The sequence below is a fragment of the Cyprinodon tularosa genome, unplaced genomic scaffold (genome assembly GCF_016077235.1).
Source record: "Cyprinodon tularosa strain WSP-4 unplaced genomic scaffold, ASM1607723v1 ctg41, whole genome shotgun sequence".
NCBI classification, from domain to species: domain Eukaryota; kingdom Metazoa; phylum Chordata; class Actinopteri; order Cyprinodontiformes; family Cyprinodontidae; genus Cyprinodon; species Cyprinodon tularosa.
This window is the reverse complement of record NW_024039130.1, coordinates 1,833,598-1,905,686: the sequence shown is the minus strand read 5'-3', so window position 1 is coordinate 1,905,686 and position 72,089 is coordinate 1,833,598. Positions and strand designations below refer to the sequence as shown.

The 72,089-nt window shown below is 37.2% G+C and overlaps 3 protein-coding genes and 1 long non-coding RNA gene across 4 annotated transcripts; 1 reads left to right on the top strand and 3 right to left on the bottom strand.

The window, feature by feature from the left end:
* Nucleotides 1-13,109: 13,109 nt before the first annotated feature.
* On the bottom strand, nt 13,110-14,072 carry LOC119792085. Its single transcript, XR_005281935.1, has 2 exons — nt 13,850-14,072; nt 13,110-13,502 (listed from the first exon to the last, which is right to left on the bottom strand). It is a non-coding gene; the product is annotated as an uncharacterized LOC119792085 (long non-coding RNA).
* An 8,492-nt stretch (nt 14,073-22,564) lies between these two features.
* On the bottom strand, nt 22,565-51,717 carry si:dkey-103g5.4. The gene is made up of 31 exons (XM_038298547.1): nt 51,562-51,717; nt 51,001-51,180; nt 50,651-50,771; nt 50,458-50,532; nt 50,130-50,346; nt 49,877-50,039; nt 47,865-48,053; nt 47,584-47,758; nt 45,036-45,175; nt 43,256-43,432; nt 42,201-42,331; nt 41,955-42,112; nt 41,508-41,735; nt 39,898-40,236; nt 39,675-39,823; nt 39,067-39,310; nt 36,537-36,707; nt 36,259-36,416; nt 35,992-36,129; nt 35,232-35,373; nt 34,979-35,130; nt 34,716-34,841; nt 34,429-34,615; nt 31,051-31,155; nt 27,941-28,000; nt 27,726-27,842; nt 27,435-27,586; nt 27,165-27,251; nt 23,579-23,725; nt 23,307-23,489; nt 22,565-23,188 (listed from the first exon to the last, which is right to left on the bottom strand). Exons 1-31 carry the CDS (start codon nt 51,664-51,666, stop codon nt 23,063-23,065), a joined length of 4,842 nt encoding a protein of 1,613 aa, XP_038154475.1. The 5' UTR covers nt 51,667-51,717; the 3' UTR covers nt 22,565-23,062.
* A 5,335-nt stretch (nt 51,718-57,052) lies between these two features.
* Nucleotides 57,053-59,662, top strand: zgc:162608 (uncharacterized protein LOC100037332 homolog). Its single transcript, XM_038298619.1, has 4 exons — nt 57,053-57,145; nt 57,249-57,299; nt 57,400-57,493; nt 58,407-59,662. The coding sequence occupies exons 2-4, from the start codon at nt 57,251-57,253 to the stop codon at nt 59,251-59,253; spliced, it is 990 nt and encodes a 329-aa protein (XP_038154547.1). The 5' UTR covers nt 57,053-57,145; nt 57,249-57,250; the 3' UTR covers nt 59,254-59,662.
* A 1,957-nt stretch (nt 59,663-61,619) lies between these two features.
* LOC119792123 (zona pellucida-like domain-containing protein 1) lies at nt 61,620-66,604 on the bottom strand. The gene is made up of 11 exons (XM_038298605.1): nt 66,499-66,604; nt 66,106-66,217; nt 63,985-64,211; nt 63,709-63,899; nt 63,545-63,617; nt 63,366-63,463; nt 63,192-63,272; nt 62,940-63,111; nt 62,345-62,444; nt 62,236-62,259; nt 61,620-62,134 (listed from the first exon to the last, which is right to left on the bottom strand). Exons 3-11 carry the CDS (start codon nt 64,069-64,071, stop codon nt 62,025-62,027), a joined length of 936 nt encoding a protein of 311 aa, XP_038154533.1. The 5' UTR covers nt 64,072-64,211; nt 66,106-66,217; nt 66,499-66,604; the 3' UTR covers nt 61,620-62,024.
* Nucleotides 66,605-72,089: the final 5,485 nt, after the last annotated feature.

The window sequence follows — 72,089 nt, the reverse complement described above, 5'->3', positions numbered from 1 at the left end:
TCACTTTTGACCTTCTGTAAACCAAGCAGAAATCTCTCCTGCAGGCTTAACTGTTATTCACCCCCCAGGAGATACTCATTCTATGGGCTGGTGGTCTAAATACTTATCCATTAGTAGTTTTAAATCATTAACACAGCCTTGTTCAAAATTAAGAAATATGTTCAAGTGAGAGTGTTTACACATGCCATAAGATTAACTGTATTAAAGTCTAAAAAATAATCATTTTTCTTTAACAGTCCCCGTTTTGAGGTCTGAGACATACAGACCTCACAAATAAAATGATTAAGCCTTCTAATAGAGGAACCAAAAAACTATTTAGTATACTAAAAAACTAAAACATTAGCCCAATTTTTATAACAGTCCCCTTTTTAAACAGCACCTCCTAGGTCCACTGCCAGGTCATGTGTCTAAAGCTAAACTCCATAATCTAAACTTATCAAATGTATCTTGCGCTGTCCAACAATTTAATACTCACCTGATGAACCACAAAATTTTAACCAGTAAAAACTAAACTAAAAAATACATTTCACTTATCAAACATGAAAAATCATAAAACTCAGTTATGTCAATAGAAGAAAACACACAATAAAAATATTAGCCCAAGTATAAAATTAGAAAACCAAAGCAAGATATCTCGAAATTACCAAAAAATGCTCAGCAGACTCAAAAGACAATACTCGCCACAAAAATTACAATTTGTCAATACAAAACAATAACAACATAAAAAATACATCATAAACACATAAAAATTACAAAAGACCTTTTTTTCTTTTTTTTTTTCACAATTCAACAATAAGAAGTTAGAGTTCGTCTCTATGCTCCTTCGATAGTCTTTCAAAAATGAATATGAATTCTTCGTCAGGAAACGATCCAAAAATACGCGCAAAAAGAAACGAATGTTCTTGAAGAGTTCGCAAAAACGAAAACACGCAATAAAAAGAAGATAAGTTAATGATGATCTTGTAGCTGGATCCTTCACGTGTTCCTCCTCGGTTGTAAACCTCAGGTTTTCACCTGAGTGTCCGTTGCTCACTGAAAATTGGAGTATTATGCCAATTTAACAGTGAGTTTAAGGAGAGGGTGCAATCTCCTTTTCTCAATGGAAGGACACCGGAACAGGATTATTGTGCCTGTCTGGGCCTTTTAAGCCTTGTAATTCAGGAAAATGAAGTGATTTTGGCAGACTTCTGCCCGGAAATGCAGATCCTCCTCCGCGCTTTGATGGCCCTCAGACACTCCTCGACCGCAGGTTGAGACTGTAGATTCTCCTGTATGCCCTGCAGCGTGCGCCGTGGCTCCTCAGCTGACTCCAATGGAACCACGTGTCTCCTTCTCTCTTGTAGACGGACAGCCTGAGATGTACTCTCCACGACTCGGTATGGTCTGGCGAAGCGAGGTTCAGACCACTTTCTTTTGATGACCTTCAGGCGCACCCAGTCGATTTCCCGAACTGATCCCGAGCCTGGACGTTCCTGTGACGTCTCGTATTTTGTAAATTCTGCTGCCAGGACCTGTAACTCATTGAAGAAATCTTTATGAGATAAATGTGCAAGCTTACCTTTCCATCCTGGAATGCGGGTAGCAGGTCCTGGAAACATCCGTCCTGTCTGGAGCTCATATGGAGAGAACCCTGTTGATTGGTTAATAATTGACCCTACACTTTATGACAGCTTCACTGTCTTCCTTTTGTATTATAAATCTGCTACTTTGGAGTTGTATTTTATCAATCCTTTGACCCTCTTTTTATATAAGGCCTACATGAGAAATGAAAGTTTCCTATCATGTTAAACCCAAAACTTAACTGTATTTTAGAAGCAGTTCCATAACTGTTAATTTGTAAATCTCCAATTTAGACCAATTTAATTTCAATCATCATATTTTCTATTTTTTAAACCTTAAAGAATGATCAGCCTGCTTTACATGAGTCACTAAATATAAAAAATGACCTACTTTATTCCAATCATATTTTAAATCCCAAAAATTTCAACCATTTTTACCTTTGATCCATTTATTCATTTGAAAACCTATTTATAAAATATTTAATTGAATAATGTATTACCCTTTTTATATTGTTTATCAATTATCAATGCCTTTTCAGTTTTGGAGAGAAATTCAATACAGCTAAATTTATTAAATGATGTAAATCTTTAGTTTAGACCTTCCTGGATGTCTTAGTTAAACAACTTATTTTAAAACATATGAATATAGATACAACAATCCAATGATCACCTTCCTTAGTTTAAGAACACTATTTTATGTAAATTATTTGATAGTCAATATTTTGTTTAGTATATTCAATTTATACATTTTACTTATTTCATATCCAAATAGTTAGCTCATCTTTAATGCTGGTAATACACCGTAAAACATTTAATGTATTTTGATTTAACTTCAATAACCTCTTTTTCCGAAAAGTAAAGAGAGATCCAAACTAAAATTTGCCCATCAGATCAATTCCATTCCTGTCCCCCTGTTTCTATAACAGAACAAATGTTCTGTCATAGAATACAATAAAAATCCTATACAACTCATTGAGATGAAATCCGCTATCACCACTAACTTTAGCCTCATGTAACACAGTTGGATGCAATTCAAACATGGTGTCCCAGTTACTGTTACAATCTGCACACCTCAATCAAAGAATTTAATGTTTGATTAAATTTATGAAATCAACACAGAACTTGGTGTCATTTGCTCAGTAAGTCAGTCTATAGACACCCATCAATCCACTTTAACACCTTAATTTCAAATTCCATTTAAATTTAAAATTTATTTTTACTGAATGGTAGCCTCTGTACTATGTAAATAAAATTTAGATCATCTTCCTTAGTAGATGAAGCGTAACACACAATGCAATTCAGCTATAGTTAAGAAAAAAATATGTAATTGCAATAATTAGTCCCTGCCCATTCTTTTCAGGCAGGAAGGGAAAAAAAAACACATTTAGCATTTTGTGAGACAAACAGAGTGAATCATGGAGGAATGCAGTGTCGTAACAGTTGGTGCACACCAACCCCCAACTGCATCGTAAAACCTCTGACCCCAGGAGATGGGGTTGTCCTCAACACCTAGAATTACACTGCAGGGCTGCAGGACGTGAAGAAAACAGGGCGCCTCAGTGCTATATCTAAAATAAGAAGAGAACAATGGCATCACACACTACAAAAATTTAAAGAAAAGAACTTATTCACCACTACCAAGTTGTGTTGGCACCCATTTCGTCTCCAACCTGCAGACTGAAGGGAACCCCAGGAGTGGGCTTTGGCGCCCAGGTCACATGATCAGAGGTGAGAATCCAGGATCAAACATGAGAACACACAACAGGACCACCGCTGAGCGACTTGCCATGCCCCAATTCTTTATCTGCTGAATCAGAAGGTGTCCAGAATAGCAGTCCTTCCAGCAGTGCAGAAACATCTGGATACAGTCCCGCTTTAATGAACTTTGGTCAGCCTTTCGTGGTCGACAGAGCAGGACATAGAAACCAGCAGACCAGTCATCTACTGAAGCCCCCGTCCAGGTTTGGACAAAAGGCTATGATCTTTGTGGTCCCGACTCACTGCTGATTCCCAGCCATAGAAGACTCCCCCAGATAACGCTTGAGTCCCTTTTGTTTTCAGCCAGGCATGAAAAGCAACAGTCAAAGGAGACATCTGTTGCCAGGTCCTATGAGCAGCACTTTGCAATCACGTGCAGCATCATCATGTACAGCAGGTGAACAGTTCGCTTTCACTGACCTTCGTAATCGCTCAACAGCGTTCGGCTTTCATACAACAGTCCAGCAGAAGATGGGCCTAGTTCAGCATCATCATGTCTTTGTTCAGCAACAACAGCGGCCTGATGCGGTAATCAAGAAGATCCCTTCAAATACATCTTCCCATGATCTCTGAGCTTAAAAGACCCTTCCCCCCAAGATCGCCATCAAGTCAGAAGGAAGGAGAACTGCCAGAGAAAAAATAATACAAAGTAATTAAAAAGCAAAACTTATATTTGCCACATTTTGTTACTTTCACTACTATAAATAAAATTTATCTTGTGATGCCTCCTCCCGTGTGGCGCTAGATTTGTTGTTGTTATAGCACAAACGGCCAACTGCCCCAAATCCTGAACTGCAAAAAGAATAGATAGAAATTTGTTAAAATAGTCCACGATCGGATGTGCCAGAATTAAGAAAATAATGACACTTACATAGTTACAAAATCAATAAAGAGTTAAATACTCCGATAGTACTTTCACTCTGCTATTTGTAGACCAAATATACACTACAATTTCTATATAATCACAACCTCACATAAACTCATATAAAGAATTAGGAACAAACTCTAGGAATGTCCAAGGTAGCTAGATACTTATATAAGTTGTGATGGAATTGCCCTTGGTAAAATAATTAATGAATTGATATTGTATCTACTAAATACCAACACCTATATCATTGTCCCACGCTTTCAAGACAAAGTCCTATTTCAAAAAAAAATTCCTGAAATTATTCACATATTATTTGAATTTCATAGCAGTTTTAACCAAATTTCCACTCAACAATTAAAAATTTACACCCAACTGATATAATCAAAGGTCAGCAGTTGTGATGCAGAAATCTATCAACAATTGAGAGAGAATGTAAATAAACATATGGCATAGATGTTATTTTGAAACCGTTAGATTCAATTTGAGATGATACAAATCTAATGTTATATGTAGAAGCTTGTCTATTCACATACTATACTATATTTTTGTAAAGCAGGAAGGCCTTATGACTCTACAGATAAAGAAATCACATAATTCACTATTGTTGAATCTGAAAAAATCAAATATTATTGATTAACTAATTTACCATTATAAAACTCCATATCCAAAAATGTACCAGGAATTTGGATGTCTACTTCTGCTTAATCTCCGGTTGAATTTAATATAATTCTCATTTTGATAAACTATTTGAATCAATATGCTTACACTTTTTATATAATTAATTTGCTGAAAAAAAACCAAAAATCATAAGATGTTAGCCACCATTTAAGTTCCAAATCTTCCTTTCTTGTATTACAAACTAGTCTGAGAATATGTAAATTTCAGAAGTCTTCAATCTGTAATATCTTAATCTTTATAACTTCCCCCTGTGGTTGTCTTTATTTCTAAAAGAAATACATTTTAGAGGTGGGGAAGAAAAAACAAAAAATGGAAGAAACTTACCCCCTTTATGCTAAAATATTCAACACATGTCCAATCAGTCACCCATTATGGAAATATAAAACGCCAAGTTATATTTAGTTAGAATTTAGGTTAGTACGTTAAGTGTTTATTTAGATCAAAGTGGATACCACAGTTTCCTAACATAAACCTATATATCTATCTGCTTTCGTTAAGCCAGGAGTGATACTGAATTCTCGTATTTCATATTAATTTCACTTGCACAAGCAGATGATTCAGCTTCTAACCTAGATTGTGACAACCAAAATATGGAAATCGTCATTACCTTATATTGTCATCCTAATTAAAGCAGTTCAATAAAAAACATATTTATGAAACAAGAATCCTTACAGTGTCTAAATAGTATTAAAATATGAAAGTAAAGATCACACAGCTACACACTAAACTGGACATGGTCTATGTACATAGAGCAATCTAAAAACCACATCATGAAGGCCATCAGCCTTACTTACATTCACTAATCATTCAACTCAAAGCAGACTGATAACACATATGTAAGAGAAGATGCAGGATATGTTACCAGATTTCAAACCAAAAAATTCATCCTGTAAAAGTACTTAAAGACTAAATATTATAAACACAATAGGTGAAAAAAAATAATTAAAGAGACATTATTATCCAATAGTATCTAATATTGTTCAGTTTTGACGTAGGAACCATTTAGAGAGAGAAAAACTCCAAATTATACACACAACCGTTTTTTCTACTGTAGCCCCGATGTTTTTAGAAGGCTACTAGACCCCCTGTAGGGAAAACACCAAAAACGTTATGTGAGTCATGTAATATGCGAAAGGGGGTCTGCACACGAAGATCGTCCAATATACAAGAACAACAAGGCATTCATTAGCGTGTTCAACATTAGTCCCTCATTAACAGTGTAGAAACACTGTCTAGCAGGAAAAAACATCCATATGTATTCTACACTTTTTTGTTTCTACATTGTTTCTCAAGCAGTAGAGTGAGTGTTCACCTTACTTGTGTCTGGTAACCTTAGAATTGAAGTTGATTGTCAATATGTTACAATATTATAAAAATCAATTGGATCCTTCCTAAGTGCTTAGCTGGAACTGATGCAACACATTTCTCCCGCAGTGAGAAAGTTAAAAACATCTGTAAATCTGTTATTTTGTACTTTTCATTTCAACACAAAACACAGTTCTAAAAGCAATTAACACATCAAAATCCAAGAACCCTGAAAGACGTGAGCATGGGAAATAGCACAGAAACTGAAGCACTCCTACAATGAGATAGAGATTAAGGCGGGATCAATCAGTCCCCCCGCTGTGAAACCAAAACTTGCATCCAAAAGGTAGACACGCTGTCCCACAGGAAGCACATTTTAACAGAAAGTTAGTAATACAACATCCAGCAAAAATATGTAAACAAATATTTACAGAACACATCTTGAGAACACAAAATCACTTCCGCGAAATCTCGCACAATTCAAGACACAGACAGACGATTGACAGCAGCGCGTGGATGGACATGGCTTACCAGTATAACGGGGGAGAGGACAGGACACACTAGCCACAAACACAAAGAAACATTACAAAAACACAGAAAACACAGACAACGTTGTTAGTTAGTCAGAAAAGACAGGAAAGTAAAGAAAATCGTCTGGAGCGGCTTAAAGAATGTAATGACGCATCTTTTAATTGTTCCAATTTCAATTATTACAAATCCTTTTATTTCTCATTTCAACTTCTCAGTCCTACACTTCTAGAGCTGGTCAAGCTCGTGAGCGAAAATAAGCCTCATTTAGTTTAATTTTCCGATCACTCAATCCGCCAGTGGACAAAAGGTTTTTTCTATTTTTTTTCAGCTGGGGAGGAAGCGATATTGAAACCCGTATAGTAATCAAATAATTTATTTTTAGTCCTTATTTTTTCCACGAGGTGATACAACTCGGTCAATTAACCCGACTATTAGTCCTTTTTCCAATGAGTGTTACAACTCTCGATCCAATTACCCAAATAAATTATAAGTCCACTGGAGATGTGTCGAAATCTAACCAGAGCTGATACAAGCCAAGAACTAACCATATACAATATTAATGACCAAATACTTATTTTTAGAAGGCCCAGGCATTGCTTCCTCAGGGGTAAAAAATAATAAATAATAAATCTTTATTAATCTAATCAGATTAAGTTAAATTAATCAATCAATAAAACCTCTCTTTTAAAAAAACCCAGACTTAAGTCAGAGTTAAAGTAAAGGCTCTGATTTGAATCCCCCCCCCCCCCCCACGCACACAGGTTCACCTGTATGTGTATTTATTCAAATCCTTATAACAACCGACTCTTGTTAGGAGAGGATTTTATATACCTCTAGCAGCCTTATGAATTTGTGAGGCGCCACAGACAGGCATAATCGAGCCCCAGGTCAGTCGACACACGGCGCTCAGACAACTAAAAAATAATCAAATACTGTCTCTTACTCCACACCAAAGCGTCGGGCCGAACGGTATCAATTCAGGACCAAACAGGCCGCTAACCGCCGGACTCCAAAACAGGAACGAGAGCCCTCTATTCGTAAAGGAAGAAAATATTTAACTAGTTAATCTTTGAAAAAGGTTGAGCTTTTCCATTTGTACTTCCATTTCCCCAGGTCTACTCGGCGGGAGCTGGATAGTGAGTCACTATGAAAATCAGCAAGGATAGATCGTTTGGACATTCGCATGAATTACAGAGTTTGTAATCCATATAAGACAATGCATAAACTTAGAAATTAAGGGACAATGCACAAACAACTATACACCAGAAAACTAGCAGAACAACAGAGACATACATTCCATTACCGAAGAAGGGAGGAAGGAATTAAAGCTAAAGACGTACAAGACATCTTATGGTGAGTTTTGGGGGCCAAGAGCAAAATCTGATCTGTAACTTCTATTTAGAAAGCTTTATACTCTTGTATCTAATCCATTCAAAAAGGGCTGGCCCAAGGGTCTCCAACCAGAGCCATCTCTGACTCTGAGTTCAACCTAATTTACTGCAAACATCTGGGAGTACATTAATTGAACTTCTTTGTTTTATTAGCAAGAAAAGGCGGAAAGCTTGTCCTGGCATCTAGCATTCCTAAAAGTAGCATTAAACACAAGATAAGAACTCTCACAGACAGCTCTGTGGGAATGCGAGGGTGGCCTCACTTTTGACATTCTGTAAACATGAGAAATCGTTCTGCGCTTAACTGTTAATCACCCCTCAGGAGATACTCAATTCTTTGGGCTGGTGGAATTCTATAAAATACTTATCCATTGTAGTAGTTTTAAACATTAACAAGCCTATTGTTCATAATTAAGAGAATATGTTCAAAGGAGAGGTTTCACATGACCTAAGAGTTAACTGTATTAAAGTACAAATAAATTAATCATTTTTCTTTAACACCATCTAGGGAAAAAACTAGATAGGGGATGGACAACAAACACTACATTCGGTTAGCTACGGGAAATCAATAAGAGCAAGCAGGTAGTTCTTCAAACTGCAAACATAAATTGTCTAAGCAATGCTACATTGTAGGATTTCAGAAAAGATGTTGAAATATATACATAAAAGGTCCGGCACGGACGAGAAGGTTATCGGGGATGGAGACGAGAGACGAGAACAACAAGATACTCCCTCATCTGATTGGCCCTATATCAGAGAAAACTATTTCAAAATAGTCGAAAGTTGAACATTTCATTACATATAGTAGGCATCTGGCTGGTTGGATTTTTTTTTAGGGTTAATTTTCATATTTTTATTACTTTAAGTATAGTTTTTGGAAAATCAAATAAAGAATAATAAAAAAAAATAAAACACAAATAAAAAATAAAGCACATACTTATTTCACTTATTAACTGTGAATAAAGGAGGTCAAGTTAATGATAGTTCAGACCTTTTACCAAAGTGGTTATTAAAATGCAAGTTTCTATACTTCTACTTAAGTAACAATAGTGTTGTACTTATTTGAACACCAATGTACAGACCTAGGTTGCGCATGCACTGAAGATGTATATGTCAAATTCTTTGAATATCCTTCTATTTACTATCCATTTATTATTGTTATTATTTTATAGCCTTATAGCCTCTTATAGGTCTTTTTAGTCCAAATTTTCAAACACCCCCTTTTGAAAATATACCTACCAGCGGTCTCTGCACTCCACACAACTAGACCAGGTGCTAGTGTGCCAACAGGTAAATTATACACTAGTGTAAACTCGTGCTAAAGCTGTCGATTCATGTGTGCTATCATAATTTACTAAATATTTTTTTATAATATCTGCTTTATATGAAAATGCTAGTTTATACAGCAATCTTTACCCACACACCAAAATAACATGAGGGCGGGTGGAGAGGTTTTAATTTTTTTTTTACTCTGAGAGGAGCTTTTAATTCAATAATTACAGATTATTAATCCTAAAGGTAAATTATCAATTTTAGTTCAGCCCTTTTTTCATTTGGGGCAAGACTTTTTTTTGAGAGCAGGATAACTTTATGATAAAGCTTCCACGCAGGATCTAAAGTATTACATTGCTAATATTCCTTTCTATTTAAGGAGGTTAAAATTGCACATTATCTCCATACTGAGTAGGGTATTATAGAGAAGATTCCTTTATGTATTTTTACTCTATAACAAATGTTAAAAAGTTTACCAAGAACACCGACTTTTTGAAACATTCAGAAGTTTAAAATGTGACATAGATTGTGAAATTAAAAAACTTGTGAGAGTTTGTATGGAACCTAATTCCACGTGGTTACTGAGATGTATGATGAACACTCAACACTATTTTGCGACCCACAAATGATTATTGAAGTTATAAGTAGAGCATATGGGAATAAATAGTTCAATTACCTGCAGAAATTTGTCACTGTTCTATATTAAGTCCCATCATCTTATGATTTTATAATAAAGGAAGATTCACTGTTTTTTTTTGTTTTCTATTGTAGCTAGCTTTTGAATGTTGAGAGAATTTGCTACAAAGATAGTCTGTCTAAGACTCTGCTACTTGGTTAGTTGACTAGAAGGATGAGCAATTGATTCCAATGGTAATCTAATGGTTTGTGAGAAGCAATGAAGTGCTTAGTACAGAGTGTGCTGGCTAGCTCAACATGGTAAGATATTCCTGACTTAGCATACAGGGAGGCCTAGGGGATTAGATTCCCGCTCAGTTTGGAGCCCCTTAGGTAATGGACCCTTCACGTTAATGCCTACTATTAGTATTTCGACTTTTGACATAAAAGTGATCTGCTAAATGCTATAAACAGGTAAATTCAAATAGAATTATTAGTGAATTAAATAGTCCCTTCTTTAATAGAAAGGAGGACCTATCAAACCACATGAACTCAATACTCTATACTTTAGTGAAATATCATTTATTAGAGAATATTATGGAGATTACACAGACCTTTATTATTTCATGATTATGTTGTGTGAGTGGGGAGCATTATATATATAGTATAATTTGTTGTATGGGTGAGTGGGTGTATATTGTATATGGAAAATGTCCTTTCACATTGAGATGGATTAGCAAGAGCTGCTGGCAATAACACAGGCAGCTATCACACTGGGTCGGTTATCGCTGCTAAATGTGAAGGGGCAGAGCTAAAGCTCTGATACTATGTTTCTTTTGCATTTACGTGACCTCACGCAGCTGAGTTAGGCTGTAGAAGCCTAGCCTTATGGGACTGCTCTCAATATGCTATCCTCTCCTCAGGTAAGCAATTAGAGGACGATCGGATAAATATCACCTCCATTCCACACCAATCGTTTTCAGCCCTCATATCGCAAAAACCGATTAGACATATTCCCACTATTTCAGCCATTCTGCTTCAATGCAGAATGCTAGAAGGAAAATGTGAGTTTTAGCTAGGTGGTAAAAGGTGGGCATTGCTGATGGCTGCCTCGATACCGGTATATAAGAGCTTATCTTCACAAATGTTCTGTACTAATACACCTAATGCTCCATGCCTGAGTTCTGGAAACCCTGTTCGATCCCCTACCTATGTTGGCCAAGGGATAATCGTTTTATCATCCTCCTGTTCTTTGGCACTCTGAATCAAGAAAAAAACTGGACAAGAGTGCAGAGAAGATACGTGTTAGGTCTAGATTTAATATATAAACTTTAATAAATAGTATTTATAAGTCTGTTAGTATTTTATATGAGGACCCTATCTTGGCCACAGTCAACATATTGCAGAGTAATTGGTGAACTCTAAATTCACATTTGTTAGCTTTTTACTTTTCTATTGCAAGCACACACACACACACACACACATTATCAAACAGCTTTTGTGTTTAGATTGCTTGTTTTAATTATCTTTATAAAATTATTTGTTTACACTACTTAGGGCCTTGGGTGAAGCTCCTCTCTTTAATTTGTACAGAGGGAGAATTGAAGGCCAACCTCTTCAATGGTTCACGAGAATGTCAACAAGAGCAATTATAAACTTCCTCATGTTACTTACTCCTTAATGGGTTTCCATATCCCAATAATAGCCTAGATTATTATTGTTAAGTAGAAGGATATGTCAATAACTCTTGTTCATTTTCAGTACCTAAGCATCCCTCCATTGTATATATAAAACATTATACTGACTATGTCCAATGGAGGGGAAAAAGCCTAGGATAAAAATCTCTGCTAAAAGGTGAAGCAACTTTGTCGATGGCAAAGAACGGGCCCCTATTTATAAAAATTTGATCAAAAGTGGAGGCACTCTCTCCAGCTTTTTTCCTGCTCTTGCTTGGTTGGGCAACAGTGGTGTCTGATGGAGGAGTTTCCCCTGCAATGGGAGGGTTGTGGCTTCAAGCCCCACCTCCATGTGAAGTGAACTGATGGTGGTCAAAGGGCCCGAGGGGGGCTGTGCACAGCAGCTTCACTTCTGCCAGTAAACTCCAGGGCAGCTATGGCTTGCAATGATGTGTTTTCATGTTCATGTAAAATCACAGTCTCTTATTGTAAAAGAAATTGTATTTTAAAAATACAGAAATAATCTGTACATACAAACTGTCATGGTTGGGTGGAAGTTTTTCGAGGACCCAAAGGCAGAGATCAGGAGGCATAGTTGAGTCTTGCAGATTTAATAGACAACTGAGGCAGAAATCCAAGCATACAATACTGAGAACCAAAATACAGATAACCAAAATGTCAGGGAGAACTCACGTTTGGAACCACAGATGAGGAAGCAACAAACAACAAACCAGCACTGAGTGACCATCGTCTAAACGTAACTAATAAAGATCGAAATTTATCCAAGTTGATTAATTAAAGTTACTGTAGCAGTATGATCACTATCAATGTTATGTCATAAAAACATTTTTTTAAACAGCCTAAATGTAACTGAATGAAAAGAATTTGAAGGCACAATGAAACTAAACTAACCTAAAACTTGTTTTATATCTGCTAGGCTGCGGTTCATTATTTCAGATTTTCCTAGAAACGCCCTTGCAGCTGCTGTGGTTCTCTCCTCCTCCTGCTGCAGGTGGCCGCCCCCACCATTAACTCTTGCAGCTGCTTCTTTGGATGCTGCTGCAAGTAACTGACTCCAACATAACCACCAGTAACCGTCAATGTTAACTTTACACATTTGGCAGCCTCTGTCTGATGGGCTTGTCTCTTCTTACTTCTTATTTTTTTCAGTGCCTTCTTTTTGTTTCTTGCCTCTCTCCATTATGAGCATACAGTCAAAGGAAAAGAAAAAAAAACACCTGACCTAAACACCTGACCTAAAATTGCCATTAGTAAATGTATACATTACATTATACAAATGTATACATTTACTAATATACATATTAGAAACAAGTCAGCTTTAAAGAATTTGTAGTTTCATGTATTTTCATTGATTGTATTACATCATACAGACCTTTTCATTTTTGTGGCTCCTAATTTGTTGTTTGCCAGTTTACTAGAGATTACAAAACTCAGAGTAGTTTAACATTTCATTTATTACCAGTCAATCCCAACAAATGTAAACACTATTGTCAATTGTTTTGATAACATTTACATGCTTTTACCACTGACTGTTAAACACTGGTTGTGTCCAAATATAAATTTGACAGCAGTCACATTAACAGTTTTAGATTTGAATAGCCATTTATTTCTGTTTTTTAAAGTTGCTGGTGGAGAAGATTCTTGCACAAATACATCAGCTCTGCTTTCTGACAAGGAAGTCATTTCATCTGGAACCTTTTTGGTTGAGGTAGTAGTAAATACCAATGCAAATAGGTCCACAAATAAGGGCCATGATGTTAAGGATCATGGCTGTCTTCGATGCTTGCTCTGCCCCATCGACATCTCCTGCCTCATTTGCACTTTTTACCTTAAAAAAAAGGGATACTCTCAGTGCATTATTTAGGGATGTAAACATTCATAAAAATGAGAAAACTATTGCTAAATAATCTTTGCTATTTTGCACCAGTAAGAGAAAAAATGTGGATGTAAATTCCTTATTTTATGTCATTCTTAATAACTGTAAGAGTTATGCATCATGCACGTAATTCTATCATAAAAGAGAAGCCCTTCATTTAAGTTATATTACATACAATTAAAACAATTACCTGTATTTTTTCATTTAATATGCAATTTTAAATTCAGGTGAGAGTGTAGGAGGTGAACAGAACAAAGGTTATAAATAAACGTATTTGCTCCTGTAAAAATACTACCTACCTTGCTGGAGAAATATACTGCCACAGCTCCTAGAGGCAAACAGCAGCATAAAGTGCTAAAAACAGACCACCCATAGTAGGTTGAGGCAACACGGGTCTGAGATTCTTCCATGCTTACTTTGCCTTTCAGTGGTTCAGTGGTTTCTGCAGCAACGCTTTGCTTGTTTGAATCTCAAACTGTAACTAAAGGAGTGCTGGTGTGAAGCAGACCCTTAGGGCTTTATAGGCGGGGATAGAAAACCCAAGCATGACTTACCTCTTATATATATGATAAGTGAATACATTTTTGTTTGAAAAAAAAAACAGTGTAAAGAAACAATGTAAAGGCTTGAAGAAACATTTAAGAAAAATCTCTGAAAGAGATGCAACCTCCAACAATTTAATTGTCTTTTCGAATACATCATGCAACTTATGCAAAGTTCAAATTGGAGCTGAACTTCAAAGGATATAATTCAAAATATCTTTTTCCTAATTCTGTTGGGGTTTGGGAACATATTCAATCTGTTTTTGTTTTATTCAATCTTCCATCAGGTGACTCAGAGACATCATGGCATGGGCCGACCTATAACCAATTGTTCAAATCTGCAGCCAGTTAGTCCCATCAGCTAAGGGGTATAAAAAGATCCTGCGTTCAGCAGGTGTTAAACCTGGTGCAGTGGTCTCATATTCATATCCTCGTGTGCCAGTATCCTGCAACTTTTAGATGTGTCCCTTGTCTCTAAAGGAGTTTCAAGTTGGTTCCTTAGATTAAATTGAGCAAAGTTGTTTATCACACTTTAACCAAATGCTTAACCAGGCGCCCGGAGCGCTGCACAACAGCTATTTTCACCTGTTATACAGGAAAGAAGGGTTGACCTCGTTTACAAGCAATGTGTCTTTTGTGTTTCAACATTTGTTGCTGCAATACACAACGTTTGGATTTAAATAACACCATTCAGCCTCCCCTGTTTTAGAGACCAGCAGCCATCATTAATTAATATCAATGTAAACCTAAAATGTTAAAGATTTCTGGCATAAGATATTATGTCAAGTTCTGGCCTCTTTGCAGTTTTTACAACATATCTCAGTAAAGCTTATATTCAATTTTAATCACTATAAACAAATATCAAGTTGCGGAAAACCCCCAAACCCCTGGCTGGGTTTGACGGCTCTCTCTAGATATTCCAAGGACTCCTACCGATCAATTTCAAGTGGGACAAACGTGTTGGTACCACTTGTTTAATTAAAGTATACATACAATGGTCACAGAAATAACTTAAATCTGACATTTGTAATAATAAAAAAAATCCTATGAAAATGAACAAATGTAAGTCAGACATTGCTTTTCAACCATGCTTCAACAAACAGATTTAGAAAAACAATCTAATGAAACAGACACATACAAAAATATCCCTAGAAAAGACTTCATCCCTAGAAAAGACTGAAAATAATTTGACCAGTCAAGGCATATCCATTAATTTGCATCACAGGTGTCTACAGTCCAATAATCAGTCAGTGGGCCTGAATATAGACTGTGATGTCTAATGACATGGTGTGTACCACACTCAACATGGGTGTGAAGAAGCGAAGAAAAGAGTTGTCTAAGGAGACTAGAAAGAACATAATTGACAAACATGATCATTGTCAAGTAGCTTGATGTTTCTGTAACAACAGTTGTACATAGGACAGTCACCAACCTCCCTGGTAATGGCTGTAGGAGGAAAATTCATGAGAAATCAAAGAGACAGATAATATAAGCCCAGAAAAAAACTTTTAAAGAGATTAAAGGTGTACTTCAAGCTCAGGAACATCAGTGTCAAATTGCAACATTAATTTTTGTCTGAGCCAAAGTGAACTTAATTGGAGACAACCGAGGAGACCACCACTGTAGAAAACAATTCATAAAAGAGCCAGACAACTATTTCACCAGCCTGATGAATGAGACAAACATGGAACCGTTTTCTAAGGCAAATCAGCTCTATGCTCACAGATGTAAAAATGAGGCATATCAAGAAAGAAACCCTCTCTTTACTGTAAACCACAGAGGAGCCTCTGTGGTGTCTTTTTCTTTTTATTTCCTGTATTGTTACTGCTCATTGTGTGTTATATCCTGTACAAGTCAGCCAGAGGGACATTCCAATGAGCAAGACTGTTGGGTATGATGACCTATAATGACCTATAAAGTTCTGTTTTTACCTTATTTGTTGGAATTTGTGGTTTGTGGGTAGATTCTGAGAGTTGCTATAGACTTTGGGAGAGTCACGATAGGGTGTGTAGTTTTGTGATAAAAAGATTACCTAACATTGGGAAATCTGAATCATGATGAACAGTTAAATCTGCACGGACATGAAATAAATGAATCCTGTATAAATGTGATAATTTAATAACAAAGCTCTTAAACTCCAACTCAAACATATTTCAGTTAAACTCTTGACTAAAGTATTGAAACTCGCCCAACCTAAGCTAATATGCACACAAAGAAATAGGAATAGAAATGGTTTAAAAACATCATCTATGAAATTATATTACAGTTTTTATGTTTGAGAACCAAAGTTTATTCTGAAGAGTTTGGAATGAGGTCAAATTAGAGTTTAACTAAATAGGAGCAATCAGAATTTGTTAAAACCAATTCACAAAGCAAATACAAGAGCTAAATGAAAACATATTTCTTAAAATGATATTAATTGAAATGATTTACCCATATCAGAAATCAATAGCCTTTTAGTTTATCGATTGTTAGTTTAGGTGTTGGTTCTAATGGAATAATCAGGGGTTGGAACCCTGTCATTGTCGTTAAGCCACCGTGACGACGTAGCTAGAGTATGCCTTATGTCCCAGAATCTCCTAAAACATTGGCATATGCGGAACTCCCTATGTGGTTTTTAAAATTTTTGGTGTATACATAGAGTATTCATAATGAGTCCAGGACTTATGTTCATTGACAGACTAACCTACCGGTATGCATAACGCACAGCAGCATAATAAAATAAAAAATATCACAAGCCAGTGTTCTGAGGGTCGCAGCGATGCACCTCGAGGCGCCCGGCCTGCATAAAAAGATTTCTTTGATCGTGGTATTAACTTACTGTAGCTGCTTTTTACAGCCCACCAACAAAAAAGATAAATAAAGAAAAAGAAAAGAAAGAAAGAAGGTTTGCAGTCGCAGCAGATTAAGCATCATGTCTGCTAGGAAGTTTGTTGGTCATGGAGTGATCGCAGGGAGGATCCATCACACTCACCTTCTCGCTCACCCCGTGATGGGGATGAAGTCTGGAGGAGTACTGACTGTTTCCTCCTGTGAACCCCCTTTTATACCAAAAGGCTGCAAATACACCATTATACGGTAGCTGCAGGTTAGAATCACATTCAGAGGTCATCTGGAACACGTCAAATACGTTGATATACTTTGGTGATAAGTTCTTGGTAGGTTACGCATAAGTTATGCACAAGTTAATCATAGGTTTTGGATAAGCTAGACACATCGACTTATGAGTAACTTACATTTAACGTATGTCAACAATCAAATAACTTACCTGTAACTTATGGCCAACGTATGAGTATACACTGGCATATGTGGAGAAACGTACTTGCAGTTTGTCAATGTGTGCCAGCGTGCTTCAGCATGCTCAAAACTGACCCATAACTTATCAAACGTATGCCAGTGTTTATGCCAGATTTTTCATACATTAGTCTGTTGTTGCAATAAGCAGTTCTTTGCGGTCCTGTTAGTGTTTATATATACATATACTAAATACAATACACCAAAAAAAGATCAAAATTCTCCAAATCATTTTCACTGACAGTAACACTTACTATGGGACATTACAACTTTTACATGCAGCAGTTACTTCAACAGAATGTCAGAACAATAAAAATAAATGTTAAACTTGGGATTAAATCAGGTTATGGAAAGAGAAAAAAAAATTGTTTCAGGTAGTCACTGTGCAGACATACTCATCATCAGCAGATAACTAATTCAAAATTTCCATATTTTTTATTGACATTGTGAATGCTGTGTTTTCTTTGCAAAAGGACATTGATTAATGAGGTTTTGAGCTCATGCAGACTAGAAGTATGTAAAGATTGGGTTGAAACATTACCTTTGTGCGTACAATGGTTTTCTGGTCGACTTTGAAAATAGCTCGTTCAACCGTCCATCTATGAACTGAATGTGCACCTGCTGCAGAGAACTGAATTTTCTATACACTTTGTGATTGTAGGCACTCACATTCTGGGTCATATAATTATAGATAAATGCATGTTTGAAGTTTTGCAGGATATTCAAATCAGTTGTCTGCTCATGCTCATATGGATCCAGCCTTTTAACCCCTTTTCTTATCTCTATATACCACACCTTTCCAATATAGTCTTTGTGGTACAGACCAGCTACATTCTCCATGTGCTGCTCCATTTTGTGTTCTTTCTTCACTTTTATCATTGTTACAGAAAGTTTGCTGTGTCTTTAACCAGCTGTTTTGAAAGGATTCCTTTTTCTTCCCACAATGCACTGCATGCTCATCACGTGGTCTGACGAGCTCTCTAGTAGTGGAGCTGAGCCAGTGAAGGTCAACCCACCTTATCTGCATAATGAGGCAAAATTGAAAAAGTAAAGTGGAAATGGGATGCAGAAAAACTAAAGCTGCACATATGCAAGGCAAAAAATATAGGGGGATATAAAAGTAACATAAATTAATCTATGATTAAAAGAAAAACATGACAGTGAAAAAAGTAAGTTGTTAACATATTGAGAAAAAATTATATCCATTTAAATAACAGAATATATGGTAAACTAATTATAATACAAAATGATTTCTCTGTTCTAATTATTTGACCTCTTTTATAGCCCCAAAAATTAACATAAAAACTTTAGCAAGAATGTAGAAGAGTGTGCTTTGAGATATTTTGACTAGTTTCTGTTCTTTTATTTTATTTATTTTATTTAACCTTTATTTAACCAGGAAAGTCCCATTGAGTTAAAGTAACTCTTCTTCCGGGGAGTCCTGGCCAAGAAGGCGGCTTAAAACGTTACATTAACATAAAACCACAGGAGACAAGACAACCACAGCTACATATCATCTAGGCAAAATTAAACACAACACAACAAGATTGGGCATACACATACAACCAAAAAGCAAACAGCAAATAAGGCATCCAATCAAAAACAGTTGCATCTGTCAGTTAATGATGATTTTAACAGGTCTTTAAAAGAATTTATGGATGGAAGTACTTCAAGATTTAAAGTGGCTTGAAGTTCATTCCATACTTTAGATGCAAATGATCAAAATGCTGTTTTTCCTAGTTCAGTTCTTGTAAATGGAGTATGTAAAAGTATTTTTTCTGATGACCTAGTCCTGTAAGTACTATCTTGAATGGAAAGTAAATTAAAAATGTATAAAGGTAGTTTACCCATAAGGGCTTTAGCAATAAAAGTCAGTACATGAATTTTTCTCCTCATGTAAAGAGAAGACCACTGTACAGTTTCATAGAGAGTGCAGTGGTGAGTCCTAGCTGATGCACCTGTGATAAAACGTAAGGCAGAGTGGTACAGTACATCCAGTTTTTTAAGTAAGAATAAACTGGAGTGAATATACAGTGTATCCCCATAGTCTAGCACTGACAGGAATGTGCTCTGAACTAGCCTTTTCCTCGCAAGATAGGGAAAGCACTTCCTCATTCTAAAGAAAAAACCCAACTTTGGTCTAAGTTTCTTACAGAGGCTCTCAATATGAACACCAAAGGACATCTTATCATCCAACCAGATGCCTAAATACTTGTAAGATGATACTCCTTCTATTTTAGTGCCATCTTGTGTTGAAACACTAATGTTAGGTGAGGATCGTGAATGTGTGAATGTCATTGTTTTAGTTTTTTTAGCATTCAGTACCAACTTTAATTCAATAAAAAATGTTTGTACATGATTAAAAGCAGACTGCAATTGTGCAAATGCAGCATTCACTGATGAAGCTGTGGTGTACAAAATAGTGTCATCTGCATAAAGATGCACTTTTGCTGTCATCAGGTCCTTACCCAAGTCATTTATATAAAGAGAAAATAAAATTGGACCCAAAACTGACCCTTGTGGGACCCCCATTGTAACTTCTAATGATGTTGAGGTATAGTTATCAATTACAATACACTGCGTTCTATCATTAAGGTAATTTGAAAACCACCGTAGTACAGTATCACTAAAGCCTATTCTTTTGTAATCGCTTCAAAAGAAGATCATGGTCCACTGTATCAAACGCTTTAGAAAGATCAATGAATATTGCAGCACAAGACTTCTTATTATGTAAGCATTCAAAATGTCATTTGTGACTGTGGTAACAGCTGTGACTGTACTATGACCTTGTCGAAAGCCAGACTGCAATGGGTTTAAAATTGAGTTCTCAGTTAAAAAAAGTTTGAGTTGCTCGTTTATAAGAGATTCAAACAGTTTGGCCAGCACAGACAATCTAGAGATTGGGCGATAATTGTCCAATAAGGAAGGGTCTCCACTTTTCAAAAGTGGGAGGACAAAAGCAGACTTCCAAGATGTAGGTATGGTACCACTACATAAACTAAGATTAAAAATTGAGGCAATAGGCTCAGCAATCAAGTTAGCAGCAGTTCTAAGAAAATATGGTTCAATCTGGTCAGGCCCAGCAGACTTTTTACAGTCTAGTCCTTGCAAAGCCTTCTGAACTTCATAAGCAGAAATACAGCTGAAATTAAAACTATTTGGACTCATATTTGGATCTGGAACAGTAATTGTAGGCCTACCTCTGCTAACATTTGCTGGAAGAGTTGACTGAGTAGCAATTCCAGCATTGATGAAGTGCATGTTAAAAGTGTCTACCATATGTTGTTTATCCCTAATTTCTCCCTGACTAGTTACAATATATTCAGGGATAGTGGGAGGTGGCACATCGCCTGATGATGATTTTATTGCTTTCCAAAATTTCTTAGGGTCATTGAGATTTTCTTTTACTAAATTAAGGTAATGCTCATTTTTTGTACTTTTTATTAGTCTTGTGCATTTATTTCTTAATACCCTGTAGTTCAACCAGCTTGCATCACTATTATATTTTTTTGCTTTTACCCATGCCTCATTACGTTCTCTTATTGCAGTAGCAATACAATCATTAAACCAGGGGTTATCCCTGCCCCTCACTCTAAATCTTCTAAAAGGGGCGTGTTTATCAATGATGGCTAAAAAAGTTTTCTTAAAATAATCCCAGGCCATTTCAACATCATCCATAAAACAAACTGCATTTAAGTCACTGTGGAAAATATCATGAAGAAATGCCTGCTCATTAAAACGCTTAAGATGTCGTTTAAAAACAAACCGTGACTTGGTCTTAACCATTTTACAGTCCCTGACGCACGCAACCATGCAGTGATCACTGACGTCATTACAAAAAACACCAGCCGCAGAAAATTTGTGTGGAGCATTGGTCAGGATAACGTCAAGCAGCGTAGATTTGTCCATACATTTAATATTAAGGCGTGTAGGTGACTTGATCAGCTGAGTCAGCTGCAGTGCATCACACAAGTCTCTTAATGCAGAGGACGACGAGAGATAGTCCCAGTTTAAATCCCCCAAGACGATGTACTCGCTTGACAGCTTTCCCAGGAAGTCAGACAGCAGCGCAGATGCTCCAGCCACTGCCGATGGTGGCCTGTAGCAACCTACTACTGTCAAGGAAGCGCCATTGGGGAGATTGAGTTTAATGGCACAGAGTACGAAAAACTTTGGTTTACTAATTGCCTCGACGACGCAGCAGTCCAAGGAGGCCTTTACATATATGGCCACCCCTCCTCCTTTTTTCCCACGGTCCGTCCTATAGATATTGTACCCTTCGATGTAAACCATATTGTTCGTAATCGCAGGTTTGAGCCAGGTCTCAGATAATACGAGTATATCACTGTCCGTCGTTTTAGCCCATATGCGAATAGCGTCGATTTTATTTATAAGGCTGCGCACATTGACATGGATGAAACGCAAGCCACTGCTGTTTTTCAAAACATCGGGACTCGACAGTTCAGTCACTAGTGGTCCTGGGTTTGGATGTATGTTACCTGACAAACACAGAAGAATGGTAATCCAAAGCGCTGGTCTTGTTGCGCTGCTGGCGGCTCCCCTGCCGCGCCTGCTACAGATGAACCGAGATTGTCCAATTTCGGGCCAGCTGACAGGTTCGGTCGGGCAAAGGGGCTCAGCAACACATCCAGTTAGGGGTGCAAATCCGCTCGTGTCAGTACACAACCCAGTTCCAGCATTCGATAGTACAATCCGCCAAGAGGAATTATAAAATCCATCATCATTTGCAGCTCCCACGACGCCCATGAACGGTGAGTACAGCGCAAACACAAATGATAGATAAACTGGGAGTCTGAAGGTGCAGCCAGACCTACGTGACTGAGTAGGCCTAGGCCTGGGCTTGCATAGTTGTTTATGGCTACTCATCGCCATAGTGTTACGATTTTTGTGATGCCACTTAAAGAAGTGCTCTGAGGAAAACGTGATCCAAAAAAATCTAAGAAATATAGCCCAATTAATCCATTAAAAACACAGACACAGGTAACGCAGACAGACGTGAAAACACCTATGCTGCCATCTTGGATAGTGAGTTCTACTCTCCAAAGTTATGTAGCTTGTAATATTCAAAACTATATTTAATTTTTTTTCAAACATTTAAAGGTATCCTTACCTCATAAAATTGATTAGAGAAAATGTGATTGATTAGACTTATCTTCTGATAATAATGAAAACTTTTCATTACTATTACATTGCATTTGTGTTTACACTTTTGATACCTTGGCAAATATTTCAGTTTACCAATCAGTTTATTTTCCTGCCCTTACCTATGGTCATGAAGTCTGTATTATAACCAAAAGAACAAGATCACAGATACAAGCTGCAGAAATTAGGTTTCTACACAAGGTGGTTGGGCAATAAGGGGGAAAACTCCAGAAACACTCTGGAGGGAGGCTCTTTTTTGGTCTTGGAGTGCTTTACCCCCAGAAGAGCTGGAGCAGGTGTATAAAGAAACAGAAATCTGGGAGTCTTTGCTGAGACTGCTGTCCGACCAGGTCCTGGATAAATTGGAAGATGCAGAGTACAAGTACCAGTAACATTGAACCCAACAACATGCAATCGTTGTGATTGAAGATGAATACTCTCTCTGGGTACAGTGAACCATCACAGTTTTGGCAAGGAGGGTGTGTGATGGGAGAGAGTTATACTAGCATGAAATTATGACAGATGTTGGTTCAGCCAGTCTGATCTCTCTTTATCCAGAGAGCTCTTATCCCTCAGACATTCATCAAGATGCAATGAAAGAGATGATTCTCTGTGTTTCATTTGCATTTTCTCCACCTCCTGGTTGTAAACAGAAAATGACAAACAGAACACATGGAAGAAAGTCCGGGTTACTTTTAAAAATATTTAGATCAATTTGAACAATGCTTTCAAGTTTATAGAGAGAGGAACATCTTACATCTTCAGATAGCAATCCTCTGCTTGTTTGATGAAACCTTTGAAGAACTGAGACAGCCAGGGGATCTGACAAAGCCTCCTTTAAATCACATTGCTCCTGAAAACCAATACACAATCTCGATTCCTGTCCAGAACAGATGTTCAGCCTGGCCAGAAAAAGCTCTTGGAGACAATCTTGTAGAGTCTATCATGAAAAAATAAATAAATTAAACAAATGCTTTGTAGAAAGTATTTAAAACTACATTTCTTCAGATTTTATATATTTTTATTCACCTTGTAGAAAAGTCTCTGGAACGCTGGACTTAAGTCGGAGCTCATGTCTTTAGTTTTAATATGTGAGAGACAGTGAAGCAGCATAAGAGAGAAACCACCAACAGACTGCAGCCTCTGGCGACGGACAAAAAGCGTCTCCTCTGCCTCCTGCACATAGAGAAATTATATTTAGTCTGAAAAAAATTTTTGGTAACAATTTGAGAATTAAAGTTATATTTTTATTTTCTACTGGCTAACTTATATTTTTACATTTCAGCACAAAAAATGTTTGCTATAAAACAAGAACACTAGTAGGTTTTTGTTCAGACACCTTAAATTGAAGTGGTTTATGCCAGGAAAATATATAACTATAACTAACTGTATTCCTGTTGTAATAAACAAATATTAAACACAATAATATATATATATGTATATGTATATATGTGTATATATATATATATATATATATATATATATATATATATATATATATATATATATAAATATATATATATATATATAAATATATATGACAATGTTCTGAACAGAATCAAGTGTAAAAATAAGGGGGGAAGGGAAACTTCCCCAGGTTCTAAGTTGCCGAGATCACTCTACCCTGCTTAGTTTGAGAAATAATGTGTTTACAATTATGCAGGTTTCTCCACATAATCATACTTGCTCTCTGCGATTGTGGTATGAATTGTGTAAGTCTGGGACAAAAAATGTGAAAATAAGGAGGGGAGGGAATCATCGGCAGGTTTCAGGTTCTAAGTTTCAAAAATAAAGAGTCAGAAATGATCTAGAATAGAGCTGATAGCGAAATCGGGAATTGGCATCCACTAAGCAGAGACTTTCTTCATCTCATACTGACTGTAGCACATCAACTGACAAGTAATTCGAATTTATCTGTCCACCAAAACTATCATATTTCATATTTCTTATACAATCCATGTATAAGAAATATAAAAACATTACGAATATTTTTTATATTTCCCTTTTCGTTCATATTTCAATCGGTTTTCTCATCACTGGGCATGAGTTTAGGGCGATGCACGCTCCTGCGACAGGGGAGTAGATTACTTTAAATAAGCCAATACTGTACAAGCAATACTGGTTTTCCAATACAGTATATTTTATAAAATAAATACGCAGCAACTGGTTTATCCCTCAGGCCAGATTCACCCTCCTTTTGGTGACATTTGAATAAAATGAGACAAATATTTCTTTGGTTGGTAATTAATAGCTCTGCTGATAGCCTAGCCTAAGTCACTAAATCAGTGAGAATAAATGCATATTAACAGACGGTCCAGAAGCCACCCAGAATGTGAAAGGCCCAAAATCCTGGTAAGTCAGCAGGTTATAGTTATAATTATTGAAGTAAGAACATTCAATTGGTTTTGTCCCTGATTTTGAATGATTTAAATAATTAACTACAACCCCAGTTCTATTGTATTATATATTTATAATCTACACGTAAAATATCACCAGAGGTGTCAAGTAGCAGTATACAAATACTTAGTTACTGTACTTAAGTACACTTTTTAGGTGTCTATACTTTACTACATTACTTATTTTTCTTCCTACATCTGGCTTCTACTCATTACATTTTCAAACAAGTATCTGTACTTTCTATTCCTTAGATTTTTAAAACAAACGTTACCCGTTACTCTTGGCTTCATTTATTGCAGAGGTCACGGATTAGCGGACTACGGTCCACATCTGGACCCACCTGCTGGCTAATCCAGACCGAACCTGATTTATAACATTCATAAATTACCGCATGTTGTCTGACGACAGTGTCAAAACGTCACTTGCGCTGCTTCTCCCTTTACCCACAAATCCCACATCCTCCGTCTCAGCTCTGCCCCGCAGCACTCCAGACCCGTATTGCTGCGCTCGGAGCTCGAGGAGAGCATGTGCAAGATTTTCATTAAATTCATAGGAGCAAAACATGCAGAAATTAACACTTTGCATCCAATCTTTTAAATAAACAGTGTTAGTTTTTTGAAATATATAAGAATTATGCTCTAATTTGTAGTTACCGATCTGTTGTAACTATATTTGACAAACCGGATCTTGTCGTCGTTCTTTTCCTGTTTACTGCGATTGCAATAGCAAATCTTGACCTGGCCGGACCGGAGCGGAGCCTGAACATTTTGAGTATGTTTTGCTCAACCTGCTGCTGTGAAGCAGGATTCCCCTCCATGAACATAATCAAAAATAAATATGGATCCAGGCTCAAAATGAGCACCTTGATATGTGCTTGAGAATGGCTTTGTCTCCATTCAAACCCAGGTTTAAACCCTTGCAGGGCAGCATAAAGCCCACAGCTCTCATTAAGCCATAAAAAAGAAAGAAAAATAACAAACGGTCAGTTCAGGTGTTTTATAAAACATGTGAATCAGGAAATTGTCTATATACCAAACTGAATGATTGTTGTTCTCTACTTCAAAAAAACACTTTAGATTTTAAAATGGAAAAATTTTATATATTTTTTTATTTAAAAATTCAGTGTATAACATGGATGCATAAACACCATTTTATTTCAGTGTTAAATTCTGTTTAAAGTAACAGGTCATTAAAAATGTCTCCAGACTTTTACTGGTTGATGATTTTCTTTATTTGGACCCCGCTAATATTTAATTGGTTAGCCCTGGTTTAATGTTTATAAATATTTATTTCACGTCATAAGCGCCATCCAATGCAGATCATTGGCACCATCGACATCTATTGGAAACTAGTGTAATTGGATGAGTTATATAATGCAAACACTCATTGGTTCGCTAAAGGAAATCATCAGAAGCAAGCAGGTGTTCTTCAAACTGCAAACATGAATTGTCTATGCCATGCTACAATGTAGGATTCAGAAAAGAATTTTTCCAAATAGTCGTAAAATTGAGCTTTAAATTCATATAGTGGCATCTGGCTGGTTTTTTTAAAGGTTACTTTATAATTTTATACTTTAAGTAGTTTTTGGAGCACATACTTTTTCACTTTTACTTGAGTAAAGAGGTCAAGTTGATACTTCAACTTTTACCAGAGTGCTTTTAAACTGCAGTAACAAATGTGTGTACTTTTGACACCACTGAATATCACACATATGATAGCTTTTCACTTGTATGTATGAAAGTTTTCAGTAGTGTGTATGAAAGCTTTTCACCAGTTTATATGAACAGTTCTCACTACTTTGTATGAGAGCTTTTCACCAGTTTATATGAACAGTTCTCACTACTTTGTATGAGAGCTTTTCAGTAGGTTTTATGAGAGGTAAATATTTTGACTAGTCTATGTGAGAGCTTTTCACTAGTGCTTGTGCAAAGTTTTCAGTAGGCTATATAAGAGGTAAATGTTTTCACCAGTTTAGTTGAGAGCTTTTCACTTGTGTTTATACACATTTTTCAGTATATTATATGGAGTTTAATATTATGAGTAAATGGAAGTTAATTTTAATTTATGTCCCTGGGGGCACTCCATGGTTTCAACCATTTATATTTCTGAAATAAATGAAAAAACAATTGGTGAGCGAAGAGAAGTTACTGCAGAACTTTCTAAACTAGAGTGAAGATGCTGGCAGTTATAACAGTACTATCATACAGCTCTTGTTTACCTGATAAAAGAAGGAGTTCCTGAAGGCATTCTTGAAGTAGTTGTTGTTAGGTAGTCTCAGTGCTATCTGAAGTGAAATAGCCGGGGTCTGTTTAAAAACAGAGAAATATGGTGTATGCAGCATTTTAAAGACGCATAGCACATAAAGCAATAATATGGGGGAAAATAATGTTTTTTTAAGGAATTGCAATTAAAATATCAGATTGGACTGACAAAGAATGCATCAATAGATGTTTTATGCTGTCTGTGAGATTAAAACTTAATCACCAACCACTTTTAGATTATGTAGTGTATTGATGAGGAATATCCCATGCTGGTAGACCAAGAACTCTTTGGGGCTGAGGACTGACAGGTCCAAAGGGATCAGCTCTCCTTCACATTCCCACTGAGCATCAAGGACATCCACAAAACTGTTCCCTCTGTCTTGAAAGGGTGTGTTATGTTAAATAATTGAACTGTATTCATTTTCTCAGCTGTCACCATTACTCTATGTTTTAGTAAACACAAACTATAATGGGTAAACCTAGCTCCTCCTAACACGAATGAAAAAACCTCAACTTACTGTCAAGCTCTTGTCTTAGAAAAACAACCCGCTCAGCCGCGGTCTTTAGCTGTAGCTCTAGTTTCTTTAACAGCTGGAATAAAGGAGACATCCCCAACAGCCTTTTCCATTGCTCTTCTGTGGATTACAGTTATGTCAATTGTTAAGACTCAAATGTTGTCCAACTGTAACTCTTAATTTGCATATACAGATAAAATAGGATAATAGGATAATACCTCGTATAGCAGGAACAGCCATATTAGTACACTTATCAGTTTCTTTTGCCTGCTGACTTCCTATTAAGAAATCAAGGGGAAATAGGTTAGCAGTTTATTTGTTACGGGAGATGTCTAAGTTCTTATAAATACAGCAAACATATACATAAGCATAGATATGGTTATTTCACCTAAAACTTTGTAAGAGGACTCTTTAGACAATATTAGTTCTGCATTAAAGAAAGGAAAGCAGTTTTCTTCTTGGGTTTATTTCATCTGAAAAGAGGAAAGATTCAAGAAGTCTTTTATATCTATTTTCAAAAGTTGAGGAATTAGATATATGCAAGGCTACAAAGACAACCTTTTTAAAATATTACATTTTTAGTGGGAAATAAATTATGATACCCTAATATTTCGCATAATACCCTTATACTTCATGTTCAACTAATGTCAAGGTTTTTGACATTAAATGCAGATCAAGAGAGAAGCATTACTAATATTTTGATAGAAACTTGGTCAATTTAAAGCATAGCCAGTTGAGGTGAATGTAAAACATCAAACAACCTCTTGAGGCCTTTTGAATTAAGTTCATGAATTTACTAATGGGTTAAAAAAATCTAAAGATAAATTACCAGAGCAGAAAACATGTTTGGTTTAAACTAAATGCAGCGTTTCAGGGAAATAACCTCATGTCATGTCACATATGGAAGTTGATGTGTCGGGCTTTGGGGATTATATCCACTATGAAATCTAACAAATGGGCCTTTAGTATATATAATATTATAAGACCATTAAAAAAGATGTAAAGATGATGGAGAACTGGACCTTGCAACGTGACCATGAGACAAAATGTAAATTAACCAAGGACTGGCTGAAAATCAAGAACTGTAAAGCCCTGGGTTTGCCAAACTCCAAGCCCGGATAATCATGTAACTTAAAAGCAATAAGGTAACTTTAAATTGATTTAAAATGAAAGATGTAAGTCTATTTGTCTGTTAGTTTTGACAAAAATAATAATTAAATAAAATTGCTTTGATATAAAATGACTTTTATTTGCCCTTAGTATTAAAGTGTTGGATTTTGAGAAATAATAAATGGCATAACTGTTAGGATCCTCAGGCTTGCCCTCCAGAGGGCGCCGAGGATCCTCTTCTGCTCTGTGTTTTTTCCCTTAGGGTTGAGTTACTGTGGGGATCTGGAGACTACCCTCTGTCTCCAGCAGAGGGTAGCGCCGTGGGTCTTCTGGAGATGGAACCTTCCTGCACACCTGTTGCTAATCCTCTCATCAGAAGACCTCTCCTATATAAGCTGACTTCAGACCTTGCCTCAACGCCGCAGTGTTGATCTTAGTTGGTTAGCTTCCTGAGCCTTCTGTTTTAGATTGAGTCTTGGTTGTCTCTAGGTTGAGATCAGATTCTAATCTCTCCTTTATCTGTGCCTCACAGGAATCCTGTCTCCTCGTGAAGCTCTGGATGAGCTTAACCTCCTGTCTCCTCATGAAGCTCTGGATGAGCTTAACCACCTGTCTCCTCGTGAAGCTCAGGAAGAGCACCCTCACTGGAACCCAGTCTCTGGTCTGCAGCTCTGGGAGAGCTGCATCACAGGAAACCAGTCTCAAGCCTGAAGCTCTTGGAAAGTCTAACCTGCTAATCTGCCCTGGTGAGCCTACCCGAAGATTCCTACGTGGATGAAACCTGACGACTTCTTTGTGGAGTTTCCCTAAAGGTTCCCATGTGGAAATTCCCCTGATGTTCCCTGCGGTGAGCTGGAAGCTCAGCCTGAAAAATCCTTCGGGTTTTCCCCTGTTGTTCTCTGCAGTGAGCTGGAAGCTCAAACCCAGGACTGCCAGGCTAAGCCTAAGCTAGATGCTTAGCCTCACATGAACTCAGCTACCAGCCATCTTCCGTTCCCTGCTCAGACCCCAGTGAACCAGCCCCCTGCCTGAACTGTTCCAGTTAATTATCCATGTGCTTGTGTCATTTAATAAACTCTTTGGACTTTTACCAGTGTCTCCGTGTGTGTTCTGCATCTTGGGCTTTACTCTCAGAAACCCAATCATGACAATAACTTTATCACCCATATGAAGTACAACATGTGATAAAGGTTCAGGATACGGCGACAGTTCCATAAATCGGCCAAGAAGATACAATTTTACAATTCTGAGCAGAATATGTTCACACATCACACACGGAAAAAGAGTGAATACGCACAGTAAATGGAATCACTGTTGACAGCGCACCACCACATGTTACAGACATCCCAAGTGCTTATTCTTTCAATTATAAATTCCTATTAACTTCAAGCTGAAGCAGAGTGAGTTACTCTAACATTACTTTATTAGTTTGTGTTACTGTGAAAAACGTAATGATTTATGGCTGACACCAGATGTGATTAATGTTCTGTCTGCAGGTTATGATGTGTTTACCAGGCTACGTACTTGCTTTGTTATTACACATAGTCGGGGAGTTATATGTCAGTTTTATGGCAAGTCAAAAACAATTGTTTTCTAAATCAGACTAAAACTAGACTGATGCTTTTATGATTTTTCAACAAATGAAACATTTGCATATTAAATAACTTAATTGTGACTAAAGCTTTTTTAGAAAAGCTTTAGTCAATCTCATGTTTAGTCCTAAAGACTAAAACTAAAAAAGCTGACATAAATAACACAGGCACAGACAAAAGTACTTACTGGTATTACAGTAACATAAGTAAAAGTAACCAGTTTTTAAAATTGTGTTTTCGATTGTTTGGCTTTTGTTTTTTATTTATTTTCTTATACTATGATTCTAAACTGCAACTCAAATCTCATAACCTTTTTGCCAAACTTGCACATAAATATTTTAATGTTTAGAAACGATTTAAAATGATTGCAACACCAACACACAAACAATTAAAGTCTAGCTCCACCACAGATGAAAGGAAACTTTTTAAAGTTTCAGAGGGTTTTTCCACTTTTCTTTGTAGAGCATTAGAAAAAACCATAACCTTGTTTTCTGCTACTAGTATGTAGAACAGGCTGTGCAAAGGCTAAACCACATTAAGCCTTGTCACATACTCTGCGGAGAATTTGTATGCCAAGGGACAAATCTATCTGCAAAGTGTGAAAATGGGCAAATCGTGTGTCTAACCTTGAGACTGAACACCAGAGGATGCATCCTGTCGTTTGCAGGTCTGAAGATTAGCATCCTGGAACTTGACATATGCAGGCTCCCTGCGGGACTGGGTTGAGTCTCCTTTTGACAAATAAGGGAGACATTTACTCTGCTTTAAGCCAGTCATATCTCTTGATCTCGATTTCGGGTTCTGTTAAAGTTTTTACTTTGGGTTTTTGGTCAGACTTTAATTTATGCCATTATGTGTTTTATAGTCATTAGTTTAATTTGTCTTTAATGTCATTTAAGTTCTTTGCTAGTTGTTTTTAAAGGAATAGTACACCCAAAACATGATTAGCCCTCATTTTCTACTCACCCCCATGCTGAACAACACTCTGGAGTACTTTTTTGATATCTCAAATGCATCTGGAGATCTGGGAGGCTTCTTGCTGTCTGCTGACATTCAAATAATGGAGGTCTATTGTGCCCGAGGCAGAAAGGTCCATAAAAGTCCACAAAAAACGTGTCAATATTCCTCCATACTGCTCGTCCAATGTATTCCATGTGTCCTGAGTGGGTAGCATCCAGAATTTACTCGAAACTAAGTCATTTAGAATGTTTTTAGAGCATAAACAGTAGTGTATAGGATTTCCTGAAAGCGCGCGCCGGCGCGTTCATGACGCTACGGAAACCGCGGCAGACCAAGCCAGATGAAAGTGCGCATTCAGCTAGGCAAAGAACTCATGCTCTTCCTCAACACTGAAGTCCTCAGACATTTTTCTTTCGTTGTTTCTTTCTTTGCACAGGTAAACAGCACATTTCTTCTTCTACGCTTGCATTATCATCAGAGCAGACGCTGAATGCGCACTTTCATCTGGTTTGGTCTGCCGGCTTCCGTAGCGTCATGAACCCGCCGGCGCGCGCTTTCAGGAAATCCTATACACTACTGTTTATGCTCTAAAAACATTCTAAATGACTTCGTTTCGGGTAAATTCTGGATGCTACCCACTCAGGACACTTGGAATACATTGGACGAGCAGTATGGAGGAATATTGACACGTTTTTTGTGGACTTTTATGGACCTTTCTGACTCGGGCACCATAGACCTCCATTATTTGAATGTCAGCAGACAGCAAGAAGCCTCCCAGATCTCCAGATGCATTTGAGATATCAAAAAAGTACTCCAGAGTGTTGTTCAGCATGGGGGTGAGTAGAAAATGAAGGCTAATCATGTTTTGGGTGTACTATTCCTTTAAGCCTTGTTGTACTTTTGTTCACGCCTGCTCTCAATCAGTTGATTACTATATTCATTGTTCTGTCTGCCCTATATACTCTTCCTCTAGTTCTTGTGTTCTCTGGTTAGTTATTTCTGAATTTATGCTTCTGTTGCCACCACTCATTATTAAATCAACAAGAAACCACCTCCATCTCTGCACAAGGGTCTTCTACGAACCTCCATTCAACTTGACACGTCAGGATTAAATTTAAGGGCTAGAGTGTGCATTAAAAGCTCAAGTGTTAATAATCCAACCCAGTCTCATGGGAAAATGTACCCCCACTACGTTGGTCCACACTGCAAAACGTAGTGGAGGTATATTAATGGCCATTTTTTTGTGGTACTGTTACATTTCTTCTGCCTATACGCTTTCTATTGTTTTACGTCCTAGTCACGTGACTTTCAAGATTCCAGCTGGGAGAAGAAAAAAATATATATATATATGTCCGACATTCGCTCATTTTTTTGTGGAAAGATTAATAACTTGAGTTTGTTTTTGCATTAAAATGAATTTTGATTACATTTCTAGTGAGAAATGTATAGTTTGTTGCCAGAATATTTACTCAGGGAATGTACATATTCAATTCAGTTTCAATTCAGTTTATTTATATAGCGCCAAATTCACAACACATGTCATCTCAAGGCACTTTACAGTTCAACCATATTCACTTGCTTGTTCGTTTCTTGCAAAGATTTTTCAAGATAATGTGAAACTGTAACGTTTTGGTATAAACATGGCTGAGATTTCTCTAACTTTTAGTGGGAAAATCAATAATTTCAATCAGTTTCTGCATTTAAATCGGTTTTGATTACATTTATAGCGAGAAGTGTAGGGTTTATTTACATAATATTTACTTAGTGAACATACATAATCACCCGCTTGCTAGTTTTTGCTAACATATTTTAAGAAATTTACTTATTTTTTGGATTGTTTTTGCAGTGTGTCTAGAAACACACTGTTTTACACACTACAGCATATACAGTACCAAAGTTAAACTATAACCAATGATGCACTGTCAGCAGGCTATTAATGTTTGTACAGTTATCCCCCAAATTCTAAAAACTGGTGGTGATAAAGGTTTAGAGTAATATTGTCATATTTTCTATTATGTTACTTCTCACTGGAATTAATACTGACTTCTTTTGTTGCTAAACCATAGTTTAACTCAGTTTTCCTGCACAAACACATCTCAGGCTGGTGTAGCTCTGCCATAAAGCATGACAGGGCAACACAGCAATGAGCCATTGATTCTACCGAGTGAATAATTAGTCAGGACTTGATCAGAGACGGTTCCAACCTTCCAAATATACTGGAATCATTCTTTTAGTCCGTCAAGTTGTGTCCGAAAATCCACCCTAACCACTTTCATAGCACTATATAGGGAATACGCCATTTAAAATGAGTGTCCCAATGTCTAATGCACCTTGAAAAGTAGTACCAAACGTCGTGAACTCGCAGGGGCGCGCTTTTAGGAAATCCTATACACTACTGTTTAGGCTCTAAAACATTCTAAATGACTTCGTTTCGTATTGTTTTGAAAAAAATACTTTATGGATACATAGGCCTACAAGAAAGAAATAAAACACTTATGTATTTCCCTCTAGATATTATATGCTTATATTTAAAATGCCCATAAGCTTTGTGAACCTAAGTCAGGTTCCTTGCTTATGTTTAAAAGCTTGTCAATAAACAGAAAGTGCACAAGGAGAAATGGGCTTGTGCATGCTCTTGCACTCTTTTAATAGGTGACCCTTCTCAGGCGGATACAGGGTTGTGCATGCGCTTTTTTTTTCTGGAGAGGGCGGGTCTTTTCAAAAATTTGTGAAAATACTTCACTATACCTTTAAATTTTCCTTACTGAAAAGTGGTTTGCAAGTAGCGTGAATAAGCTTGTGACTAACTGTAAAAAGCATCAATCATACCTTTCACCCCTGGCACTGATGCTGTCCACCCTCTTGATGGTATCTCCAAGAAAGTCTCTTGCTTTCTAGACAATCCTAAGACATGTTCGGAAATAGAATTTAGGTTTAATAATCTCCCAAGTTACTATATATTTAATATGTCCTCAGTAATTCCTGAAATAAAGACCAGCACTGGTGTTTATATGTGTTATTTCAGTTATATGATGGTCCTATACCAGAGCTTTGCAGGTTGAAGATGTTGGAATAACGGCTAGTTGGTTTTTCTTCTAAGATTATATTCAGTCTTTCAAGCAGGAGCACAGCCCTCTGTTGGAGCAGAGCCATCATTGTAATGCTTGGTTTATATTCACTGCCTTGGACCAAGCCGTAGTTCTTGAACCAAAAGTGTCCACAGAGTACTCCCTAAACATGAAAACAGAAAATTGCTTGACAGTTCATCCCCGGGTCAAACTACTTTCTTTATATAAACATAAAGATATGGTAAATCGTAAAATTTTTTAACCTGCGCAGTATTGGCACGCAGCTGAGAGACATGTCTAATAAAATGGAGCAAAGTGATAGCAGAATCCACCTCAGTCTGAATGGAACAACACTGCTCCCATGTTTCTCTTTTTCTCAGCTCTCTATCCTGAAAACCCAATGATTTTATATCAGTAGTATAGTTAATGGCAATGCTGTTAAGAACACATATGGATTTGCCAAAGCATGTTTTATTTAAGGTAATCAAAAACAGCTGTGATGTCAGAAACAAGCAGTTGTTTGTACCATCGCATTGAGGTTTGCTGACCACTCTTCTGGCTGAGACGACCATTTCTCAATGTCTTGTTGCAGGTGTTCCATGCACACATCCAGCTTATCAAGGGCAGAAATGACCACTGAGTACCATGCACACTGCTGGTCCCATTCCTCTTCATCACCTACAATTACAGATGAATATATATATATACCTTTTAAAGCTGCTATGCAAACACTTTAAATTGTCATTTAGCTTCATTTTCCAGCTTGCAATTAGCTTTACCACATGTAAGAATGTGTAGAACATGTGAGGGAAGGACCAGAGCCAAGAATGAGCGCTGGGCCGCTCTCCTTTGGACTTCAGTTTGGGCAATGTCCTGCAGCTCGGTGGCTGCCTCTTTCAGATGCTTCCCTGACCACTGGTCCTATAGGAATGTACACTGAGTGTTATTAAGGCACAAATCCTTACTAACCAGTGCATCACAGAAAAACAATGATAAGGCTACTGTGATTTCTGCTCACTTTCCAGATCTATAAGTTTTACCTAATTTTTAGCCCCTAAATGTAAGACATTTAAAAAAAAAACAGCCTCCACTAGGCGATTTTACATAACTGAACAAACAAAACTGATACTGTCACTTTCAGTTTATTTAATAGATTTTACTGAGTCTATGGTATTTGGGGGTTTTTGGTATTTAAATATGTTTTATCTGGCATATTTATTATATTTTTAAGCCTTGCTTTCCTCTTCTGTCTGATTTGGTCCGATTTGTGAAGCCTGCAACCAGTTATTTACATATTTAAATAGTTGTGGTTGTGTTAAGATGTTTATATGAATGTAGGAATGTTTTAAACCACTGCGAGATGGATCTATCTACAGGTATTCAAGTAACCTTAATCTTTACACTATCAAATATATATATATATGTATTTTGCGCTTTTTTTTATGTCCACATATTGAAAAGCTTTAGTTGAATTGATTTCTAGCTGTTGTGAAAGCACAAAATGCTTTTCATAAGGAGGATAAGCAACCTCCCCAGGACCTGTGAATTTGAATCTGTAACTCTAAATAGATGCTGGAATAAAGCCAAATCCAGATCGATGAGGATATCCTCCTCACGCTGCCTTTGCTGCTCCCAGTATATCTTTCTCACACACATTTCTTTCTGCAGTGCCTCCACCTGACGCAGAATAGAAAAAGAGTTAAGGAAGCAAGATCCTATTAGATTCAATCATGGGCTTTAATCCTATGTTAAACATAATTTGTATGACATTATTTACTAAATTTGTACAAGGATTTATCTCCCTACCTGTACACCATCTGTTTGCTCTGCCATCATCAGCCAGAATGAAGATGTGACAGGCACAATGATTTTCCTGGACACATCCAGCTTCGCTCCAACTACTGGGGCCAACAGCCCAGTCAAGGGATCCACAGCCTGGGCTCCATAACGGATTGCCACCAGGCCTGTAAGGTGCAAATGGATGCATGAGTCACAGAAAAAAAAATACATGTTTCATCTTGCATTAATCTAAAAGCTAAATCAAATGTAGATGATGTCTAGATTTTCTACTGTTATCAACATACCTTTTCCTTTAGGGTCTTCCATGGTTCCTGCCAAAGGAATAATTTTCCCTGAGAAAGGATCCCTCTGGCAGCCGAGCACAGGAACACTTAGACCAGATCCCAGAGGGTCAGGATATTCCATCCCCAAGAGAGCTGGCAGACACATATTTGAATCTGGCAGTGGCATTTCACCTGATATAGATATATTAACAGGTAACAGATATATTAATTATTTGAATTTACTTAAAATAAATTGACAGAGTGAAATGTGATCAAATAAAATGTTAATGTTAATAAATAGTCTTACACAAAAAGAAACAGACGTCTGAAGCTGAAAATCCATTATTCCAGGTTTAAGGCTGCTCCATTTAAGTCAAGAGTCAGTTTATGCCTCAAATAGAGGGGCTAAAGAATCTTGAAGTCTAGTTCAGTATTAATAGGTCGTTATATTGATAGTTGGGTTTGAGTCTATTTCTGCAGCAATGCAATATGCAGTGGCAAGAAATACTGGGCTTAATAGCAAAGCTCTGAATTTACTGCTCAGTCTCTATAGTAGGCCTTCCATTTGGTCATGATATATAGGTCAATGCAGTAATCAAGCTCCTGCTCTACTGCATCAGGTTATTCCAGCTGAGGTTCTCTAATCTAATCAGGAATACTTTCTAGACACGTTTCTTGGAGGTTCCCTCTGGTAAGACAGCCGAGGGAAACCCAGAAAAAACTTGAGGGGCTGTTTATGTTTTCTATGATAAATAGGCCTGGAGATTGTCCCAGAATGAGTCATCTGAGTCTCAGTCTCCCTAGTGGACATGTTAACCTTCCAAGTAAATCTCGAGGGAGAAAATTATTTAATGCTTAAGAAGATCATTAAGTAAACCTTCTATGACCACACTGCCTCTACAGTCAGGGGTAGTGGTCTTCTAAAACTCACTAACTTATTGACCTTACATAAGTTTTCATCAACCTTAAAAAGCAGATCTTAGCAGTTATTGAGAGGTATGCCATTTGAATTTATCTTGTGTTATCTGAACTAAGATCACTCACTTTGTAAATTAATGAAGATTTGAAGCAAAGCACTTGAGTAAATATGAATAAAATATATAGCACCTAGCTTAAATTATCACTGTAGAGACTGAGTGTAGGATCACATCAGATGGTTTGTTTTCTCTACATCTAGTGCTTTTTTTTGGTAAGCTTTAATCCTTGTTTGCTCTAGTTTAGCCACCTGATTTAGTCCCAGTTTTACTCCATGTTTTGCTCACAAGTAAAATAACTTTGCTCAGTCTAGTTGAATGATCTCCCATTGGATTTTAAGACATATAAAGAAAAAAAAGAGGGAAAAGGGGACTAATAAATAAAGAAAAAAGCAGATTTTAATAGCAAATCTGTCTATATAGCTCTCTTTTCTTCCCCAGGTCACAGTTGTAATTACAACATTGTTTTAACTATTAACAAAGCTAGAAAAGAAAAAGTAAAAGTGGTGAATCATTTGGGGTTGGGCTAAACCACCAAAATAACAGATGACTGCTTGTCGAATTTAGGCTGGCATAACTACATAAATAAACATAATAGTGTAAAAGATACAGTTAGGTTTGTGCAGCTATTTATCTAAGCTAAGATGAGACGAACTGGTCAAGTTTATTTTTGTAAAGGGTAGCTGTCTGTGATATGTAAAGCTCAAGTAAAACGTCTCTGGGTTAGGAGATGTGGGTCTCTCCTAGGAATCTGACTCTTTTAAATTTCAGACTTGAAAAATAAAGGCGCTTGTGTCTTCGACTGTACGCACGCTGCTCAGTAGCCAGCTCTGTCTCAGGTCAAAATAAACATGGCAGATAAAGTGTGTGCTCTACTTTCATTGAGACAGGTTCTGGAAGTTTTTCAAAGTTTTAAAAGGCCAAAAGGAATAATAAGTACTGGAATAAACTCAATTAGGCGACTTTGTGAGGTTTTTCTGCAGTACCATGAAGCACCTGGCATAATAAGTATCTAGTAATGAGCTCGATGGAAAAAGAATTAAACCCATAGGGATATATATGTTGAAAAAAACATTATTTTCTGATACTTTGTTTTGTGGTTTGCAATGCAGACAGAAGTCTTACATTTCTTGATAATTTGTGAAAAAAAATCCAATAACAGAGAGATCATTCATGCAATCAAAGGTCATTGGATAAAATGTAATTATTTGTATCTGACCTTTGGTAAACCAAAGCTGATTGAGTTTGAGGTTTGAAAATGATCCTACCATTAAATAAATAGGAACTCCAGTCCTTACCCACAGATCATCATTGTTTTATTGTGGCAGTTTTGGCCTTTTATTTTTATTTTTTTCAAGTTGGCAGAAAGAAGACAGGCTAAGGTCGATGGACTGGGAATCAAACCCCTGACAGAAGTGTACATGGGTCTTGCACTCTGTATTAGCCTCTGAGCCATGACTGTGCCAATCATCTTATCTATTGGTACAGTGATATATAGTGTTTTTATTTAAATAATCTTATCAGCCATGTTTTTATTGTTGGTTTTATTTCATTTTTTTATTATTATTAGTTCTTACCAAGTGTCCCACCATCCTGCTGGAGACCCTGAGCCCAATCAAGCAGCATCTCAAACCTGGTCCAAACCTGCAGCCCACAGTACAGACTCCTCCCCCAGGCCTGCTCAAGATCCTTGCTTGCAGTTAGGAGATCATCTAATCGAGCACCTATATTCTTGTTAGTTTCTTGTCCATTTGGATCAGAGCTCCATTCATCAGTTAGTGGCTTCAGGAGATCCACTGTTTTAAACATCTCAAGCAGAACCTGAGCCAAAGAAATCCTTCTGTCATTTTTAATTTTTTTAAATCCAAATATATTGTGTTGTATGTCTTTGGTTCATTTGTCATTGTACCATTTACTTAGTATTTTTCATAAAAAATGAAAAGGATAAGGAAAAACAAACACCTCTGCGCTGCTCTTGGCAGTTATGTTCTTATATTAAGGTACAAGTCAAACATTTGCTTATTTCTTCACTCTGTGTATTTAATGCTTTATTCATTTTCCCCCCAAAGTTGATACGATTATACTAAAACCCGTGTGCTTGAGGCCTAATTCATACCTCTTGTTGTGATAAATATTGGCCAATAAGAATGATTTTATTTATGATTCCATATAGATAATCTATTACCTTGCTGTCTAGTAAGGTTTGGTATCCTCCTGCATGAGGTACCAACTGTCCGGCTCGGATGGTGGCTCCTCCAACTCTCACCATTTGTCCACTTAAAGGTTCAGTGAAGACCTCACAGAGTAGTGCCCCACCTACTGGCTGTATGTGTCCTGCAGGGCAAGCAGAACAAATTAAAATAAATGATCTGCAGTTTAGGTAATGGAAACAATCCAGTAATATTTACCTGTTACAACATCTAAACTGATCCCAACAGTGAGCACCATGTTCCCTGTCCTTGAGTCCAGCATGGGATACCCTACTTGTATTGGTTGCAACAGGCGAGAGAGTGGGCACATATGTAGCCCTCCCAGTGGGTAAACTAATCCAGTCTGTGGGTGGATAGTTACTGCCAAGGTGGGAACTGGGACACCTGTGTCTGGATCGGCCATGGGCATTCCCAGCTGCAGCCTCTGTCCAGGTTTTAGGCCTTTGAGATGAATGCAAGGCAATGGCTGTTCGGAGTGGCAGGAGATTGGATAAGGGAGGAAAGGAAGGAGGGGACTGTCCAACTTTCTGGTCTCACCTGATACAAAGGATTGCAGGAAGCAAGGAGAAACATTAGGAGTGGACTTTATTGATGTTGATCTATTATGTCCATCCTGAAGCCAATTAGTGTCTGGGATTTTATCTATAGGTACCAGACTGACAGGAGATAAACACAAATGTAATCCACAATTTACAGATTTTATTTTTTAAAGGTAAGAAAAAAACAGTCACTTTCCTTCCACTTTCTTATCATACATTACTCTTATATCAGTCGACCTCTAACCATCCTAATAAAATATGTTATTATAAGATCGGAGGATAGTTTTGAAAGGGACCGTAAGCCAGTTTCCCAGATAAAATAATGTTTCTATATTATGTCTTTCAATATCTAAAATTCAGCTGTGGACATAAAGTGGAAACCAGATTGTTCTAAACACCTTCACATTTTTTTCTGATTATCAAATCAGATTGAACTTTTCCTGTTTTATATCAGTTGGATTGCCAATATTTGCAGTACTTGCTAAATCTCAGAACAAGGAGAAAGTTTTGTAAAGCCTTTTTATTACTCTCTTCAAGGTAAGATGTTCATAGTCACCGGGATTACTATGTCTTTGTAAAATATGGAAGAGCCACCATTGATTCACCATTGATTTAAAAGGTGCTATCTCTACTGTAATCTTTGTACTGCTTCTAGAGACTAAAAATTATCTTTAAAAAAGGAGTTTAAGGACAATAAAGTGACAATTTCTTTAAAAGTCTGGAGGGGTGTGAGTGTGGGGACAGTGGCCTTCAAATCTGACTCAGTTATATCTATCTCTTAAGGTGGAATTTCTCCAAAATAATCAAACAAAAAAAAATGTATTCTAATTAAATCATACAATTTAAAAGGACATTCTACAAAATACTGAGCCAAATACTGAAGGATGTATGTTACCTCTACAATTTTAAAAGGTTCAGTAGTTTTCAAACAAAAGAAATCTAAAACAATTATCTCTTACATTATCTCTTACAATTATCTCTTACATTGCCATTAATCCAAAGAAATAATTTTGCTCAATTTTCCTAATATTAAACATGACAATTTTAGTCTGATTTATTGTTAGACAGTAATAACTTGTTGCCCTTTTCTTACAAAAGTACAGCTAAATGTTTATTACTTTGTATTGTCTTTAGGAAACTTTGAAAAGTGATTTAATGCAATAGATTTATTTACAGTATGTTAACAGTTTAGGTTTCTCCCTTTCTTTATTCTGGCTTCTTATGTTTTCACAGCAGTCATTATGGCATAGAAAGAGACTCTACTGTTACCTGTACAAAGGTCAGTAGTGAAGACTAACGTAGAACTGACAGGGTCATAGGCCACGTTGCCAACGATGGGTAAAACTCTGCCAGTCTGTGGGTGGATGAAATAATCAGGGGGCACTGCCATGGTGTGGCCGCTGCTCAGCAACATGTGGCTGTGAGCGTTTGGCCTTATGAGCCCGGTGACCGGATCGCAGTGAACTGCAGCAGGGACACGCAAAGACCCGTCAGGACCTAGAGGAGACAGGTGGGATATATTCTCAAGTTTGACACATTTTTTTAACTTGGATTTTTCTTTTATGTGGAAGCCTTGTAGTTTTGCAGCTGTGATCACATTTAGGCTTTCATCTTGTCTGTTGCAGCACAGCTATTTAGCAGCAGGTGGGGCTGTTTCTCTAAAATTCAAGAGGTCCAGTGTTCTAGCGCCACACAGAAAATTGTTAATAGACTCACCAAAGATGTCGTCTTTGGTCAGGACAGTCCCTGTGTCTGGGCAGAGCAGCTTGGCTCCTGTACTTTCACCCAACAGCCCCCATGCTCCCTGACGGTGGCACTCTGTTGTCACCAGCTCCCCCATTTCATCCACAAGTGACATAAGCTTATCTGTAAAACTAAATTTTAATTTAAAAAAAATTATTGAACATTTTCTAATTTTTTTGCCTTTCTGTTAATACTGATAAAAAGTTGACAAATCTTTACATTTGCTCTTGTAGCTCACAGGATGACTGGTTATTGCTGAAATTCTTGGACAGCAGTCTGGTGCACTCCCTGAGCCAAGATGAGAACATACTGTAGACCCGCTGCTTGGCCTGCTGTTCTCGCCTCAGAATCTAAGAAACCAATTACATCTACTTCAGTTCTACTTTTCAGCAAATAATTTATTTAAGTTTTCTTGATACTAAGCTTGCCTCTTTTGGGGATTTTTTTTCTGCTGTATAATAAAATATTAAAGGAAATGCATTATCATAAAGCTACAATCGTTTTTGATTAATTTTAACTCTTTACAAAGGATAAACAAAAAAAAAGTTAAATGGGAAAACCGCATTTATATATTACAAATTAGTCATTTAGATTAATACAACAAACTTAAGGATTGTTCGATCTGATAAACCTTGCCTATGTTTTTAAATTGCAGCTTAGTTTCACACATCTTGAATAAGATTTTGTTATTCCTGCATAACTGTTGTCTAAGTATTTATTTTTTTATATATATTGTAAGTAATCTGTGGTTTTAAATGTATACTTTAAAAGTATACTTGTAGAGTTTTTCAAAATCATCCTATTCAATTGCCCATTTCTAGGATCGGAGTATGTCATTTTTGAAAACGCCATAATAACATTACAATAAGTTATAACCTTCCTATGCTCCACTTTTCTGCAACACACTCTCAGAAGACTGTAAAAGGCCTGAAAGCCTGACTTCCCCCAAGTCAAAGTCAAAAACCCATTTGTTTAGAACTGCCTTTAACTATTAAATGTAAACTGAGATATCATTTTTTTTCTTTACTTGCTTTTATTTTCCTTTGACTTTACTGTATAATTCATGTAAAGCACTTTGCAAAGTCTCTGCACCAACATGTGCTATACAAGTAGACTTGCAGCTGCCTTTGAGATGCACAAAATAAATCCATCCTAAACTCTCCATGTCAACATTCAGTAGTACACACAAAATCCTCATTTGAATAAAATGATCTTTACCACTTTTGCATCTGTTATTACTTGTGGACTTAAACTCAGGAGATCATGTAAAATACCTCTAGCTGATTTTCGAGCAAAGTTTGTAGATGGGAAGCCAAAGATTTCCGTCTCCCAACTTCTTTCTCCACCTCTTTCCTCATCCTCTCGTAACCTTCCCCCACCCTGTCTTCAGCTATCATGCCTGGGTGGAGCAGCTGTAATTTCCCAAGGACTCCCTGACACATCTCCTTTACCTGGACAAACACAACTTCACATCAGAAACAAAACCCTCATAAAAGTGTTGTTATCTGATCCTGCTATCATCCAGCTACAGCAAGCATTTTTAATCCTCAGGAGAAATAAGCGTTTGTAAGATACCGTCTCTTCTTACATCTTTATAACTTCACTTTTACGGGGCTGTAAAACCAATCTGTTCTCTAAACTGCATCCAGCTACAACAGGAAGGATACACTACAAAGACAGGTGGTGTGATGAAAATAGTTTTTTTTACATATGATACTCAATCTGTTTTAATAGACCTAAACATTGTCTGTGAAATGTGAAGAGCTATAGAAAACGGGGAAAGAGAAGTATGTAACCAAATTGGATCAGGGCTTGTAGGCAATCAAATCCAGGATCTGGAAGTGAATATAAAAATCTGCTTTTTTAGAATTTTGCTTTAAGTTTAAATCTGAATAAATAAGATTTAAACTTAAGATTGCTAAAGATTTTAATTATTTTTTTTCTCTTAAGTTAACTCTAACATAAAAAAAAACAAGAATGAAATCCCTAGCTGCTAAAATTTACATATTTAACATATGGATGAGCAAAATACAATCTTCTTGACTAGTTTTTTAGTGTTCTGTTACTTATTAGCACACTTTAAAAACATTGATATAAGCAAAACAAGCCAAATGCAATTCTTTACATGATCTTTTCCCTCTTTGCCCTGAACTATTGTGGTCAAATCTGAATTTTCTTTTAATATGTTTACGTAAGGTCGTCCTACCTGCTCGTCCCCATTTTCACTTACTGAAAATGAATCTGACATAGTGGAAAATTCGCCAATCTTTTTGTTGGTAGGTAAGCTTGTATGAGCGATGCAAACACGAGGAGAAATGGGCTCCTGCATGCTTTCGCATGCTGTTTAATAGGCGTTCCCTCTCTGGAGCGGGTACAGGGCTGTGCATGTGCATTTTTTTTAAAAGGGGAGAGGGGGAGAGGTCTTTTCAAAAATTCTCCAAACTCCTCCACTATACCTTTAAATTAGATCAAAATGGACCCAGAATGAGTAAGACTTATTAATGTGTGAATTACTTCAATGTAATGGACGTAAAAAATAAAAATACACAACTAAGTTGATAAGTTCAACTTACATTTTTAAAGAATTGTCGATATTGTCATTCTGTCCAATTTACAATCTACACACTATTTTTATTTATCTTGAATTTTCCCTGCAGAGCTCCATTTGTAGCTTATTTAATATGGCAGCCTATGGCTATATTGTTTTTAAACATAGACAAATATAGCTGACCCACACAGGCTCAAGGAGCCAGGCTGCAACTTTTAACTTAAAAAATGAAGTATCTGCATAATGACTCCCTGGGTTTTTTTTTCTTAAACATTTGAAGAGCAATCCACAGCAATGGGTAGGGGAGGGATGGCTGAACACTATTCAGTATAGCAGCAAAAAAAAAAACTACAGCCCTTTCCTTGGCAAAAGATGATTTGTTTCTTACTTCTCGACAGTTTTGCTTCACAGAAACGACCTGCCTAAGTGTGTGTGAAGGAATTAAGGAGGAATCATTACATCAGATCAAATGTTCTTGTTTAATCTGCTCTACAGTCAAATTTTACCTCAGTCGTGAGCTGCCCCAGCCTTTTAGTGACAGACAAGCTTTGTTTGAGCAGCAGGCTATAGAAGGTGTTGCTATTGAAAGCCTCCAAATCCACCTGGTGTTCATAATCCCAGAACTCATTTAAAACATCCAGACAGGCTGCTTTCACAAAGACAACAAGGAGATAGAGAAGAAGGACAAAGAGAGATGAAAAGCAAATAACATGTATTTGAATCTCCTTAAGATTACTTAAAAGAACATAAACAGTAGTCTGGAAATAATTTCACCAGTTTTCACCACCAGAGGCTTTATCTCCTCCCGGTGGGCCATAAAAGCACTGCCTCACGCCCACCTGTTGTTTGACCTTAACAGGTAAAATCTTTATTATCAGGACCATAAGGCGACAATGGCAGCTGTCTTTTTGTGGAAGAAAATGTCTCAGTGTTGAAAGAAGAAAATGTTCCAGTGTTGTCCCTATATTTAGTTAAATTCCTTACTATCAACTCTGACCACATCCTTCACCTAGCTAAAAAATTGCATACTTATATCATGAAGCTATCACTATCATGTTATGCTTTGAAGAGGATGAATTTACGGTTTCTCTCCCCATCAAAATATTTAAATGGCCTCATCTGTGTGTTTTTTGGATCTCCTACAGCTCTTGTAGCAAAGTTTAAAATGTTTTTCATCCAAAATACACTCAACAAAAATATAAATGAAACACTTTTGGTTTTGCTCCCGTTTTTTATGAGATCAACTCCAAGATCTAAACCTACGTTTTCTACATACACAATATCACAATTTCCCTCAAACATTCCCTCAAAACAGTCAGTATCTGGTGTGATCACCATTTGCCTCACACAGTGCAACACATCCTTTGCATAGAGTTGATCAGGCATACTCACCAGACACATTCAATTGAATTCAATTCAGTTTATTTATATAGCGGCAAATTCACAACACATGTCATCTCAAGGCACTTTACAGTTCAACCAGATCATACAGTCAAACTGATACAAAGTTTTCTATCCAAGGAAACCCAGTTGATTGCATTGACTCAAATACAATCCCTCACACTAAGCATATTTGTAGCGACAGTGGAGAGGAAAAACTCCCTTTTAACAGGAAGAAACCTCCAGCAGAACCAGGCTCAGTGTGAGCGGCCATCTGCCGAGGCCGACTGGGGTTCAAGGAGATAGAAGCAGGGATACAAAAAGCAGCTGTAAAAGGCGGCCCCGTCCAGGAAACACACAGCCAGGCAGACGAGCTCCGAGCCAGCTCCCATGCCCATTGAGCATGTTTGGGATGCTCTTAATATGACAGCGTGTACGGGTTCCTGCCAATATCCAGTACCTTCGCACAATGAAAAGGAGTGGACCAACATTCCACAAGCCACAACTAACAACCTGATCAACTCTCTCAGCAAAGGAGAAGTGCTCACTATCACAGATTTAATAATAATAATAATAATAATAATAACAAATTTTATTTGTAATGCACTTTACTTAAAAAAAAAAAATCTCAAAGTGCTACAGGTAAAATCATAATAGAAGGGTAAAATCAAAATGTAAAACTAAACATCGCTTTAAAACACTTATGAATAAAATCAATAGCATAATTGTAAAATGTTAAAAGTCATACGTCCTGCTAAAAAGAAATGTTTTTAATCCTTTTTAAAAGTCTGAATAGTCTGTGGTTCCCTCAGATGATCAGGGTGGGCATTCCAGGTCTGAGGAGCGGCAGTGCAGAAGGCACGATTGCCCATGATGCTTAGCTTAGTATTTGGGAGGAGGAGGTGGTTCCAGTGTTTTGAGCGGCGGGATCGTGTTGTAGTGAGAGGGGTGAGCAGTTCCTTCAGGTTTAGTGGGGCATTTCCATAGATGCATAGATTTAAACTGGTTTGTGAACAATATTTTAGGGAAATGGTTATATTTTGCATGTGGAAAAAGTATTAGATCTTTGAAGTCAGCTCATAAAAAATGGGAGCAAATCCAAAAGTATTAAGTTCATATTTTTGTTGAGTGTAATTATATCATAACTTAATCCTGCTGTAAACATTGCCACATCTTCATCATGGACCTGCATCTAGTGTCCCTTAGTCTGACTGATGCTAGCTCAGAAATAAAATGAATTGAAAATCTAGTCGCAATGTTAAACAATGTTAAAAATTAAAAAGAATATAAATACTTTTGCCATTAGACAAATAAAGCATTAAATGCTGTTCCTTATGTACACACCTGTATTGAAACATTTACTCTAAAGTTAAGATCTGTCAGGTTCTTCTCAGAAGCTGAAGATGAATAAACTGAAAAAGAGCCCTTTGATGGGTCACTTGAACTGTTTTTCTTTCTCTGTTAGTCATTCGGCACGTGCTATCAACTTTATGACGTCAACAGTAACTGGTTAGATGGATGCACCACCCTAAGATCAATATCAGTGTTGGGTAAAAAGCCACTGGGGTCTTCAAAGTGCATGTATGTTTGTCTACATGGTGCACATAACATTTGACTATAAGTTTGGAAACAGATTGGCTTTTAATGCATGAATTAAAACTCCAAATATCCTACCTGGTTGGATGGAGTCTTTCATTTGTTGGGCTTGTTGATTTCGATTGGTCTTCCTTATTGTGTAAATCCTTGAACCTTTTGATGCATAGTCATCCATTTGGTAGGACAACTGCAACGACCGATACCTTGCTTTGACTGGCTCCTTTTCTGGCCACCCATACTCCTTGAATATAATCTACTCACACACACACACACACATATACACACAAAAGTATTTATAAACTTGTTTTTTATTTTTGTAAACATCTGTAAATGCACTTTCTGCTTAAAAGGAAACTAACCAGCAGTGCAACACATAAACAGAGAATGACCACAGCTCCAAAAACCAGCCCAAACGTCACCAACCAGTCTGGTCGAAGTAATAGGTCACGTCTTCTGCTTATTCCCATTTGGGTCAAATGTCTCGGGATGGCTGGGAAGAAGGGCCCTGGCTCATAACATTGGCCCCCTGAAGGCATCACTCGCACATACTGGAAGGAATTTGAATCTCCAGTTATTTACACTTGACCATTTCTATATTTTTTCCTCTCAAATGAGACAAAAATGTTTCTCATGTGCTTCTTTAAATATCTGTATCAGTTTTATTCATGTATTTTCTCTATCATTAGATAAAGAGCCGAATACATGGAAACCATGAATTCCTCCTCTCCAAAGCAAAACATGGTAGTAATAGCTTCATGATATAATGATGGAATTATGACTTAGTTTATTAAAAACACCTTAGTTCATATCTAAAGTATGTAGTATTTCTGGTAATTAATGAGTATGGTTAGTACATATTGATGTTTTTATTTAGGAGTAGGTGCAACACTTTGAGGGGGCTATGTTTAGTGATAGGTGTTTTATTTTTATTTTTTTATTTGTTTGTGGCTGCATCCTCTAGGTGTTTTATTTTTGTTTATTTGTTTGTGGCTGCATCATCCACACTGGATGTTTTATTTTATTTGTATTTTTATATTTCCTATTATGTATGGAGGTCAGTGGAGGGGGTGTTGTAAAGGAGGAGATACATAGACAAAAGTAGAGAAGGTAACTAGCTGACCGAACTTGCCATGTGAGAATGAGGGAAAAGCTGTGTGCTTGTGTTTAATTATTACTTTATTTGTGCTGTTCCTTTATGTCACATTTTCATGTGGTTTAATTTACTGAGGAGAAAAAAGCTGTCTGCAAGGGATTTGTGATGATTTATAATGAACATTTCTTACTTCTGTCAAAGATATTCCCCTACTTTTTTTGCAATATTTTTTTTTTTAATGCAATACAAATTCACATTTTCAAGCATGAACGGCATGTTTAGATTTACGCCACACTTTTCTGAATCTGAGTTAAGTAAACTATGACAACTCAAAACCTCAATTTAAAAGAAAGGATGCCAGTCAGAGGTGGATTTTCTAAACCCCAGACTACCACAACACCATGTCTGATTGTAATTATGGTCATAGTTTTAGGAAATACTGCGTTAGTTTTACTCATGCAACTCTTAAATTAGTGATATGCACCAATCTTAACAAAGCCAAGTTATCCTTGCAGGCCTTTAGACAATATTTTTGTTTCAGCTGTAACCTCGAGGAAGATTTTTTGTGAATGGGTTGAATGTGTGTCTTAGTAGTCTTGAGAATGGGGCATTATGTGTTACTTTTTGTCATTGTTTTTTCTTTTATCATGTTGTCTGACAGGCTCTATTTAAGTGAGCATTTCATTTAATTGGTACAGGAACAATCAAATCTAAAAAGAGAAGAAATCATATAATGTGTCTAATATAACTAAGTTACAAATATAGTGCTTTTTCCATACTGTAGGTGTATGTTGGTTTATATGGCTACACTTAGGATTAACTCAAATTTGTTTCATCTGTTATAAAAATGTTTAAAAAAACAAAAAAAAAAGGTAAATCATGTCACAGACTCTGCATCACACTGATAACACCAAACTAAAAATATATATTTGCACCTTATATATTAATGCCCTTAACTTCCATATCAATGCGTTTTTGCACAATGTTGTTTTTTTCTGCTACACTCTTTAAATTTGATCACTGCTGCACTTTGTTGTCTAAGTCTAATAAAAAAGAAAAAAAATACTAGGAAGCAAATTGCTTTACCCAGAAATTGCTTGAATTAGATTAAGTTCAGACCCAAAAATAATCAGAAGCATGAGTTTTTCTATTTCCTGGATTTTCCTATATTACCTCGTTGATTACATTGATTGTTGTAAAACAATTAATCACATGACCTATAAAGTGTTAAATCCGACACAAATAACAGCACAAAACTATGTTTGAACTAAAGCTTACCATGTGTTTATGCTGGTTGCTGCTAAGTTTGAAGACATAAACTCCAGGGTTGGTAAATACCACTGAGAAGAAGGAAGGAGGAGTCCAGGACAGTGTCAGCTTTTCTTTCAGCAGCCTGAACGAGCCCCAGTCAAAATCACTGTTTGTGTTGTAGAGATTTTCACTGAGACGTGCAGAGAAGATAAGAAATGTTAAAAAGATAGTGGATTCTTTTTAAAAAGTTGATCATTAATAAATAATGAATCTGACTTACACATCATACATCGGGTAATGGTGCATGCTGATGGTGAAAAGTAAAATATCTCCCAAGTGGAGACATGTTGTTGGGTTGAGAACTCCAGTTCTACTTAGCGGACTCTTATCTTCCGTGTCAATCAAGTCTTTATTCCACTGTCTGAAATAAGGGTCTCTTTTTGCATTACTGACGTTTTCTGTAACATTTACTTCATCCAGGATATTATAATCTTCCTCTGCAAATCAGTGAAGCAGAAAGTCATTAATGTAATAATTTGATTTTCATGTGTTCATTATTTCCATTCATTGTTATTGTATTGTGTGGGTGGTATACATCAGTGACAAACCAGTTGAAGTGGTGTCTGGAAACAGTTGCTGAATTTCCTCTGGGAGCCCACTGAGGAGGCCAAAGAATCCTTCCTCTGCAGCCGTGACACAGACAAGGAAGAAAAAGGAGGTCATGAGTGTGAAAGGGAGCCACAAAGAAGTCTGCTGCAGAATAACAATTGTTTATGTATATAATTGAAAGTTTATCTCCACCTGTTGTCTGAACAATGTAGACAGGACGTGAGGATTTGTGATGGCTGCTGCACTGGAGGGTCCCCTGGGAATCCCACCTTTCAAAAACGGTGTGCAGCACACTGCCTGAGATACTTGACACCTGCAGACACACCATAAAAGTGGTTCCCATTTATGGGTCAGGGCAAAACAGGAGCTTAGGCTGTAGGTTTTGTTTACAATAAATGTAGTGATGCATCTTTGTATGCATTATCTGAACTGGCTTTGATGCTTGCTAATCCATAGTCAGTGGAAATATAATATGGATGTTATAGTAGCATTTAAGATAACATTCAGTAATGTGATATATTTTATCTGTACTGTAAATCCACCTGACTTCCATAGCTCCATGTCACGGCCATGTATTTATCATATCTGCACTGGAGCTTTAGATGGGTGGCCAGCTTCCTTCTGCATAGGCCTCCACATGCAGCTCCACCAGGAGGCTCTCTGCAGACACACAGACCCAGTTCCCTGTCATAACCACTGTAGTCCTCCGCTGTTTGGCACACCTGCAGGAAAACAACCAAAGCAAACCCGATTACCTGTAACATATAAATTCCTCTGTTTCAACACAACTATGAAATCATTTGTGAGCAGAAGTCACAGGAAGAGGTTGATAGTTAGATATTAAGTAGGTTTAGTAAGCTTTGAGGCCGTTCCGGGTTCAAAGATTAAAGGGCAAAGACATCCAGGTTGAACTCATTACCCTAAGCGATCGTAAGCTGTGTGTTTACTCTGTAGGTTCTGTAAACAGGTCACAGTTGTTTCATATCTTTTGTATGAGCTTCCTGTCTCATATCATTTGTAAAAGATAGACCGACAACCTTTCCCCTAGTTTTCTTGTGTGTGTCTCAGTTTGAAAAGTCCTTATCACAAATAGAAGCATTTACTTCATCTTTGCAGTGAAGCGACCATTGGTGCTGGTCCAAGCATTCCCCATATTGTGTACGTGATTTTCCGTCCCTGCAGACATTGTAGACTTTCTTCACACACATTTCCCCGTCATTAGTGGGTTGATATCCGATTGTACATAAGCAACGTCCGTCCATGCTCTATGGGAAAAGGAATAGATGGAAGAAGGGTGATATAAGCAAAACCAGGATTTAAAACATGGAGGACACTTTTAACTCTACAACTTTGTTTCTTTATTGTTTTTTGGAAATCCCTTTCAGGGTGCAGCTGAGATGATGAGCATTGTTTAAACACTTAACTCTGGTTACCTCCTTCCTACTCTTTGTCTCAAATTTTGCATATTGCAACTGTGACTTATGTTGAAATACATTATGAATTCACAATGACTACACAAAGTTTAAGTTAGCAGAGTTGTAGTTATATAAAAGCTAAATTGCTTTTATTTTTTATGCTCAGTATAGATTGTCAGATCTATGCTGATCGTCAGGCCATGACAACTTCTTCTACCAGGTCTTAAGTCTCTACAGCCCAAGAAATACCGGCAAAGCTCATTGCTAATAAAGCATGTTGCTGCTTAGCCTGACTATGGCCTTCCAGTAGAATTTTGATCTTTTTTTGTTCATCAGTTTTAGATAAAGGTTATCATTGTCCATTATTATCTAAATAAATGTTTTTAATATGCCATTGAGTATAAATATTGCTTTGGACATTTTTGTATCTGTTATAATCCTTTATTTGAGAAAATATCTTCTACCTCTGTCCAATTTGACTCTAGAACCTCAAGAAGACTGAATGCACCAGATTTACTTGCTGCTCAGCTAAACTGCTGAGGATAACTGTAACGTGAATGGAGAAAGATTTTAAATTACTTTTAAAGGTCTCCTTTCTTACATGAGAAAAATCTGTCACTCTAACATAGGTGTAAACGTATCAGATCCACTTTAGCTGCTCTATAAGCAGCTGACTCCCAAGTGTTCTCCTACAGACAACCCCGCCAAAAAATCTCATTCCACTGATCCTGAGCTGATGAGAGAAGAGGTCAACACCTATGTAACTGCAGCCACCTGGGAAACCAGATCCTTCTGTACAGTAATACTATCCTGGGCGCTCTTGGCTTGAAGCTACAGATTGTTTATCATCTAATACATCTGTGTGACAGGCAGGAAGCTCATTCTCTTGCATTCATATGGAAAGAACAGCAAGACAATAAATAAATCATAACCTTGTTAAAAGGGTATTTTCCTTTGCTTTAAAAGACGGTACAGCAAATAAACTGTGTAGCATTGCCTCAGATAAGAACATTTGATTTGGATACTTCTTTGATCTGCAAGGATTACAGGTGCTGGTCATAAAATTAGAATATCATGAAAAAGTAGATTGATTTCAGTAATTCCATTTAAAAAGTGAAACTTGTATATTATATTCATACATTACATACAAACTCATATATTTCAGATGTTTATTTTGTTTAATTTTGATGATTACAAATGACAACAAATGAAAATCTCAAATTCATCATATCAGAAAATTAGAATATTACTGAAGACCAATAAAAACAAAGGATTTATAGAAATGTTGGCCAACTGAAAAGTATGAACATGAAAAGTATGAGCATGTACAGCACTCAGTATTTAGTTGGGCCTCCTTTGGCCTGTATTACTGCAGCAATGCGGCGTGGCATGGAGTCGATCAGTCTGTGGCACTGCTCAGGTGTTATGATAGCCCAGGTTGCTCTAATAGTGGCTTTTAGCTCTTCTGAATTGTTGGGTCTGGTGTATTGCATCTTCTTCTTCACAATACCCCATAGATTTTCTATGGGGTTAAGGTCAGGAGAGTTTGCTGGCCAATTAAGAACAGGGATACCATGGTCCTTCAACCAGGTACTGGTAGCTTTGGCACTGTGTGCAGGTGCCAAGTCCTGTTGGAAAATGAAATCTGCATCTCCAAAAAGTTGGTCAGCTGCAGGAAGCATGAAGTGCTCTAAAACTTCCTGGTATGTGGCTGCGTTGACCCTGGACCTCAGAAAACACAATGGACCAACACCAGCAGATGACATGGCACCCCAAACCATCACTGACTGTGGAAACTTTACACTGGACTTCAAGCAACGTGGATGAAGTGCCTCTCTTCTTTTCCTCCAGACTCTGGGACCTTGATTTCCAAAGGAAATGCAAAATTTACTTTCATCAGAGAACATGACTTTGGACCACTCACCAGCAGTCCAGTCCTGTTTCTCTTTAGCCCAGGCAAGACGCTTCTGACGCTGTCTGTGGTTCAAGAGTGGCTTGACACAAGGAATGCGACAGCAGAAACCCATGTCTTTCATACGTCTGTGTGTGGTGGTTCTTGAAGCACTCACTCCAGCTGCAGTCCACTCTTTGTGAATCTCCCCCACATTTTTGAAGGGGTTTTGTTTCACAATCCTCTCCAGGGTGCGGTTATCTCTCTTGCTTGTACACTTTTTTCGACCACATCTTTTCCTTCCCTTCGCCTCTCTATTAATGTGCTTGGACACTGAGCTCTGTGAACAGCCAGCCTCTTTAGCGATGACCTTTTGTGTCTTGCCCTCCTTGTGCAAGGTGTCGATGGTCGTCTTTTGGACAACTGTCAAGTCAGCAGTCTTCCCCATGATTGTGTAGCCTATAGAACTAGACTGAAAGACCATTTAAAGGCTTTTGCAGGTGGTTTGAGTTAATTAGCTGATTAGAGTGTGGCACCAGGGGCCATCAATTTTGAACCTTTTCACAATATTCTAATTTTCTGATATGATGAATTTGAGATTTTCATTTGTTGTCATTTGTAATCATCAAAATTAAACAAAATAAACATCTGAAATATATGAGTTTGTATGTAATGTATGAATATAATATACAAGTTTCACTTTTTAAATGGAATTACTGAAATCAATCTACTTTTTCATGATATTCTAATTTTATGACCAGCACCTGTACTTTGCTGATCTTTGTACTTTATAGGAATGCTTAGATGAGAAACAAAGGAACAACACCTGAAAACTCTGTCCTTCTCCTTGGCAGATGCAGACATCCTGGCCAGACAAATGCTGCAGAGCCCCAGGACCACAGGCCAGTGGGGTAGGCAAGCCGGGTCGAGGGCAGTAGTGGTCTGGAGGACAGTTGAGACAGCTTTCCTCGGACACAGCTCCAACAGTTGGCCCATAAGTTCCCTTAGGACAGGGGACTGGACCAAAGCCGGCCAGAGGACAGTAGAAACCTAATATGTGCAAAACAAATGTCCCTCTATCTTGCCTTTTGATGTTATAGTTAGGGAAAAAATGAGGGAGAGAGAGAGTAAGAAGAGGAAAAATCCAGTTGGGAAAGCTTACCTGGCTTGCAGTGCAGACTTTCCTTGTTTTGTTGACTGATGTTCCCTTCATATGCCATTGCCCTCAGAACCTCAACAAAAAGCCAACAAAAGCACACGTTTCTACAACTTTGCATTTTTTTTAAGATACTGACATGCTTAAATAAAAATCCCATAAGCAACGCTTTACTACACTGAAACTGATAAAAACATTGTATCCGTTGTTTAAAAAAAACAATCTGACATAAAATTGTGTAAAAGTACTCAATTAACAAAATGCTACTGTCCGCCACCGTCCACAAATGACTATACAGCAAGCTAGTTAGTCTGCATAACTTTCAGTGGGTAGCTGAATCATTCATAAGGCCAGTGAGGTTAGGTGACAGTGACAGAAAAGTGACTGCTCAAAGGAAAGGAGTCGGCAGAGAGAAGGGAAAGCATGATCTGGCCGAAGGATCACTTTACAACATGTGTTTTTCTCAATCCTAACATGTAACTGATTATTGATTTGGCTCCAGATGAGACAACACTGCTTTTCCTTACTTGTTTTATCAAATAAACTTCTAATATTTATCCAGAAATGTTTTCTATCTCACTACAGTTTATTGAAATAGGGGCAGTTCAACAGCACAACACAGTGGCTCAACTAAGAAAAAAAACACAGCTGAATATTTAGGCATTGGACCAGGGGCACTTTCAAATAATATAAAAGTTGCATAAAACAGAAAAAGCTCTTTAATTGGCTCTTTTGGGGGAAATACACAAGAAAGGATTTCCCAATTAGTTCTGTCAATGGGACAGATAAATCAGAGAGTTCATATACTAGCAACAGTATTTTTGTCAACTTTTTCCAGGGAATAAACATGGCTAATCATAAAAGCACTGAAAAGTTATTGCTTTCTGGGAAAAATTAAGTCAACCTAGTTAAAACAATCAGTAACTAATCTGCTGGCTTCTTTCATGGTTGAAACACAGCTCAACATGAACAGTTTGATCAAACTGAGTGTACATGACGTACATGACGGAACGACATGTGCTCTGGTTTCAGTGCTAAATGGCTCCTTCCCAGAAAGACACTTTAGACTAAGCTAAAACGTTTGGATTTCCCAGGACTAGACTAGAAAAATATATTAGTCTCTAGTTTCCAACAAAATAAAGAAGGTGCATAAAAGTTTGAGTGACAAAATGCTTTTTAAATATGTGATCTAATTTTGTCAACATGCACTGTGATCAAAACTATTTGAACAACCATTTATAACAGATAGCAAAAAAATACATTTTTGTGAAATCACTCCAAACATTCAATTGGTACCTGATTATCTATGTCTGGGAAATAATCAATTGCACAATGTCAAAGGGTCGCCCTTTGCTCTATAGTAAAATGACAAAAAAAAAAAGCTTTGCTCATTGATATGAGATACTGTTAGCTTGCTGATCATTTCAACACAAGAGTTAGATAATAAGTTATATTATGTAACATTTTCTTTTCCTACAAACTCTCTCGCATGTGTTCAGTGTATCTTTTGGATGCAGCCAGTTTTCTTTTTTGAATAGATCTGGCTGATCTATGCTGACTCAGCTAATGGTCAACTCAGCAGTGCAGAAAACAGTCAACAGGCCTGTTTTTATGTTCAGCAGTCAAGGTCTTACTAAACTCTGTTACTGTAGTGAAATAAATGTGAGACTTTGGATACCTGGAATAACCTACATAGGGGATTTCATCACCACAGCCATGGACATTGACCCCACAGTGACGACTAGCAGCTTATCTAACAGAATCAGACTTAACTTTCACCCAGATCTCAAAGCCTGGTAAAACCTCACAGAAATAAGAGTAAATCCTGTGCACTGTGAAAAACATTTTTTGTGCTGTGGATAAATAGTTTATTTAATGTTATGTGTCAAGCAGATAACACAAAGTGAAAAGTTCAGAGCTTTCTGAGCGGGTCTAATTTCAACCATTGATAAAGCATAAAAAAGATTCTCACAATATTCACTGAAATTAAGCTTTATGATGGTCAAACTGTAGATAATATCATTGTGACCTCATACACTGCGTTTGTGAGCGTTTGTATACGTGTTTGATAATCATTGTGACCCTCCACGTGTTGACTGTTGACAAAGGCAGAGTTAGGGCAGCCTCTCTGATAAGAAAGACCTTTATAAGTCAGAGGCGAAGAGAAGTCAGCCCACAGACCCCCCGATCCATTGAAAGACCAGCTGATCTTCCTCTTATTCTAAGTAAGGGAAATGTAAAAAAAAAAGAATAAGTATTTTTTTTTTGTCAAATGTCTTTGTTTTTTGTGTGTAAATCTTAACTGTTTCCCTTTTTTCACTTTTAAAGAGATGATTCTGAAATTAATTATCTTCACCTTGTCATTCTCAACAACTTTAGGTACTATTTTTTTTACTTTTATGTCTCAATTTTTATGTTCTTTGTTGTTTTATTTTCTATTTTTTGTTTTTTTTCATGTGTGTATTCATTTTGTCTGCAGCATACCCTTTACACAGTGACTCCAGGGAGGCACCCTGGGTTGACTCAAAGGCAAATCACGTATTTGACAAGACAAACCTCTCAAAAGATGGACAGTAAGTCGACTAAACTGGCAGCTGTTATCAAAGTCAATAAAAAATATTATCAAATGCCTTTGGAAAATGTTAATATCCTTTGAACCATTTCCCATTCAATAATTCACACTTATGTTCAGTCCTCCCAAATTAATACCTTGTAAAAAAAAAACTTTTCTTGCAATGTCTTCAGCAAGTCTTTAAGAACCTACTGTATGATGCCAACACCTTCACTCATTTAAAGACTAAATTTTTGTTTTTTCATTGTTTTAGGTCTTTCTTTTAATTAGGCTATTGGGATAAATTCATGTTTATTCAGAGTTGCTGACCGACAGAAAGATAATTTTGCATGTGGATATGGATTTTTTTGCCGCATATAAAGCCCCTATTTGCTACATGGTCAAATAATAGCTTTACCATCAAGGCTTCCCTACCTGAGCTTCTAATCCATGCAGCTCATCCAAATTACCTCTGATTTGTATTCTAATTGCTCAGCTTGTCTTGTTTAGGTTGATAGATTGAATAGCAGTTGTTGACTTATCCCTCAACATTGTTCGCGGGTAAAGACAAGTGAATAACACACTTTTCTGATTTTTATTAACAAAAAAAGACTTAAAAAGGATTGATTATTTAACTTCTGTTTTATAATAATTTGAGCTAACTTAAAATAAAAAATGGTTGAAGGAGCATTTGGACGTTTAAGGGGCATGAACTTCCAATAGCTATGCTGGACTAAAAGTTAAAGGGTTTTATATGTATTTCCTTCCTCCTATTCTTTTAATAAAGAAAGTTTTATTTGAATTTTGCATACATATATCACGGAAGATGTACCAATAGACTTATATTGTTCAATATGATGTTTTGTTTTAGGCTTGTTCAAAAAAGAATGAATTCAGCCATCCATTACATGAAATGTTTCTCTTTCTTCCTTTAGTGGGATCTACAAAAGCATCATAGATAGCAGTGGCCTTTACACGCTTGACAATGATGACATGAAGCATCCTCTTGCAGAGGAAATGCAACGTAAGCTCACCATGGAGTCAGAGCGTCTGCGGGTCCGTCTGCGCCAGGAGCTGGCCGAGCTGAGGGAGAGGTTGTCTCCATCTCCAGCTCATCTTAGAGTCACCCTGGCAAGCATGAGGGAGCGCCTGAATCCTCTCACCCAGCAGCTCCAGCGCTCTTTGAGCAGCAATACTCAGGATCTGTGCAGCCAGCTTCAGCTGTACCTTCAGGGCCTCGAGAAATCAGCGACTCAGGCAGAGGCCAGTGCTGCTCTTTATCAAGAAGCAGTCCAGTGGATAAGCCAAACTCTAGAGAGCAGCAGCATCCAGTTAGCCAACCTCATCAGTGACTTTCAAACCTCAGCAAGTGATGTGATTAAACATCTAAAGCAGAGAGATGATGCTGAAGGAGACGCCGTTGGCTCAGAGGTCTGGCAGGCAGTGAGCTCCAAGTTGGGGGAGGAAGTGAGTTCACTGAGGAACGAGGCACAGAGCAGGTTGGAAGCTCTCAGAGCACAGCTGGCAGCTATGCTGGAGTCACCTCGGTCTCCTCAGACTGAATTGGCAGGTGGTTTAGAGGAATTCTGCCATAACGCAGCTCTGCAGAGTCAGGTTCTACCGGCCCGAATGGAGAGGCTGTTTATAGGTGTGGAGGAGGAGGTTGGTGGCGCCCCGTCTCTGCCTTCCGCCTCAGTCATGCAGGAAGGAGGATCTTTGCGGGAAGACTTCTCAGTTAAACTCTCTGCTCTGATACAGGATATAATGCACTCGGTGCAGTAACAAAAACTCACACAAATGCACTTAAAAAGAAAACATCTTGATCATTCATCCTGTATTTTGCCATTGTGTCAGAGTAGAAACTGGCTGTAAACATGAGTAAATGAAAAATGAATGCATTTAAAATTTCTCAGTTTTTCACATTCTGTATGCAAATGATGAAGAAAATATTATCAGGTATTTTACTCTGCATAAAAGTTTCTCCCTTTGTAAAGTATTTTGTTATACAAGTGTAAAAACAACCTGTTTGTATTTTATTTCTATTGCTGTAAGTTAAGAAAGGGAGAAAGGAATTACTTTATTCATCATTATTTAAGAAAGATTATCTCTATATTTTCATAAAAGTCATCTCATCCAGTCTGCTCTGTAAGGTTGTAGAAAAATGTGTGGTAGGGGTTTCACAAAAATGAAACCACAATCACAGTTAAACTTGAATTAATCCAGGTCCTAAGCATATTATCAGGTGCATTCAAACTACCGCTTCAACTGTTGTTCCTGCCCACAATCTCTACTTTTTTAATAACCTCTGTACCAGTGGTTGGAAAACTGTAAATATGTCTAAATGATACAGTACTAGAACTTAGATAATATTGGTGAACATTTGTGTAAATATTGGCATCTGTCTTTTGTTGTAATGTAAAAAATATTTTTATGTAAAGTGTTTTTTTAATGAGTTCTGAACCAAAAAGATTCTGTTGTTTTGATTTTTATTTAAGAAACATTATCTATATTTGAATAAAAGTTCATTAAACTATCCAATGATATTTCTAGACTTTTATATCTATCTATTGAAAAAAAGGAGGCCTTTAAACTGCATGGACAACCAGCTGCACTAATCCTTACATCATTGAGTGCAAAACATCTTAAAACTTTGGGTGAAAAGCACTTCTTGAATGGAATGTGGAATACTGGAGACCTGCTCTCTGGAGTGACCAATAATTTCTTTCTTGCCGGCGTTCCAATAAATGTTTCTAGGTTTGCTTTGAGAACCGCACTTTCAGAACTGCGTTATTTCAGGTCTAAACTTGAATTTAAACTTAACTGGAGAGCATAAATTCTTGCCCTCCATCTGAAAGAACCCATTTGGGATGAAGTGCAGCGGATAGCCTACCACTAGCTAGAACATCAGTGCCAATATTAGTGTCTGATCTGGCAGATGAGCTTCTAGAATAACGCCACTCTTCAACCTTATGGAAAGCCTTCCCTGAGGTGTTAGGGTCATGTTTTCAAAAGATTAGCCAACACCACATTCACTCAAGTTCATATATGTAAAACAGTAATTCAACCTGTACTTTTAAACATGAAATAAAAAAAATAAATGTTTAGTCGTATTTGATTAAATGTCAAAAAGAGGTAGAAAATAAAGGGTTCCATCTTTTTATACTGGGTGTGTGAAAATGTCAAATTTTAACTGTATAGTGTAGTTTATTGTAGGTTTGTCTTATCTATAAGTTGATGTCGAAGCTGTTCCAAAAGGTTTCTTTTTCATAAAAAGGATAATATTTGTTTTAAAAAAAAATTTTTTTTAAACTATAAATTATCGATAAGCAATTAAATGTCCAGGAATCAACCATTTTCTTACAGTGTTAACTCTGTAGACAATACAGCGGGATACCACTAGCCTGGGTGCCAGTCCGAACTTAGTCCCGCCCACAAGGTTTGAGTTCGGGGAAGTTCGGCCTGGCTCTGCTCCATAGTAGCCCGAGTATTATCGCCCACTGTCAGGCGAACCAATCAAATTGTCAGGGCGGGCTTTATACGATGATGGACAGATGATCAAGAGTAACGTAATCAACCACGTGACCAAAGCGCGCTTGGGTGACAACAATAATGGCTGCCGCTGGAGAGTTTGGGTGAGTAGATTCTGCAATTAGGTCTGTTCTAGAAGATATCGACAGCAAATTAATTTTAAAAGAGGAACAGAGAAACGTGATCAAGGCTCATCTTCTTATTGTAGGCGTGCAACTGCACGCTTTGATTTTTGTGGACAACAACTATGCCTCACTTAACATACGTCACGCACTCCGTTGCTCTTATTGGTTGTAGGTCTATCCAATTGAGTGCAGAGGCATTTTTTTTCCTGGTTCGTTCGAAACACGCCCCATAATCACAGCTCTATGGAGCAGTATCAGACTCATATTCTGACTAGAATTGAGTCGGACTACGTCAGGCTAGGATACCACTTCCTTGATTGGAGAATTCATTATAAAAAGAACTAGATAACTTGCTTTTCTGCTAAACCAGTGGTTGAATCTTTTTTTATTTTGATTACTCTGGGTTATGAGCCATGTTTCCTATATTATGAACTTCCACAGATTTTAGTGACGTACCTTTAGTCAGACAGTTATGAATGTAGAATCAAGAGGATTAAAATATTTTATTTCATTTTCATCTACATAATATATACACGGTAATAAAAGAGTATAAAGTATTTTCGACAGGATTTTGTAAACCACTTTAGAAAAGAAAGGTAGCAGGAAATTTTACAAGCATTATAAAAAAAATATATATGTGCTAGTTCTGTTCTCTAACACTTCACATTCTTAATATTTGTTTTTCACAGTTCAGCTTTTCTATATCTTCTTAGTTAAAGGGCATCCAGAGTTGTGCACAAATAAAACATACTACAGATGCTACATTACTAAATTGCAGCCAAAAAGCAACCCTTTGACATAAGCCTTGAGTTACAGTCTGATTAAAAAATGAGCAGCAAATAATATACAAGCTGTTTGATCGGTCAGTCAGATTTATGGTGTGGGAGTTATTCCTCCAGATTAATAATACTTCATCATATCAGGCAGCAGGGCAGCAGCTGATCCAAGCATGAGCCACACCAGGCTACTTGCATCCACACCAGCACTCGCTGATGCCACAGTGTGACCTGCTAAACATATGAGATCAGCTGTCAAATTATATTTCAGATTGAGTATTTAGTGTTATTGGGTTGTTATACAACATACTTTAACTAAATTCAAGAATACTTACTGGAGCCAGCTACATCAGGCATCTCTTTAAATAGGAAAGAATAAATAAATGATCAGTAACACAATTTAGGAGTGAATGTATAGAGAAAGGAGGTTATTCATTTTTAAACCTTTCCGGCCCGTGAACAGGGGTCCGACTGAGACGGTGGCAGAGTTGCTGCTTTCTTCTCCATAGGCAGTCAAGGATCTTTTTCTTCTGTTGTTACAGCCCTGAAAAAAATGCAGGAAGATTTTGTTCTTTTGCCTCACAAAGATGTTTCTGGTCACAACAAATCCCAGTAAAATAAGTTAATAAAAAGGTTAAAAAGGCATAAAAACTTCTGAATACATTTTCACCTTTTAGAGGATTACTTTACACATGTCAATTTACATTTCTTTACTCTAAACTCTTCATCTATGTCATCATGAAAGGCTGTATGAAATTAAAGTAGAGCAAATAAAGAGGTTCACTTTGTTTATTTAGTCTGTCATCTTTCTGAAATGTAAGGTATATCACATACTATCACTTTACAGCATCACATATTTTTGATTGTGTAGAGTTTATCTACAGAGTTTAATTTGTCCACCTTGATTGCTTAGAGCCAATCTATTAACCTTTCCTTATTTTTTTGCTATTATTGCTTTTTAGATTTCTGAACTTAAATGGTTTTGTCGTTTACTGTAATTACTTTTCTTCATTTACAAAATTAAAAATAGTAGACCTACAGAGAGCAGCTGTTGACATTTGCTGGGCTCACATAGTCTCAGTATGCAATGCAGGTAAATGCTGGACTTCTGCTGGTCTTTGTGCTGAACAAAGCGGAAGGCCTCAAAGTTGAACCGGGCCACTTTGGAAAGGCCGTTACTTGTCACAACTGACTTTTCTGCTACATTACAGCTGACGAAGAAGGAAGGATTTCAATGAGTTTCTGGATGTCAAAACTTTTTCATCAGTTACTTTTATTTAGCCTTTCCTACCCGGTAAAGAAGTTGTGCTGCTCATTCTGAGTCGTGTAAGGACCGGGAGTCGCAAAGCAGTGATCCAGAAGGATGTGGAAACTGAAAACAGGATAATCGGCGTTAAAAGAATACATTTATAGACTTTCATTTCCACAGAAGGAATATTTCTAAAATCAAACAGGTTGCACTTACTTTCCTGTGAGATTAACAGCCTTTACTTCCACATAGACTTTGGTTCGCAGCTGAAGCCCCGTTGATGGAACAACCAGTGGATACCTGTAGTCTGTGTCCTAGGGAAATATGGTTTGTTGAACAGAATTAGTAACAAATCTCACATATTTTGTTAAAAAGAATTGTGAAATTGTACCTACATTAAAAACGTCCATTTTAAGAGTATCAATAAAGCTTCCATTATTATGGGTGGTCGCCACAGAGACCGAGGAGCTAAAGTGAAAAGTGTATAGAAGCTTTACTGAATTAATTTTAAATGAAATTAAATAATTATGACAACAAATTAATATCTAGTGGTACTCACGCTACAATCTGTGTGTTGTTTATTAAATACTCCAGAGGGTAACGGCAGGAGAAGTGGTAATATAAATCTGTGGAGTAGCTGATGATCCCTACATCCGTATTTGAGGTGTCGATGTATGATGTGATGATTACTGACTGGATACTAGAGAAACCACTGAAGGGACCTGTAGGATCTGGGGCTTCATCCACAATCTGTACAGGGAAGAACAATATATAGTATATCAATTTCATCTGCACAGTCCTCCTTAAAAACATGGTCCAAGAGACATGTTCTGACCTGCAGAGACTGGCGGCAGGAGTTGTCCTCACTATTGTTCACAGGAAGATAGTAACGGATGACAGGAGGGTCTACGCTATCATCCATGGAGCCCAAACATGCAGCTTTGTTGTGATTCCCATTGAGAGCCAGCGTGGAGGAGTTGAAGCCTGCCCACTGGGCCGTGCACAGGTTGACCTAGATGGTTATCATGCTGGTGCCGCATCTTACCGCCAGATCTGAATTGTCTGAAAAAGATTATTTTAATTACATGCAAGATGACCACTTACTTGATATTATTTTAATCTTATTTTGGAAAAAGATGAAAGATTTTAGCTTTGTGCTGGTATTAAATCCTCTTGGTTTTTTTATTTATTTATTTTTTTTATTTTACTATACTGGCTTGTCTGGTATTATTACCATAAATAGTAAAATTCTGAAAAAGTAGCTTTAATTAAATGCAGATTTTAGGTTTATAGCTTTCTATTTCTGTAATCATTAATGACTAAACTGTAGAATTGCATCTTAGATCATGTGCAGCCCTTTAAATATGATTGTTTTATTTCTGGAATGTGATCCAACATCTGAGGTAACTATAGAATCTGAACTGGGTTTGGACTTTTTGATGCATTTGAACTTTTAGAGTTAGCCAAATCATTATCTTCATCCAATCCTTTAATGTGTATGTTAGATCCAGTTCCAACCAAATTATTTAAGCAAGTATTCACTTTGATTTACACCTCAGTTTATAGTTAAACTATCGCTAATAGAGGGACACAGTAGGCTTTTGAGGTAGCTGTAATTATTTACTTAAGAAACCTTCCCACTATCCACAAGACAGAGATAGAGACTCAGTTATTGACCAATATCTCCTTTTCCTTTCTTATCTAAAATCCTTGAGAAAAGTTATAAACCAGCTGTGTCAGCACTTACACAATAATTACTTTTTTGAAGGGATTAAGTGAGGTTTTAGAGCTCACTGTAGCACTGAGCAGTACTAATTAAATTCACTAAAGATGTACTTATGGCCTCATATGTATGAAGTTGTAACTGTACTTGTCCATTTAGATCTTAGTGTTACTAAACATTCTGTAGGAATTAAAGAGGGTTCTAGAATTTTATTCTTATATCTCTGGAATATTGCAAAAATTAGAAATATCTTAACCAAGGGTGATGCTGACAAACTAGCCCATACATTTGTTACTTCAAGGTTGGACTATTGAAATTCTTTGCTATCAGGGAATCAACAAAGTGCAGTTAAAAGCCTTGAGCTGATCCGAAAGGTCAGATAACCCTAACCTATCTCTATAGTTATAGGCTAAGGCTACTATAGGCTTGCGATGCTGGAGGACATAAGGGACATTTTTCATCATTCAGCTTTATCCTATCTGTATTCTCCAATTTTGCAGTATTTGTTAGTTTACCCCATATGTCCTCTGCTTTTTCTCATCATAGTAGCTTCATATGGTCTGTTCCTGTTTGGCTGTGACTTCATTCTCGAGGGAAATATGTTCGGGGCTGCTGCCATCAACACCTCCTATTATAGATAATACAGTTGGGCCTAGTTTCATTGTTTAGTCCTGTTTCTCTGTTAGACATAGCTATGGAATCAGATTCTCTGTACAGTATCTGCTCTCTTTCATCCCTTTTGACATTAAAATTAGCTGAGAGCTTTTCTGTTTAACTTTTCTTTCCTAGACATAGTCACCTGTGGAGATATTTTTCTTTTATCTATTTATTTCTAGATATTTTTGTGTTTTTCCACATCCTTAGTCATTTATACCTGATTCTTTGAAAAAAAAATTTTTCTTTCCCAGACTTATCCATTTATTTCTAGACATTTTTGTGTTTTTCCCTGTCTTTAGTCTCGTACACCTCATTTTTTTTAAGCATTTATCACTGCTCCCCAGGTGCCCCACGATGGCAACCCACTGCTTCCCAAGGGGATGGGTTAATTGCAAAGGTAAATTTCTCCAATGTGAGATCAATAAAGTTCAGTTATTATTATCATTAACATTTTTTCCCTTTATCTTTTTGAAGAACATTGTGTTTCCCTTGTTTATACAAAGCATATGCTCTGTAACTGAATAATAATAATGAAAAAATCAGATATTTCTAAATACTCATTGATGGATTTCATACCTGGAGTCCTGTTATACACAGAGGAGCAGTTGTAGACGCACCAAGCAGGCTGAAAGAGCACAGCCAGAAGGGGGACCCAGAGGACAAGATTCATACTGACAGTTGCTTAATCCTGAAAATTAAAAAAAACAAATTGACAACAACAATGAGAGAACCCATCCATCCAAGTTAGCTTGAACAGATTGAACAGACTGAAATGCAACATTAAGAATATGTTTAGGGGGTGTTTTTAGAAACCATTTAAAGGTAGAATCACCATAACTTTTCATCAGTCCTTAAAATATTTTTTTATTTCTATTTAGAAAGTTAAATAAAAATTATTAACTAGGCTTAGATATTATCCCATTGAAAATTGAATATAAGACTTGCAGGACAATCTGAAGAGGGTCTTACCTGTGCAGGTGTCCGTCACAGTGTTAACTGAAGGCTATACAGACGTTTTTATAGGACATGTAAAACCACAGCAGCATCACTCTTCAGCCCTCCCTTTGATTAAGTATGAGCAATGCACAGGCGCAAACACTCACTTTCAGCACCTTGTGCATTCGTGCCGTGACTTCTCATGTAGACAGCAGCAGCCCCTGGCATGGTTTACAGTCAGATGTTCCTCCAACACATTATTGTGTCAATGGGCTTTGACATAGATCCCTCCAGTTAAAATGTACATGCTGTTTCAGGTTTCTCTTCTTAAGAAATTGTTAATAAAGACCTGATGACACAAAGATAGCTCATGGAAGCGACTGTAGCTATCTAATGTATTGTCCAAACTTCTTCCCACCTTTGGTGATGATATATTCATTTTTTAAACAGCTATTGCAAACAAACCTTTTTCTTATAATCTCTGACTATTTAGCTTAGAATTTAAATATAATTGTCACTTTGAGCTTAGCCAGGCCGAAAATGGGAAAGACAGGAGAATGTGCCATAGTAATTAAACTGGAGTGTCTGGATCTTTATACCATAAGTCAGGAAATAAGTTATAGAAAACAGCCATGAATCTGATTTTACCCATATCTAAAGCTGAAGAAAAACCAGAAAGAGCAAGATGGTAAGGAAGGTAAAAGTTTAAACTACCATAAAGATATGTAGATATGTTAGGGTCACTAAGTCTACAATACCACCATTGCTGCATATGTAAAGTGATGCAAGAATATGTAAAGCTCCTCAGAAACAAACCATTTGCTGTAATATTCAGATCATTTCTAAGTAACAGAACCCCTTTTACCTCTATAAAGTTTGATAAAAGATTAGCAATAGTGTAAGCCATTCTCTTTCAAAGACCCAGGGAATGTTATCAAAATGTAGACCCTCTTCTGTTACAATAAAAATCGCTCTTTTACATTTTTTATGAATGCTTAAACTCTAACTGTGATTTTTATAGAGCAAATTCTAAAACCATTAATACTTATAGTAAAACGATTCACTGAATTTTTATAACTAAAAGCACAAACATTGCTTTTGCACTCAGTTTGCAGAACTGAACAAAACTCATTGCTTTACACTCAATTTCCAAATAATCAACACACTCCTACCAAAACTATACACATATTTGTATATTATTTACACTATTTTGCCAACTGTCTGACACACTGTCACATGTGAAAACTGTTTTAGATAATTAGTTCACTTTGCAATCAGATGACTTTCGAGCTACATTAGGGGACCATGTAATCAACCAAAGATTGATCTCAAGGAAAGACGACCAAAGGTTCAGCCTCACTTGAGCTGCTACGCTGTAATGAGCTTCATAAGGACATTTGGAAATTAGAATCGGTAAGTACAGTGACTTCGCATTAAGTTTTGTTGCACTGCCATACTCTAATGACAAACACAATAATACCATACATATAAAAATACTGAAATTGTATTTTACAAACACATTGCTAGACATCCAGATGCTGGGTGCAGAGGAGGAATGTTTGCTGCAGAACAAGAGACCCATAAAGTCAATATGGTGATAGCAAATAATTCCATAAGGCTTCAGAAAATACAGCAGCGCTTAATTGAGAATGACATCACCTTCTAGAGCATGCACAATGTGAGCATTTCTGCATTATCCTGTCAACTTGGCTGCAACAGAATTCGAATGAAAAGAAATTTAGAGTTTCCCACTGTGAATGTCAAAAACAACTGCAATATAACAATGTGCAGGTAAGCTATACTATCATTGGTACTGAATCTTGAAGTGCATACAGTGCATGGGCCTGCTGTGCTGAAGTGCTATATTTTCCAGAGAGTGACTGAGCTCTCATTAAGTGTTTTAGTAGAGTTATGATCCGAAATATGTTAACAAATCAACACAAAAAGGGTTGAAATATTATTCAGTCCATAGATAGTGTCCTCATGTGTCCTTCAGTCAATAGATCCTGAAGGACACATGAGAGTGAGCTGAAGAGGCCATAAATAATGATAGAGGACACTGAAAAGGTTTGATACCATGAATGACCAAAGATTCTTATCTCTATGAGCTCCAACCTGCAATAAATGTTACATGGCTGTCCCCTTTAGTCATGTAATCCAGTAGAAAACTTTATTTAAATAAGAAATGATATAGGTATCTCCCAGATAATGTGAATATCTTTTCAAAATTAACACAACCTCTCTTATAATGCTTTTTTCTTTGCTAGTATGTTTTTTAAAAAAAATGCATCCCATTCAATACAGCCAATATAGCAGCTTTTTCAATGTTTCCACAAGTTTAGAGTGATTAAATAAATAAACTCCCCACATTACATATATAAAAGCTATATACAATATTCTTTCACATCCCAAGATATATCTTAACTGCATCAACAGTTCATCTGCATTAAGCAGATAACAACAAATCTCAGTGTCAGAACAACAACCTGAGACAACACCTGCACACCTTTCAGGATGGTATAGATTCCCCATTTTGATTTGTGGAATCATGTCTTGAGAACAAAAAACTGAAAGTGGATCATAACTGCCATGAGCAATAAAATGCTTGTCCTTCTTTGTTGACTTCCTTTTTTTGTCAAACTTCTTCTGTGTTATTTCCACAAAGTTGCAAAGCAGGGTCTCTACATGGCTTAGGGCAAAAACTTGCTGTCCAATTGAGAACGTCTTTTGTTCTTTGGAAGAAAAGGCACACTGGAGCTTTTTCAAAAACCCTCATGAGAGAAGCCATTTGTTACAGTATACAATGAAGGGGTCATTTTTCAAATCGTTTTAACCCTATTACATTGTATTTAGTTGTTTAAGAACAGGTGTATTTGTTACTGTTTTTGAACATGTCATATTGTAAGCCTAATTTCTAAATATTCACTCCTCAAGCGGGGAGAAAAACAGAATATAATATTTCAGATCTTTTCTGATGGCTTAAGCACAATTTTTGTAACTATTGGCTAGTTTGCATACCTCTACACACAAGAAAACCTTTCATCAAAACATAGTAGTTCTCTTGCAAGAGCCAAAAAACTTTGCTTAACTCTTCAACCTTTGAAAAAAATGTATAACTATCAAACAGTTAACACAAGCCATCATATCAATAAGCACTCAATAGTCCAACTACACCCTGATGGTATAAATAAAAAACACATCTTGCTATTGTTTCCTCTGTGCACAAGGTAGGCTCTGTCAGTTTAAGGTCATATTTTTGTAAACATACAGGGATCACAACTTCCAGTATTGGTGTTTATACACACACAGAACAAAATCACTGAGAAAAAAAACCAATCAGTTGATATGTCGTCTCTCTGGGTGTCTTTCATAAGACTTCAGTCACATTACATGCAATGTCCTCTTGTCTAAGGCACCGGATGTCAAGACTCAGAACAGAGGAGCCAGTATTAAAGGCAAGACAGACAGTAGGATAATTCAGAAGCGTTTATTTAAAGCATCTGTGGTAACAGCTGCTAGGGCGTCTAAGGAAGGAACCTCTGCAGAAAGAAAACACAGGATCAGGATAATCTGATAGAGGATGATTATGAACACAAGAGTTACTAATCTGGTTATAGAGTTCAGTCTGTACCCAGGGAACAAGGTTGGTTCCAGCCGGTCGGCTGACAAGACGCAACAGTTGCCGCACAGATAGTTCCAGATGCTGACGCCTTGGTGGCTATAGAACTGACAGCAGATCAGATCCAAGCAAACAAAGGAAGGCAGGACAAGCCAGAGGGAAAAGTCAAAGCCGGTGTCGAGGACGTGCCCAGGATTCAGACCCAGACGATCAGAGGTCCGAAGAGTTACCGAAGGGAAATCCAGGTCTAAGTCAGGAAGCAGATCCAGGTTTGGTCCACAAGCAGAAGTCCGAAGACAGGTCAGGCAAACAGATCAGAATGGGAACGGACAGGCTCAGAGGTCCAAAAGCAGAAAGGGTCAGGATCAGGCAACCAGAACACACACAGGTATGTTAGAGAACTCTCACCAAATGCATGAGAATAGTCTGGCCTGACAACTGGAAGCAGGCAGGTAAAAACCAATCAGACGAGAACAGGAGGGCTTTGTGGTGGAGAGGCAGAACAGGAAATCAGAAACACCTAGGTAACACTGGACACACTCTCCCCACTGGCTCAGGAGAAATAATATGGCCCTGATGACTGGTAGCAGGCAGTTTGAAAAGAGACAGGAGCAGGTGGATCAGATGAGCAGTAATGAGAAACCGGGCAGAGTTAGACAGGTAAATGAAATGAGTAATTAAGCCAGTTATTAGTGCCAAGATCATGACACCGGGGAAAATATCTCCTGGAATGCTGTATCCAGGCCTGACATGGTGCATGGTCAATATCCCCACATGCCCCTCGCCTCTTTATCGTCTCCTCTTTCTCGTATTTCATCACCTCCACGTCCTCTACCTCTCCCTCCTCCAATTCTCACTCTTCTTTCTCCCTCCATTGTATTCCACAATGTGGTTGATAATTTGGAAATGGAGTGCAAAGCAGTGAGTTGTGTTTACAGTTCTGCAAAAGTGCTGTGTGGTGGATTGAACCTACAGTTTTAAAAAGCGTATGTCAAGATATTGTAGAGAGAATGCAGAGCAGTGTTTCTCCTTTTGGTTTTGAAAACTCAGTCGGGGGTACTGCTATAAGTATTTGTAATTTTGGAAATTGTGCTGTAAAAATCACGGATAGGGTTTAAGCCAGGCATCCCCAAACTGGGTCCTCAAGGCCCCTGTCCTGCAGGTTTTAGAGGTTTCCTTGCTCCAGTACAGCTGATTTTAATTGAAAGCTGATTAACAGGCTTTTTGTCTACTGCAATCATTATAACCAGCTGTGCTGAAGCAGAGAAACCTCTAAAACCTGCAGGACAGGGGGCCTTGAGGACCGAGTTTGGGGATGGCTGGTTTAAGCATTCAGAAAAAAAAAACATAATAAAACTGTGACTTTGATCCTGGGATAATAATGTTATGATAAAAAGGTTTTGCTGTTTAGGATGATTTAACTTACTTCACATTGTCAGGTAGGTTCTGTTTAAGAACTTTCTTTATTAAATATTTTAACAAAGCTTTCATGTCCAATCAGGCCTGGGTGGGACTAGGGGAAATATATATAATAATATATGTCTTAACACTCAATGCAAATCTATATAATAGACAGACAGACAGACAGACAGAGACAGACAGACAGACAGACAAACAGACAGACAGACAGACAGATAGATAGAACTTGAGAAATCTTTTTTTTTCTGATATTTCGAATTGAGTGTTGAAGATGGCTGCATGTTTCCTGCCAATACATGTACCATGATTCGTATTTAAAAAGCGGTTGATTCTGTTTATACGATTTGCTAGTTCAAGAAAGAGGATACTTTGGGTAATACTATCTGCCTTGGGAATTGGCAGCAAATACAAGCATTGTGGTATTTCTGAACCATCTAAGCAAAAAACATAGTGTATCATGTCTTATGGTCACATGTTTCGTTGCACGTGCCATTCTTTAGAAGCTACAAACAAGTTTCAATCATATTTGTTTGTAACATCAATTTAACAAGTTTTATCTACAACTTAAAATAAATACCAAAAAAGG

Bases quoted from the DNA above. Each gene is read 5' to 3' on its own strand.
- si:dkey-103g5.4 (XM_038298547.1), bottom strand. From the start codon at position 51,666: ATGTGTGTGAAGAAAGTCTACAATGTCTGCAGGGACGGAAAATCACGT. The intron at 39,311-39,674 runs GTAATAGATTAT...TCTTTGGCTCAG, and splicing joins AAACCTTACTAGACAGCAAG to GTTCTGCTTGAGATGTTTAA. The intron at 23,189-23,306 runs GTAAGATGTTCC...GTTTACAACCAG, and splicing joins GAGGATTGCTATCTGAAGAT to GAGGTGGAGAAAATGCAAAT.
- zgc:162608 (XM_038298619.1), top strand. From the start codon at position 57,251: ATGATTCTGAAATTAATTATCTTCACCTTGTCATTCTCAACAACTTTA. The intron at 57,300-57,399 runs GTACTATTTTTT...TTTTGTCTGCAG, and splicing joins GTCATTCTCAACAACTTTAG to CATACCCTTTACACAGTGAC. The intron at 57,494-58,406 runs GTAAGTCGACTA...TTCTTCCTTTAG, and splicing joins AACCTCTCAAAAGATGGACA to TGGGATCTACAAAAGCATCA.
- LOC119792123 (XM_038298605.1), bottom strand. From the start codon at position 64,071: ATGGATGATAGCGTAGACCCTCCTGTCATCCGTTACTATCTTCCTGTG. The intron at 63,273-63,365 runs GTAAGTGCAACC...TCCTGTTTTCAG, and splicing joins GCTGTTAATCTCACAGGAAA to TTTCCACATCCTTCTGGATC. The intron at 63,112-63,191 runs GTAGGAAAGGCT...CTTCTTCGTCAG, and splicing joins CAGCACAACTTCTTTACCGG to CTGTAATGTAGCAGAAAAGT.